Source organism: Henckelia pumila, chromosome 3 (genome assembly GCF_033568475.1).
Source record: "Henckelia pumila isolate YLH828 chromosome 3, ASM3356847v2, whole genome shotgun sequence".
Lineage (NCBI taxonomy): Eukaryota > Viridiplantae > Streptophyta > Magnoliopsida > Lamiales > Gesneriaceae > Henckelia > Henckelia pumila.
The window spans coordinates 191,482,774-191,554,862 of NC_133122.1; the positions used below are offsets into that span (position 1 = coordinate 191,482,774).

The following is a 72,089-nucleotide window of genomic DNA, read 5'->3' on the forward strand; positions in this document are numbered from 1 at the left end:
ATATATAATTAATTAATTAATTTTAAAAAAACAATTATTATTAAGGGTTTATTACTTATGTGTGTGTATATATATATATATATATATATATATATAATTAATTAATTAATTTTAAAAAAACAATTATTATTAAGGGTTTATTACTTATATATACATATATATATATATATATGCGTGCATGTGTGCAAGTGCTAAATTGTTGAAAATCTTCATGATTATAAATAGTATTTTTACATCTTGAACAGATGCGTGTGTTTAAGATTTGAAAATACGAGAATGTCATATATATATATATATATATTCAGATTTTGAAAATACAAAAAATTAATATAATAGATTTTTTTCATGGAGAAACGCAAACTTTTAAAATGAAATATGACACTCGGAAATTTTTTAAATTTTATTTTTTTTCCTACGACAGTACGTTAATTTCAATTATTGAGGTTAAATAGTAATTCTATATTTTCGTTATTAAGTCAACCCTATGAGAACAAAATCTTTACAATTTTCCTACGACTCATCAAACATTTCCAGATCAAAACCCTAACATATGTTTTTCACGGTTAACCATATATACTTCATTTCCATACAAGAATATATCACCTTGGTCCATCAATTTAATTTGTGCATCTCTCTGACGTTAGGATCACACTATGTTACAAATCAAGTCGAATTTGAGTTCATTTTTAAAAGTATTTAAAAACCAGATTCTATATTTTGACCTTAAGTTCGAGCTCTGAAGATATAATTTTCTCATCGGTATATGACCGTTATTAAATTAATTAAAAATAATTTCAAAATAATTTTCTATTGATAAAGCAACGATATATTTCAAATATGTGTTTTACACCATTCTTCACAAACTTCAACGTGATCATGCATATAATTTGTTACAAGTTCATTTTTCGTAACTTCGGATTAATTGCATCCACACTCCTTGCAAAAATGTCTAAAAAACATAAAAATCTTAAAAAATTAATATTAATAGATTAATATATTAATCTTCATTTTTAAAAAAATCAAACGCATTTCATTAATCTTGTGTCATAATTACATCCACACATCTGCTAAAGGTTTTATGTATGATTTTTTAAAATGTGGGTTCTAAAATTATATTAACTATACATAAGATGTGTTTCCCCTTTATAAACTCATTTAAATTCAAAAAAAACAATTAAAACCCAACGATAAATAAATTAGTTAATTACTAAGTCGTTTCGCACATGCCGGATGCGTAATTATATGTACATATTTATTATTTGTATAAAATCGTTTTCATCACTAGAAAAAAAGATAATATGATAAAGAAAAAACTAATGAAAACTATAGTTAAGCATATATAATATATACGGTGATGTAATTGACCCCAATTAATTAGAATAAGAAAACGATTACATGTGCAACAATTATGATTTTGTCAAAAAAATCAGCAAATTTATAAATTAAGCAAAATCTCAACTACAGCCCACTTTTGATTCATTTTCATGAAAATTACATTAATCAGAATATTGCAGGATGCAAAGGTCAACAGCTGCATATTCTCTCCTCTCTAATTATTTGATGTCTCAAATATTAGATTTGCACATTGCACATAATCTTCCTCCAAAAATTTTAATCGTATTGCTTTCGAGACGTTATTTATATAATAATATTCTTTTAAATGTTTTCCGAATTGAGAATCTAGCCAGAATGTTGAAATTGAAATGTAAAAAAAAAAAAAAAAACGAAGTAAATATATTAAGTTAGAATATTTAACGATGTGATTGTAATATTATACTCTCTGAGGCTCGTCATGCGACATTTGATATTCATATTGATACCTCTATATATACTATATATTTAGTAAGAGCATGCTAGTGATATATCAAGTTTTCTTTCTCAAAATACCCCATAACTCACAATTTTGTTATTTTTTGAACTAAATACAATTAATTAAAATAAAAAGTTAAATTTTAAATTCAAAAATATTAAATCTCAATACATTTCCCACAAAATTTTAATTTTGTGAACGGATTACGTGCAAAAAGTTGCCAGTTGGTTATAAGAAATGTTACGGAGAAATAACAATAATCCAATAATATATTTATATACAATGTGAAAATAAAAGGAATCACTGTTTTATTGTTAGAGAAAGAATACTAAATATAGAGAGCAAAATATACAAAATAAATAAATAAACTAACTCACGATAATAGGTGAATGGTGGCAATTGGGCACAATTAATGGTGCCCAGAAAAAGTCCAAAAGTAAGAATTTGGATATTCCATTGGGCACAAATGGTTAGCATTCACAGAAAGTGAAGGAATCGCGGTAAGGATAATAATAAAGAAAGTGGGTTGGGTCCATGTAGTCCCAAAATACCGTTTGGTATATTGGATGAAAGTGGATGCTCCATAAATTTTTACTTATTCTATATTTTTTTTATTTTTTTGTTAACTCAATATCATCTTATGACCCGGTATGACATTAGATGTAGGCTTGATGAAAAATATCTTCCAACTCATGGTATTAGTGGAAGATGAATGTCATATATGTGTGATATTCATGTTTGTGTTGCATATTTTCATATCATTTCATTGTCGTTTTTGCATGCATTCATTTGTTTTAATTAAGTTTTAGTTTGTATTTCATGCATCATGTCTACATTATGCGCTCCCGTGTTTATTGTATATGACGTATCTTTTTGTCGATGAAAAGATGGAAAAGCTTTTGCGCGAGAATGAGTTACGGAGCAGCAATGATCTGAAAATTATATTTAATTTTATAAAAGTCCAAATCCGATCTCCATCGTTCAGAATGAATTCAAGATGTTTTAAAGCAGCTGTCCAAATTTCAGCTCAATCCGACGGTTAGATTGTGAGATATGATTTTTTGAAATTGTCGCTCGCTGCAGAATAACACATGCGAAGCTAAGGCGCGCCCTCCCGATTTATAGGCGCGCCCGCGCCGTCCCTGGACGTGAAAAGAAGTGAAAATACGAAGCTAAGGCGCGCCCTCCCGATTTGTAGGCGCGCCCGCGCTGCTCTGTGCAAGAAATTGGCCGATTTTTGTAACTTTAAAACACTCGATTTGTCGGACTTTCTTTGACGGGCTTCGAGGACATATAAAAGAGATTTAAAAGACACAATAGAAGGGATCAGAGGGAACGACGCAGACTTGGATGGCCGAAGACATAGAGAAATCTTCTGGTGGCTTGGTTCTTTCTTCTTTGTTCTTAGATTTTAATCTTTTAGTTTTTGTTCTTGGTTGAAGAAAGACGAAACCCTTGATTTTATTTAATTTGTGAGATTCAGTTTGTATTTGTTTAATTCAAATTGCGTATCAAGAGTTATTCTGAATTGATTGCCATGCTTGTGTGTGAGATTATAGGCCTGTGATTTCTATATAATCTACTGCTAAATTGGAATTCAAATTCGTAATTGTTTGAAACCTCTGATTTGTGAAGCAACTACAATTAATAATCGTCCGCTTGTGAGATTAGGAATTGTAGGGATAACAATTGACTAGGCTAAATTCATCCGCTTGTGTATGGGTTGTCTAGATTTATCAGTTTTACTAGTTTGAATGCTGCTGTGGGTTTAATTCTGATCGCTTGTATTGGGTTAATTCATTGGTAAGGGTTAATTTAAAACGCTTGTATCTAGTTAACTAAAATTAAGATGAAACAGGAATTAAATTTCCAATTGTGAATATTCAATGAGAATTAATTATTTTTAGAGAATCGATGATCAAATGAATAATTTCAAGGGTGGAGTCGACTGATACCAAGACTTGTTTTTAAGTATTTTATTTTGTTTTAAATTGTTAGTAGTTATTTTTTAAAATCCAAATCCCTTTTTATTTAATTTCAGTATTTTTAAGAACACAGATAAATTTCACTTTCCTCGTGGGAACGATCCCTACTCTCACTACTACATGTTTAATTGTTTAATCTGAGTTGGGTTAATTTGGGCGTGACACGACTAAGCGCTACCAATGTGAAATTGGAAAGGACAATTAATATAATTTATAATAATAAACACAATAATCCTACAAAATTAAAAACATATAAAACAACATATTACTCATATCTATTTATTATTTATCCATATTGCATCATGTTTTTATCACACTTTTATTCATCTCACATACATCTCATCCATGATACCAAACGGTGTCAAAGTGCAAATGTGAGTGACTAGAGTAGAGATCCAAGATTATAGTCCGAGATAATACTTACTCTCTTCGTCTCTTATATCTGGTTTTGTACGTGTTGTCAGACAAATTTTAAAAATTATTGAAAAAATGATTTTTTTTAAAAAAAAAATTTGCAATTTTATATTTATTTTATTGTGAATGTTGATGTGACATTACACATGTCAGTGCTGCATTGATGTCACATCAGAAAAAAAATACTAAAACTACTTTAAAAAAATAAATTAAGATCGCAGATTAATACTGAAATTTGAGAATATAAAAGAGTAAAATCTCGTAAACTTAGACAACATGATCAAATTTCAATTTTCCTTTATATATTCATACGAAGGATATATATGATGGATCTAACCCATTAACATAAATTTGGATATGGATCATGAGAGAGGCTGGGTTTATCTTTAAATAGGTTAGGACCGTGATTTTAATGGTATCCCGACCCATCTCTATTTCGATTCGAGATACTCATACCCTATGATATCTTTTATTTTAAATGAGAAAAATATAAGAAAACAAAAAAAATCAAGGAAATAAATTATTTTAATACATGTATTTACAAAATTAACTTTATTTTATATAATATTTTATGTTTAAATGTAATTATATTTACTGTCGATGTAAAGCCACTTTTCATATATAGTATATGTTACAACGATATGCACGTATTTCAATCCTATATATATGATCGTTTTTTGTTAAACAAAAACTTGAAGAGATTAAATTTGTAATATAAAAAATGTATAGATTATATTAAAGAGTGAATTTTTGGGGTGATTTTTTAATTAACTATAATAATTTGATAATTAGTTAGGATAACTATATATATATGATGTAAATGATGTCATTTAGGAGCGGTATATATTTAACAATAGTTTTCATAAGATTTTTATGATGTACGTATCCAGCAGAGGAGCATTTTGCAAATAGCTCCTAACCGCTCTTAAAAGATTTTGATTGATAGAAGCAATTTATAATCACAGTTTATAGAAAATATTGTTATAAGGGAGTACTTACAAACTGTTTGTGATTTGCGATTTTATAGCAAGATTTTATACAAAACATGCGTCTAAAAAATATCCAATGTGAGGGGTTTTCATGTTCCTCTTAAAAGTTAAGTCAATAAAAACGATTGATAAGAGCGATTTATATAAAAGGACGCTAAAAATATTTGACAAGAGCTTGTTTAAAACCGCGTCTAAACATTGCAACAATAGGATCGCTGTTGTCCAAACCGCTTCTATTTGTTACCTTAATTCAAAAACATTTCAATTACCGCTCATAATCCTAAAAAAATAAATTTCAAAAAATGCTGATGATAAATCCATATGTTATATAATTTTGTTTTATTTCTGAATTTAACACTCACCAAGACGTACGAGGTTTCATGAGTGATGAGTTATTCAATAAAAATTAACAATACACTATATATCTCAACTATGTTATGAAAAAGTAAAAATTTATGGTAAAAAGTAAAAACTTCAAAACTCAAAATATATCAAACTCTACACTTTATAATATTTTTCTCTCAACTCAATTGTATTTTTCATCACAAATGAAGACCTATTTATAGATCCACATTTGAGATTAGTCCAAAAATAAATACATCATCATCTACATCATCACACACTAATTTTCCACATTTTACAACTCAATATTCAACATTCAACATTCAATATTCAACATAATATTAATAATAATAATATTTTTCTAACAAACTAGAATTTATTGTCTGTATTTTATTCCACACACCACACATTAATTCTATATATATATATTCATATATCATGCAATCGATACGTGGGAGTAACGATTAGGTGACTAGCTCTAACAGTCACCAAACCAAAGTGTTCCGACATATCCAAACTATCAGGAGACATATTATCAGGAAGATGCCAATCAAAACAATGCACCAATTGCGCCACGATCAGCTGAACCACCGTGAGGCCTAGCTGCAATCCGGGGCACCCTCTTCGACCGGTTCCGAACGGTATGAGCATATAATTATGCCCCCGGAGATCCACATCGGTCCCTTGAAATCTTTCTGGCCAAAATTTTTCAGGGTCGGTCCAAGCATCAGGATCCCTCCCGATAGCCCACACGTTCACCAAGACTCGCGATTGTTTTGGTATGTCGAATCCATCTACAACACAATCTTCCATCGCCTGATGGATTAGCAACGGGCCGACGGGGTGGAGCCTGAATGCTTCTTTCACGACAGACTCCAAGTATTTGAGTTTGTTAAGGTGGGATTCTTCTACCATTTGGTCCATACCCACGACTTCTTGCAGTTCTTTCTGAAGTTTTTGCATTACTTGAGGATGTCTGATGACTTCTGAAAGTGTCCATTCTATTGCAGCAGCTGAAGTGTCCATTCCAGCTAATAACATATCCTATATACGGGGTACAAAAATTATGGAGAATGTTGTGATATTTTAGGGGAATTTCGTCCCAATGGTAGGGGAAGAGTCCTGACTCATCAAAATATGACATTTTCATGGGAGGTCCACAAAAAAATTAGAATCTTTCGTCTTGGGTGATTCTATGCTACACCGGGTGAAACACTCCATAATTTTTTTTAGATGTTCGCGCGAACATCTTCCTAAATGACTAAAAATATCATGCTAAATGACAAAAAAAGTACAGGCGGGGTCCACATAATTTTTTTCAGAAGGATATTCGCGCGAACATCTTAATAAAAAACACAAAAAGAGTGTAACTCACTCGGTGTAGCATAGAATCACCCTTTCGTCATACGGTATCCCAATCGTAGGATCGGATTCCCCATAATTTAGATAACTTGAATTATTATAATTATAACAAATTACAAGCTCTAGATTTTGTAAACAACTGAATAATTTCATCAAAATAGTCAAAAATTAAAATTCAGTGCACCCAAAAAAAGGAAAAAAATCTATCACAAGTACATTTAGATAATATATAAAGTCCGTTCCTAAAGGCTTTAATTAATGTGAAACGTCTCACACATTAATTATAGAAATGAAATTATAATAGAAAAGAAACGCCTAGTCTAGCTATAGCTCAATGTCTACAATGGATAAATTTGTTATCCAGGTCTTAACCGTAGCTTAACGTATTATATTGTAAATTTGGAAAGTCCAATTCTAGCATAATAGCATTGATGAATTATAAGTCTAGCTAATTTAATTTATTTGATTATTTATTGGCTTAGAACTAAGCCCATGATGCATACCATGACCAAACCTGCTAATCACTCTTAAATATATAATAAATAGAGAAGCACATGTTAATATTTTCATTTCTCCTATTTGAGCTCTAGCTCATTTAATTAAAATAACATCATTACACTGTTTCTTGACTTAAGCCTGAGAGTGCCTACGTTGTGAGACCCATTTTCCACATGAGAAAAATGAAAGGTTTAAAATAAGTTATAATGAACTTCTATATCAATTTGGATTAATCATTTTTCGTAAAGAATACGAAGTAGTTGCTATAGGAGCCCATTGTGCAGCCGTGCAGACTACGTTGTATAAACTTCTACCCTCTTGACTCACCGTTTACCAATATACGAGGCCACGAGTGCATAGTAGAATAATTATAATTTAGCTTACATTAGTGTATATTTTAGCTTACACCAACTTAAAATTCGTTAGAAATGAGACTTGGACCTAACTCACCTCAAAAGCTAGCTCAAGAGTTGAGGATTTCCTTTGTTTATATAAAGGGCTTCCAAGTTATTTAGCCAACCGATGTGGGACACAAACTAAGACACCAACACACCCCTCTCACGCCCAGAAATGAAACGATTAGAGCGTGGAGATATCAACGGGTGGCCAATTATGGGCCGTCCAACACATAACGGTGGAATCTGAGCTCTGATACCATTTTAGAAATGAAACTTGGACCTAACTCACCTCAAAAGCTAGCTCAAGAGGTAAGGGTTGCCCTTATCTATATAAAGGGTTCACATGTTATTTAGTCAACCGATGTGGGACACAAATTAATACACCAACACACCCATCTAACTCACCTCAAAAGCTAGCTCAAGAGGGGAGGTTTGTCATTGTCTATTTAAAGGACTATTATTTAGCCAAGCGTGGAAATATTAAAGGGTGGTCAACTATGGGACGAGTGAAGCCAATTATGCGCCGTCCAACACATAACGGTGAAACCCGGGCTCTGATACCATGTTAGAAATGAGACACCAACAAAATTCATGAGATATAAGGGCTCCTAGCTTATTTAGCCAATCGATTGTAAGATAAAAACTAAGACACCAACAAAATTCATGAGACATATATATTAGCATGAAGCAGTTGTTCAAGTTTAAGAATATTACTCGGAAGTGGAATTCAAAGAGAAGAAAATAATAAATTACCAAGAGCACGGCTTTGACATGGCGACGATCGAATTCGAATCCGGCATTTCCAGACTCCATAATCTCCATCATCGTGTCAACGAAATCCTTCGCTTGCTTCTGATCATCCTCTAATTTCTTGTTGTTCTCCACATGTTCATCGATAATCTTCTCCAAGAAATCATCAAAAATTTTGCTCAGACCCTTCAACCTTCGAGCAGAGCCCTGTAGATCAAGAAACCTAAGATATGGGAAATAGTCCCCAATGTTAAAAGCCGCCGCCTCCTCCATCGTCGTCTTCATCACCGCTTTGAACCCTTTCTCGTTCAGATCTTTATCCTCGTACTTCTTCCCGAACACCATCAAACAGGTGATATCCGCGCTCAGATTCGCGATCCTCACGCTCATATCCACGGAACCATCCCCAGCCTGCTTCAGGGATTCGACGAAAAGGTCGACTTGGGACTTCCTCATGGGCAGAAACTGTTTGATCTTGAGATTGGTGAGCAGCTCCAGCGTGCAGAGCTTGCGCATGTTTCGCCAGTAGGGGCCGTACTTCCCGAAGACGATATTCTTCTGGCCATGGCTGAGGTAATAGGCGGCCTCGTGGTGCGGCCTGTCGCAGAAAACGTGGTCGTATGTCTTGAGAAAGAGCTCGGCGGCGGCGGGGGAGGAGACGATAATGGTGGGAATGGAGCCGAATTTGGTGTACATGATGGGGCCATGTTTTCGAGCTAAATGATATAAATCTTGGTGTGGGTTTTTGCCCAACAGATGGAAATGGCCTAAGATGGGAAGAGCTTTTGGTCCAGGAGGAAGCTGATGAGTTTTCTTCTTTTTCAAGGGGAGAATTAGTTCTTGAAGAAGATAGAGAAATAGGATTGCAGATATGGATATGATCCAAATCCAAGCCATTGAATTAAGTTTGATAGTACTGATGGATATACAAAGAGTTATAATATATATTGGACAAAATCAAAACTAATTACCTATATATATATTTATAATACAACAAAAGGGGTGGTGGTTAAATTATTTGGTTTGCATATAAATTTGAATTCAAGTAGTAGGATTCATAGCTAGTTTTATTTATGTATTAAAAAATTGTTCATGTAATTTGACTAGTCTTAATTTATAATTGATTAAAGAGCATTGCCTTTTTCTTTTTCACGTGATCTGAAATATTAAATTTTTCTTCAACCATATTCGGTGGAGATGAGATTGCATATAATATTAATTATTGTCTCGAGAATTTATACAACGGTGGATATTTATCAATATGTAAAGTTTTGTGAAGACAAAAGATCGATTCGATCCATATATACAGTGAAAAATAATATTTTTTTGTATAAAATTAATACTTTTCATAGATCGGATCGAGTAGGAGATCCATCTCACAAAATTAACCGATAAAATGATTTCACATGATTTTTTGTGTTTATCAATATATGTGAGATCTACAATTTTAAAGTGGGTTTCACATGTTGGGAGAAATACCTACTTTTACATTTATTTTTGGGCATTACCTAAGGTTGCGCTTGGATTGAAGTATTTCAAATCCATGGATTTCAAATATACTTTTGTTGTTTAGAAAAGTATCACCATAAACATCAAATCCACTTCTTCAATGTTTATATAGTATCTCATGATAATTATGATGGATTTTAAGTTCATCCAATAAAGTGGTCATTTGGAATCCATTTTAATTCATCTAACTAATATGTAAATAATCAAGTTATGAATTTAAGATGTTAACGTTAAATTCTTAATCGAAATCCATAAATTTAAAATACTTTCATCAAGCACAACCTAATAATATATAGCATGAAATGAATCTTAAATGTGAACCATAATGTATAAGAACATTAAATTCAAAAATTTTGGCTTCATAAATTGAATTATCAAGTGTCATATATAAAATAAAAAAAAACCTTCAATAAAATAGTTTTATGAGTCAAAGTTTGTGAGATATATCTCATATTTAATCTAATTCATAAAAAATATTATGTTTAATGTAAAAGACTAGTTTTCATTATAAATATAAGCGATATTACTTTTAACATAATCAATTCTATTTAAAATATTGAGTTATTGAGCTTATTATAATAATATAAATAGTTAAAGAATGGATCATTTCGTGGTCAATATTTATTTCCTCATATAAATCAATAAATAATGAAAGAGTGGGGACATGCAATTAATTTTCAGGTCAGCAGTCAACTTTGTTTGTATAAATTATCTAGAAAAGGTAAACGTACAGGTTCAATGAACTTTTAACATGCAATTATATGCGTTGCGGTCCTTGCGGACTGATTGATATATACATACATACAAACTAATGACTACGTACATGAACTGTTTAATATTTTCGAAACCTTTTTGTGATTTTTGTGAAATTAAGTTTAAAGAGAGTATGCCATAATGTTTTTTTTATATGGTTTTTTATTTGATTGAAGAATTTTCATTGTATGATATCAATGGAAAAACTTCCACGTGTAGTTTAAAGAGTAAAAATGAAATCAATAAAAAAAAAATACCAGAATAGTTTTTATTTGACCCTCCTGCTTTCAATAACTAGCTACTGTACACACATTTTGTGTATACGTGTAACATAATTATATAAATATTATGTACTGTGTATAATTTGTTCTAAAAATTTTTGATAAAAAGTTTTCTTTTTTTAATATCAAATTTAAGAACAAATTGTGGATATTAAAGTTAAAATATTTGAAGGGAAATATGGAACTAAGAAAATACTTGAAGAAAGAATTTAAAATCCATTGTTAAGCGAAAAGATCAATATAAAGTTTTTTAATGGATTAAAAAATCCTTAAAATAAATTGGTTCCACTAGAATTGATGATCTGGTTTGGAGGGAGTTGTTCCACAACAATTAGTATTGAAATTGCATAATTTGGTATGAAATGGATTTAAAATCCACTTCGTGAATTTGTAGGTCAAGGAATTTTTAATACATAATCTCAACTCCATCTGTTAATAACACGAGTGAATTTGGATTGAACCATTGAAATTCAATTAAATCCACCAAATCTCCCTAATCCAAACGCACCTTCAAAGGCCTGGACATAAAAAAATTTCCATGTCATCGTTTTCTCAGTGAGTAGTCTCTTTGAGACATCTCATAAATCTGTATATGGGAGATTGGTTAACACAACCTATATCTGCTGTAAAAAAGTAATAATTTTAATATAAAATATAATATTTTTTAATGAATTGGATCGGATAAAAAATTTATATCACAAAATTGACTAAACGAAATCACAAGACCTTTTAATAGAACGTTGTAAATTTTAAAACTGATTAACAAATCATTAATTAAATAATCAAATATATGGAGGACTTCAATCGTGTCCATGACTTTAGCGTCTTGGAAGACGATTTATTTAATAACAAAAATAAAGACTCGTGAATCATCTGCGATTTATTTGATAACGAGTAAAGAGTTGTGGATCAATAGAACTGCCATTAATTCCTTCCTATATATTTGTAATATGTTTGGCTAAAATTAATTTTTAATCTTGTATCTTTTTAATTTTGTGTTATTTTTTATTTGGTTTGTTGACATAACCCTATGGTACGTAAAGGCCACTAGCATCAAGTCGTCTCTTTGTAAAAATAACCAAAATAATGAAAAATAAAATAAAAAAGAAGGTAGATTGATACTTAAATTCGATAAACAAATGATCAAAATATCAACAAAAAAAAGAGAGACAAATATATATATATATATATATAGTTTCTTTCAAGTACCCACCTATCATGCCCACTACCATGCCCATCAATGATGTGACACTATTCTATTGAACCACATCTTTATCACATCCAATAGAATAGTGCCACATCATTGGTGGGCATCACATCCAATAGAATAGTGTCACATCATTGGTGGACATGGTAGTGGGCATGATAAGTGGGCACTTGAAAGAAATTATATATATATATATATACATATATATATATACACACACTAGAAAAATATACGTGCATTGCACGTAATTATAATTTTATTTATTGACACTGAAGTTAACAAATTTCAAATGTTTATATTTATTAAAATCACGTGTTATACTTTTTATTGGCAAATTTAAACTTTAGTCACTGTGATTCAATATCCAATTAGCAGGTGAAGCGGGAATATTATGTTTTTAATTTTTTTTTGTGATATTTTTCGGTTCTTGATTACCCTTTTTTTGTATTGATATTATATGTTTATATTTTGAGTTTAATTTATTTTTTAACTCACAACTTTAAAGAAATAACATATATTATATATTTATTGAAAAGCGAAATATATATATATATATATATATATATATATATATATATATATATTTGTTACAAACTATAGGATCAAATGATGTCTGTTATTAAAAGCTATAGTTATAACAGCGCAACTTAAATTTTTTAAATTGTACAACAGTACAAACACATGTTTCAATTAAATGAATTGGTGACACGTCAGCACCACGTCAGAAAAAAGACTAAATTGCCAAAAAAATAAAGATAGCAAACCAAAACTGAAATTTGAAAATATAAAAGACTGAAATCGCAAAGTGACAAACATACATGACAAAAAAGCAATTTTTCAAACTTTAATATGTTCTGTGCTTAATGTTTTCAATATTAATCAAATCGAGTTGTTTTAAATTTGTTATACATGTCATAAAAAATATTTATATATGGAGTGTAATAATTAATTTATAATTTCTAAGAATAGTATGTTAAATATATTATTTGAAAAAAATATGAGCAGATAAAAAAATGTGAAGAATTTTTTTTTAAAAGGATGAACAATAATACTTTAAACAAGTTAAAATTTTTTGTACTCAATATTTCAAGGATTTAAGTAACTTAAATATAAGAAAAATTTGTCTGAAATAAAAATCGATTTGAGTGTAGTGTTTTTTTCTATTTTTTGTCACGTAAATTTTTACGATTTCATAAGTATTAAATTAATTGATTATATTAGCCAACTATTATACTATAGTACAAACATCAACATGAAACTTAGTTATAATCATACTCTCTATATCTCGCTTATTTAAACTACATTTATTTTATTTTATTTAACTTTCTCAATTATATAGTAGAGTTTTCATTTTAAATATCATTTGTACTACTCTTTTACCAATTTATCCATATTAAATTTATAAAACATATAATTATTTTATTTTATTAAAATTTCACTAAATAAGGGCAAAATGAAAAATTTATTTTTCCAAATATTTTCTTAATACCTTCAATAAATAATGAACACACAATATTATATGAATTAAATATTAACAATTAATCTAACTTGAATAAATAAATTGACTAATCTATAAAATGACATGAAAAAACTTAAAAACCCTTGAAAATAACAAAAATATTAATTATTAAATGAAATAATGAGGACAAAATTGTAAATTCATTATCAAAAATGTCAAAATATAGATTTAGGACATGAATTAAATATTAACAATTAATTTACCTTGGATAAATAAATGGACACAAAAAATGATATGAATTAAATATTAAAAATTAATCTACATTGAATAAATAAATTAACTAATGTATAAAATAAATGCAAGACCTTAAAAACCTTGAAAATGACAAAAATATTAATTATTAAACGAAATAATGAGGACAAAATTATAATTGACAATTAAAACCAAATAATTAATTAAATAATGAGGGTATTGAAGGTAATTTATAATTCAAACTTGTATATTTATATAAGTACTAGAAAATGTGCACGTGCGTTGCACGTGGGGAACATACGATGGAGTAATTAAAATTCGAAACAAAATTAACAATTAAAAATTTTATTATGACGATCTCACGAGTTAATTTTGTGAGATCGATTTCTTATTTAAGACACCCATGAAAAATTATTAATTTTTATGTCAAAATTATTATTTTATTTGTAAATATATATAAGCAAGATTGATTGGTTTCAAGGATAAAGATCCGTGAGACCATCTCACAAGAGACTTATGCTAAAATTAATTAACTCAACAAAATATTACAACAATAGTATTAAATTTTTACTTATATTAATCAATTTGGACAAAACATGTGTTTTTTTTTAAGATTTGAACTACTAAATTCTTTCAAATATCTATTTTTATCGTATCATTTTCTTTTGTCATATTCTCATCATAATGATCTTTTATCATGTTTTATTAAAGTAATTTATAAATGTAAATTAGAAGAAAACATTGGTTGAAAAAAGTGATTAGAAATTTAAAATTATAAACTCTAAAAAATCATATCAAATGATATTTTATTATATTTTATTTATGTAATTTATAAATAAAAATCACAACAAAATGTTGGTTGAAAAAAATTTAATTTAAACACATAAGTTAAAATAGACGTGAAATTCTCATGCCTAAGTGTAACAGAGTTTTTTGAGTTATTCTGTCTATATTTGAGTGTTTCTAGTCATATTATCGAGGGCTAGCAAGGAGCTAGCGGTGTGCTACTGAGGTCGTAAAAAGAATGTGCTCAGTTGCGAGACTCTCGGCTTCTACGGACTAACGACAAATGAAAGATGATCCCAAATACTTAATAGTTATTGGGAGTATCTATTGAATTAATAGAGACTTTTAGATTTTAAAAAAAAAAACATAGTGATATGATGTTCACTTATGATATTTAGGCTGAGACTTTATAGACTCTGTGATAGTAAATCATTTTTTAGAGATGCATAAATATTGACTGAGATATCCAGCTGAGTGTATTTTTATATGTTGCAGTATTATATGTCATATGAGGCAAGAGTATCTTGTAATGTATGTATGAACATATGCTAATCACATTGAGTATGATATCCCTTGAGATAGTCTGTTGAGTTGGGTTGCTCAGCTCTTATTTCTTGTAACTGTGTGACACCCACTGGATCCATAAAACAGTGTGTGCGGTTATCCAGGATAGTGTATGTCCAAGATCACGGTCAGTATTTGGGGGCATCCAATGGATTTTCGGAACATCGAGCTCATACTGGGGTTCCTGCACTCTAAGCACGAGTTCTAATTTTTTAATCTCGATTTACCAAAGTAGTCATGTTTTATGCATTGCATATAAACCTGTGTACTCATATATGGCGTACTTGGCACTTTCACTCATGTCCTTCTATTATGGACGCCGCATTCGATGGTGCAACTTACAAGTTGTTCAGGAGGTGAATAAATGTTCAGTCAATTACCAAGAACTAAGAGCATAAGGCACCATTGGTTTTAATTTAAGGGTATTTCTATTTTTTATTGTAGTTCGATGGGGTTGTACAATCAATTCTAAAGATATACGTTATATTCAGCTATTTATATCATTATATGATAATATTTTAATTAAGTTAATTACATGTTTATCAAGTGATTAGTAGTGGATCCCAAACGTGAGAAACATACGTTGAAGTAATTAGAACTCGAAAAAAAAATTAAAAGAACAACTCTTGTAAGACGATGTCACAAGTTAATTTTATGAGAGATATTTTTTATTTAAGTCACACATGAAAATTTTTAATTTGTATGTCAAAATTATTATTTTTATTTGTAAATAAAAACAAAATATCGAAAATCAAACCACATGATATGGTTGATATTTTAATGGAATATATAATTTAAATATATAATTTTTCGACTGATGGCCACATGTAGAATAAAAATATTAGAACATTAGAAACTCTTAAAAAATATAAGTTTTATTTAAACATAAAAGATATTATAAAATTATGAACTTAAAAAAATACATGTCACAATGATTTTTAACATGTTTTTTTGAAGTCATTTATAAATGTAAAAAAAAATGTTGGTTTAAAAAATTTTATTTAAACATACAACTTCTAGTCAACGTCATAAGCAAAGGAATTACAGATTTTAAAAATTAGAAACTCTGAAAAAAAAACATATCAAAATGATTTGTTGTCGTATTTCATTCAAGTAATTTATAAATGTAAACCACAAAAAATATTGGTTGCAAAAATTTTTTATTTAAACACATAAGTTCAAAGAGATGCAAGATTTTCATTTTTAAGTGTACATTCAGAGGTTCTTGAGTCATTCAATCTATATTTAAGTGTTTTTATTCATATTATCGAGAATCAGCAAGGAACAAGGTGCTACCGAGGTCAAGCGAAACTGTTCTCAAGTTGCGGCATTATCGACTTATGCGGACTAACGATAGATGAAGTTTATAGTCTCAAATCCCTTTCTTAATTGTGAATTTGGGAGTAGCTATTGGATAAGAATACAATTATCTTTAGGCTACGACTTTAAACCCTGTGTTCCTAAACAAGTTGTTTAAATGTAAATAAGTACTGACTGAGATATCAAGCTGAGCATGCATATTTTTTTGTTGCATTGTTATTTGTTGCATTATTATCTGTCATATGATGCATGTTTATCCTGTAATGTTATATGTGAACATGTGTGTATCATGTTGAGCATTATAACCCTTTAAATAGCCAGTTGAGTAGGGTCGCTCAACTCTTGTTTCTTGTAACCATATGACATCAAATGGGTACATAGAGCAGCGCATGCAACTTTACCCATGACAGTTTTAGTCTAAGATCACAGTTAGTATCTGTGGCACCCATTGGATTTCGAAGTAACGTGCTCATACCGGGGATGCCTATAATTTAAGCATGAGTTCTATTTGATCCCTTTTTAGCAGAGTAATCATGCTTCATGCATTGCATGTAATTAATTTAATTCTTAAATTTTTTATTATCTTCAGCTATTTATAAGTTAATATTTTAATTAAGTTAATTACATATTTATCAAGCGATTAGTTGTCGGTTTGGGTAACAAGTATGATGATATGATAAAAATCCTATCATATCTTTATTTATATTTTAGAGATATATCAAAATACTGCATGGATATGCATAGATCTAGTTGACTTATACATTAAAATTTTATATGGACTGAGACTCTCTTTCTATAAATAAAGGGTCTCTAACCCTTATCACGAGATGTCTTTTACACGTTTTCATACGTCTCTCCTACTTTTTCTACAACTCTTTCATATGTTTTTATATATGTTTTCCTACACGTCTTACATGTTTTTTATACGCTTCCATAATTTTGTTTTATTAGAATAATATTTTATAAATTCAAACAATAAAAAATATTAATGGAAAAAAAATTTAAGCACATAATTTCTATTAGTACATCGGAGAGAGGAAAAGATGGCAAGAATGAAGATAAATATTGCATTTCGATAAAACCGATGGTGGTACGATGCTCCCTCGGAATAAGATATAAGTTATGTACTTGCTTGTCTATGTGTATTGATGTACGCGTTGCGTGTTTATATAATAATTTTTAATTAATTTGATTTATATTCAAAGAAGAGTAATATCATAGTTGTAAAAATTATCGATATACTAAACTGTAATTTAAAATTTCAAAATTAAAAATAAAAGTCTAATATCTATATAATATAAGGACGATTTTGGTAAAACTAAATATAGTGTCTAAATGACAGATTTTTTTTATGAGTAACACTCCTGTGAGATGGTCACGGTCTCATCCGTGAGACGGGTCAACCCTATCCATATTTATAATAATAAGTAATACTTTTGGCACAAAATATAATATTTTTTAATGGATAACTCATATAAAAGATCCGTCTAAAAAAATGACTTTGAGACCGTCTCATATGAGTTTTAGTCTTTTCTATATGTAGAGAAAGATTAATAATCAAGGTTTGGTCTTACTAAAAAAAATAAGTTGGTATTTTCATTACTTTTAGATCACGTTTTGGTCGATAGATTTCAAATATATATTCAGATATATTTTTGTTGTTTAGAGAAGTAAGTTCATGAATTTCAAATCTACTTTGTACATGCTTATATAATATATTTTATGTTAAATAAGATAAATTTCATATTCATCAAATAATTGTGTCATTTGAAATAATTCTAATTTGTATTATTAATATGTAAAAATATAAAGTGAGAATTTGAGATTTAATTTATTGTCTCATTATATATAATAAAACCGATCGAAATCTCTCAATTGCAAATCCAATTGAAACCTTAATTTATTATTATTATTATTATTATTATTATTATTATTATTATTATTATTATTATTATTATTATTATTATTATTATTATTATTATTATTATTATTATTTTATTTTTGGGTGAAATGATATTGGTAAATGACATGGTGTTCGGATATATGATTTGTCTGTTGCCTCGTGGAGATGTGAGAATGGATAAAACATTTAAAAACTTCTATCGTGGGAGAACCAAATTTTTACTTATTTGGAAAAGAAAATTATATATGATATTTTTTTAAAGAAATTATATATTATATTTATATGATTTAAAAAGTTGAAAAACTAAAATTAACCAAATTAAATAGACCAAATTACAGGACGATAATCCGTGAAAATGTCCGTCTTTTGAGTTCATATCATAACTTCATTTTGTTTATTATTAATAATTAATTACTAAACAAAAGGCTCGTCTGGCCAACCATAGAAGTAGAAAACGCCACCAACATTTAATTTTGACAGCTTGCAAACAAAACAATCATCCAATCTCCAAAACACAAATTAATGAACCGGTACCAACACTTTGATACCTCATTTTATTTGTCCTTCAGCATACAAAACTATCCATACGAAACGTCGATGCGCGGGAACGATTTAGAGACAACGGCAGATAGCAACCCCCGTAACCGAAGCCACCGATCCACCCCAAAGCGTGTTATCGTTGTTAGGAATTAATTCGAAATTTGAAGATCGAGAATTCACCAGGCAAACGAAACACACAGATAAGAACAATAATCCCAGAAAGCAGATAAAACTAACGCACACAGATCAATCAACCAACTCACGCGAAAGCGATTAAACGACGCAAGTATTTACGTGGTTCGGCAAAGATTTGTCTACGTCCACGAGAGAGCAACACACACACTTTTATTAATCACCAACAGAACAACCAAGCTCAAGAACAGAGCTTATTACAGAGATGGACAAAGAAAAAAAAACTCTCAAGCTAGATACAGACTCAATTCAAGCTTTTGATACTTGAATTCTTCCCGTCACAATCTTCGCTTGTTTCTCTCCTTCGAAATCTCTCTTTTCTTCTCTCAATATATTCTGAAGAATTTGATTTTTTTTTTTGTTCTCTTCGTTTCGGCCAGCTTCCATCTGCTTATATAGAGAATTAGACTGACTTTCATCTTGGGCTTTAGGTCAACAGTAACTTATGACCCAATTATAAAGTCAACATGGTCCAACCCGATAAGTCTTCATTCATCAGTTTGATCTGCCCTTGTATTTCGATCTGTATCGATCTGCCTGCAAGCGTATAGCTTCTTGGACACTTCATCTGACTTCTAACCAAGTCACAATACTCGAGCAATCTATTTGCATGAACTCATCCGAAGACTTGTCTGACCATCACATCGATCTGATCCCAGTATACGATCTGGCCATGAACTCATCTGAACACTGAGCTCATCTGATCTGTACCATTCGATCCGATCTCTTCTCTATACCCATTCAATCTGATAGAAGCATACTTCAACAATCTCCACCTTGATTCTTTCAAAAGGAATGCTGCTCTCCATCCTAGCCGCCTTGGCTAATTTCCAATCACCGCATTAACTAAGTCCAAACATTTTTTGAACTTAGCATACGGCAGTGACTTAGTCATAGCATCTGCAGGGTTTTCTTCTGATGCTATCTTCACAAGGATCACATCTCCTTTTTCAATTACATCTCTCACGAAATGCATTTTCACGTCTATGTGTTTCGATCGTTCATGATAGACTTGGTGTTTCGTCAAGTGTATTGCACTTTGATTGTCACAGTGTACTACAACTTGATCTTGTTTACACCCAACTCCGCTATCATCCCTTTTAACCACAATCCTTCCTTTATGGCCTCAGTCACAGCTATGAATTCTGCCTCAGTGGTAGAAAGAGCAACCACTGACTGTAAATTAGACTTCCAGGTGATCGCTGTGCCATAAAAGGTGAACACATAACCAGTAAACGACTTTCTCGTGTCTAAGTTCCTAGCAAAATTTGAATCCACATATCCAACTACCGGATCAATCCCATCTTACTGTTTCTCAAACTTCAATCCCAGCCCAATTGTGTTTATAAGATATCGGAGAATCCACTTCAAAGCTTCCCAATGATATGTTCCCGGATTAGCCATAAATCTTGACACTACACTGATTGCGTATGCCAGATCAGGCCTACTACACACCATTCCATATATGAGACTCCCCACTCCACTAGCATATGGAATACCAGCCATCTTCATCTTGTCTTCCTCACTTTCAGGTGAATGATTCTCAGATAGCTTCAAATGATGTCCCAGAGGGGTCAAGACAGATTTTGCATGATTCATATTATACCGCAGAACAACCTTCTTCAAATAGTTCTTCTGACTCAGATGAATCTCCTGTCTTTTTCTGTTTCTCACTATGTCCATGCACAGAATTCTCTTCGCTTCACCCAGATCTTTCATCTCAAACTCTGTGTTGAGCCGTTGTTTCAAGGATGATATCTCTGTCCTACTTTTACTTGCGATCAAGATATCATCAACGTAAATTAGTAGGTACAAGATAACCTGCCCATCATCCTTCTTCAGATAGACACATATGTCATATTGGCTTCTCACAAAACCAATATCAATCATGAACTCATCAAACCTCTTGTTCCACTGCCTAGGACTCTGCTTTAGCCCATACAATGATTTTCTCAGTAAACAGACTTTGTTTTGGGTTTTCTGATGTATGAAGCCCTTTGGTTGTTCCATATAAATGGTTTCTTCCAGGTCACCGTGTAGAAACGCAGTTTTCACATTCATCTGCTCAAGCTCCAAGTTGAGCTGGTTCACCAATGCTAACATAATCTGGATGGAACAATGTTTGCCACTGGAGAATAGACCTCATTAAAATCTATCCCTTCTACTTGACCAAAACTCTTTGCAACCAATCTTGCTTTATACTTGATCTGATCTGTACCAGGAGTTCCTTCTTTCTGTTTATAGATCCAATTGCATCCCAATGTCTTTTGATGCTTCGGTCTGTCTACTAGCTTCCAGGTTTGATTCTTCTCAAGTGAGTTCATCTCTTCATTCATAGCTTCAATCCACTTGTTTTTCTGTTTACTCACCATAGCTTCATCATAAGTATTTGGCTCTGAATACTCTACCTCCTCAGCTACTGTCAGTGCATACCAAGCCAGATCAGCTTCACCAAACCTCTTAGGAGCTCTGATCTCCCTTCTGGTTCTGTCCCTTGCAAGATTATAAGTTCTTAAGTCCTCTTTTGGATCACTCGCTGTCATATCATCATCTTGCATCTCATCTGCCTCTTTATCCGGCACAGAAGACTCCACCTCAATCGATAGTTTATCATTCACACTGATCTGACTGTCCTTTCCATCTGTATTCATTTTATATCCCAGTTTGGATTCATCAAACTTCACATCCCTGGTGTTGAAGCACTTTGGACCTCTTGACTCCAGGTTCCAAACCTTATAACCCTTCACACCATCTGGATACCCAATGAATATACATCTGACTGCCCTTGCTTCCAACTTGTCCTGTTTCAGATGAGCATATGCTAGACATCCAAATACCCTCAAGTTTGAGTAGTCTGCAGGTGTTCCACTCCACTTTTCCATTGGTGTCTTGAAACCAATCGCACTGGATGGACACCTATTGACCAAATAGCACGCAGTAGATAATGCTTCTCCCCAGAAGGACTTAGGAAGAGAAGCATTGATCAAAATACATCTGACCCTTTCCAGAAGAGTTCTGTTCATTTTCTCTGCCAGACCATTTTGCTGTGGCGTTCCTGCCACTGTTCTGTGTCTGGTAATGCCTTTCTCCTTGCATAGCTTGACAAACTTATCTGATAAGTATTCCAGCCCATTATCTGTTCTCAGGTGCTTTACTCTTCGATCACTTTTGTTCTCAACTGCCAGCAGCCATTCTCTGAACTTGTCATAAGCTTCATCCTTAGTCTTTAATATGAATATCCATACTCTCCTTGAGTAATCATCTATCAAAGACATGAAGTATCTGCCTCCACCATGAGTTTCTGTCCGAGAAGGACCCCATAGATCTGAATGAATGTAGGCCAATGGTTGCTCAGTTGTGTGACTTCCTTGACCAAACGATACTCTTTTAGATTTCCCAAGAGCACAACTATCACACAGCTCAAGTGATTCGATCTTATCTCCACCTAACAGACCCTGTTTAGACAGCTCATGTAATCCCTTCTCACTTACATGTCCAAGCCTCAGATGCCATAGCTTGGTCCTGTCTTGCTGTTCCTGAATACTTGCTGTACTTCCAATAATCGTATCACCTTGTAGTATATACAGGAGGTTCCTTTTGACAGCCTTCATCACAACAAGAGATCCTTTTGACACTGAGATACTGTCTGCTCCTGATTTGAATGAATATCCCTGAGCATCAAGCGTTCCCAATGATATCAAGTTTCTCTTCAACTCGGGCACATACCTCACCTTGGTGAGTACTCTGTCGATCCTATCATGCATCCTTATTCTGATATTTCCAGAGCCCTTTATCCTGCATGATTGATTATTCCCCAACAGTACCATGCCCTGATCTGATTCCTCCAATTTTTCAAACCAAGATCTTATAGGACACATGTGAAAGGAGCATCCTGAATCCAGTATCCACTCGTGATTTTGATCACCTTTAGAAACCTACAATACTTCTGCTGAGTCATATCCATCTGTAGCTATGGCCATAGTACCATCATCCTTGGATTTTTCCTGTTGCTTCCCTTTTCTTTCAGGACAATCTCTTCGCAGATGTCCAACCTTCTGACAGGCATAACACTTCATATTACCCAAGTTTCTGTTCTGGTATCTTCCTTGACTCTTCGATCTGGACTTTGGCCTGTATTTCCCACTGGATGTCCTCTTATCACTTCTGCCCCTCGCCGTAAGACCTTCTCCATGTGATTCAGTGTTTGTGTTCGATTTTCTCTGAAGTTCCTTGGATTGAATAGCAGACATAACTTCTTCCAATGTTATCGTCTGTTCTATTCCATATAGCAAAGCATCCCTGAAATTTTCATATGCATTAGGAAGAGAATTCAGAAGTATCAAAGCTCGATCTTCATCCTCAAGCTTTACTTCAATATTATCCAAGTCATCCAATGTCTTGGTGAATTCTTCGATCTGGTCTTCAAGTTTTTCTCATCCTTAATCACAAAGGAATACAATCTCTATTTCATGTACAGACGATTAGCCAGAGATTTCGTCATGTATAAATTTTCGAGTTTGAGCCACACCGTCGCTGCAGATTCTTCTCTGGCCACCTCCCAAAGAGGTCTATCTCCCAAACAGAGAATAATTGCACTGTGTGCTTTTTCGAGCAATTCATCCTTGTTCTTTATCTCATCGGACATCTCCTCCTTCTTCTTAAGAGCCTCCACCAATCCTTGTTGTATCAGGATTGCACACATCTTAATCCTCCAGAGTGAGAAATCGTTTTTGCCCGTAAACTTATCAATATCAGACTTCATTGATCCCACCATCTTTGCTTGGTTTCCCACAGACGGCGCCACTTGTTAGGAATCAATCCGAAATTTGAAGATCGAGAATTCACCAGGCAAACGAAACACACAGATAAGAACAATAATCCCAGAAAGCAGATAAACCAACGCACACAGATCAATCAACCAACTCACGCGAAAGCGATTAAACGACGCAAGTATTTACGTGGTTCGGCAAAGATTTGCCTACGTCCACGGGAGAGCAACACACACACTTTTATTAATCACCAACATAACAACCAAGCTCAAGAACAGAGCTTATTACAGAGATGGACAACGAAAAAAAAAACTCTCAAGCTAGATACAGACTCAATTCAAGCTTTTGATACTTGAATTCTTCCCGTCACAATCTTATCTTGTTTCTCTCCTCCGAAATCTCTCTTTTCTTCTCTCAATATATTCTGAAGAATTTGATTTTTTTTTTGTTCTCTTCGTTTCGGCCAGCTTCCATCTGCTTATATAGAGAATTAGACAGACTTTCATCTTGGGATTTAGGTCAACAGTAACTTATGACCCAATTATATAGTCAACATGGTCCAGCCCGATAAGTTTTAATTCATCAGTTTGATCTGCCCTTGTATTTCGATCTGCATCGATCTGCCTGCAAGCGTATAGCTTATTGGACACTTCATCTGACTTCTAACCGAGTCACAATACTCGAGCAATCTATCTGCATGAACTCATCCGAAGACTCGTCTGACCATCACATCGATCTGATCCCAGTATACGATATGACCATGAACACATCTGAACACTGAGCTCATCTGATCAGTACCATTTGATCCGATCTCTTCTCTATACTCATTCAATCTGATAGAAGCATACTTCAACAATCGTACATGACTATGGCACCGGGTTTCAAAAGCTTCAACAATTTCTCATGGTAATTTGCATAATTATCTTTATCAGCATCTACGAAGGAGAATTCGAAAGCCTCATGATTCACAGGCTGTATTAAAAAAACCATCAATAGGAAATAAAGGAAGAACTCTGTAAGACCAAGCGTACGTTTGCCCCCAAAACTCGCCTATGTGCATGGCAATCCGGAATTAACATATTTCTAGCTAGCTAGGTAATTAAATCTTGCAACAACTTATCAGGAACTGGAATAGCTTCGGACTCGACATAATTTATCTTGTGCTCGACCGCTGCCTTTTGAATTACTATCAATCCCATCTCATAAGTGCAAACTAAGAAACTGTACTATCCAACTCAAAAAAAATTCAATTTCAGGGAAGCCGACTCCTACCTCAGTTCTTGGATAGCTACTATCAAATTTACCAGTTGCTGAATGTTCCTTAGAAATGTAGCAATCTTCCATTTTGTTGCCAACTTGTGTTCCAGCTGTCTCTTGCTGATCATTTCCAAATAGGTCTTGAAAGTTCCGAAATGTTAAATCAACGGCGGGTACGCTGACATCATGGAAACATCGCATCTCATTACAGACCCCGAGATCTTGCATGTTTTGAAGGCAGATCTGCAGATATCAGGCATTAGAGATTCATAATAAGAGAAATGTTAAGATGGTACCATCAAAACAAAGCAGATGCATGCACTAACAAACTATGAAAACCGAACAATAAGCATGACAACACAATAGCCATGGCCAACTCCACTGGTCATGCGACGAGCAAAAATTTGAATCAATCCGTTGAAAGGGAATTGCTGCGGAAAATAACATGGGGAGCAGTTGCAGTTGCGACAGAAGAAAATACTGAAACGACCCTAACTCTATAATTAATAAATAAATATGCGGAATTTTTTTTTTTTATATACTTACTAAATAAAATATGCACATATATGCCCATACATACATGCACAGAATAAAAAGATTTAAAATAAATAAATAAATAACTTAAATAAATGACTAAAATAAATAACTTAAATAAACATTGCATTCTTTAAATAAAATAAATATCTGAGTCTAATATTGGATTAAAATACTGCATAAATAAAATGATTCGAGTTTGCATGCACTTGAAATATTTAAATAAAATATTCTTAACCACAACCACTAAAAAATAATTACAATGTGTAACATGCTGACATATTAAAAAAAAACAAGCAACGTGACTCAGACATCTATCACGGTCACGGGGATCACTGCCAGTCTGCTCATACATCCTCGCCTCCGGTGGGTACTACATCCTCCTCTACGTACTCACCTGCACCATACCAGTGTAGTGAGCCTAGAGGCCCAACATGCTAATATAACAAGGGTTTAAAATAATTTAAATCAATTTACTACTAATACATAACATATACATGAATGAGCATGCTAAAAAAAAAATATCATAACATATCATAACTTAAATTAACTTAAATATCATAATACATAAATATTGTCGAGAAAATTATTTTCTAACATCGTATGGTTGTATCAGTAGTGTAACCTTAAATCATACATCAAATACTGATCAGCGTGGAAACCAACGTACGTGGCGGTGACGAATCACCTCTTAAATTGGCAGTAAACTGCCCTTCAATAGTTCACATATGGGGACGAATCCCCCTCAAATCTCAAATTGTCACACTACTTCAACTTCCAACATAAAATATTTTCTTATTGCTCAACCTTAAACATTTAATCATACATAAAATTATTTCATGAATGCATGTACTTAAATAAAATGTGTGTCCTTCATATATATTTAATTTAATTTCATACTAACATATACATATTAAAATAACTTCAATGCATAAAAATAATTAAATATATAATCAGGACACATGCAATTTCTCATGGATTGTACTGGACTGCTGGCCCTAAACACTCAAGCCCATTTACTTAAAACTGGCCCATTAACACTGAGACTGGCCCATTAACATACTTAAGCCCAATAAAATTGTTCTAAGCCCAAATAAAATTAATTAAAGTCCAATAACACAATTCTGGCCCAATGGGCCCAAAAGCCCAAAGACCGGCCCAATAACTTTCACGGGCCCTAAAGCCCATGAAAATTATTGGACTCACTTAATTAAATCAATTTAAGCCCAAATAATTGAAATCAACCCAAAATAATTAAATGGAGCCCAATAAAATTTTAAGATTTAATTAGGCCCATTAAACCTTTAATTAAACTTAAAACTTAAAAACAAAAATACCCGAGCCCAACTAACTCAACCCGGACCCGGACCCAACTAACTTGACCCAAGACTTGACTGACCCGACCCGGACCTAACCACCCGACCCGGACCCTTCAAACCCTAAAACCCGAACTGCCCTACCCTCAACTCCTCTCGGCCGCGAGCAGCAGCCCTTCTAGGGCTGCTGTCGCCCTGCTCCGGCCGCCCCTGGCCGGAGCCCCGCAGCCCAGATGTAGCCCACGTCTGGGCGGTTCGAACCTGGCCCCTGAACCTAACCCATGCAGCCCAGCCCCTAGCCGAACCAAGCCCCTCCCGAGAACCCTAATCTGCGCACCATGGAGGGCAGTCCAACCTTTGTGGCTTTACTGGGCTCGTTTGGCTCGAACCACTTGAGCCATTCGAGTCCAGGCCACACCCACACACTCTCTGGATGCTCGACCAGCAGCCATATGCAACCACGGAAGACAAACGTGAGTATGATAATTCAAAACACAAGGGCCATGCATCTTCAACAATAAAATTCGAACCCTTTCTGAAAAAAACAACAAAATTCGATGCATACACAATCCACACAACATAATATCTGACAGGTACGAAAAAATGGAAGAAGATCATGCCTTTCACCGAAAACGAAGAGAAAAATTGAGTGTGGGACGATTCCGGGACGACGGGACGACGACAACCGACTTGGACCTTCAAAAACCGAGCTATGGAGTAGTTGGAGGCTGCTGGAAACGATGGAGAGTGATGGAGGAGAGTGGGGTGTCGGCTGGGGCTTAGGGTCGATGGGTTTGGGGTAGATTAGGTTAAGTTTTTAATAAAATAGGTTTTTAGAAAATTAAATATATTAATAAGGATTTTAATATATAAAATATATAACTTAAAAAAATCTAATTAAGAAAAGAAATCTGATAACAAAATTTAAAAAAATATAAAAATCCCAAAATATTAATTTAGGAAAATTTTAAAGATAATAAAAAGTCATTATTTTGGCTTATTTTGAATAAAAACGGACTCCTAAAATTATATAAAATTAAATACTAAAATTTTTGAGGAAATAAAACTCAAAATAATATTTTTGGGCTTTAAAAAGACTCATAAAATAATTTGAATAGAAAGTTGTCATCTCGTCCGTCCACGGTCCCTTCTACGCGATCAAAAACAATTAAATACTATAAATCATAAAAATCACTAATTATGGGTTAAATGCTTAAAAATAAATTAAATCATGCACAAATAATTCACATAATTATTTAACTCATAAATCTAAAATTTAAATAATTAAATATCCTAATTATGCATGCGGATTTACGTATTTAAAATATCGGGTGTTACAAATACGAGCCATGATGATAATTAGTGAGAGCAAGATTAAGGAGAAACTTATAAAAAAAGCATAGAAGAAGCATTCAAAACCCTTCATTAAAGTAGGCATGCAGAAGGCCGAGAGTCTAACCTAAGTTAGAAGAGTGATAGAGAAACATCTTTAAATTCAATAGAGACAATAACCTAAGTTAGAAGAATGATAAAGAAACATCTTTAAATTCAATAGAGACACTAACCCACTTTGTAAGAGAGACGGAGAAACATAGTGTATTCAGTAGGGACAAGTGAGTTTTTTCACAATTCAAAGCTGCATATTTATATATAAGATAGATATATATATATATAAGTATAATATAATAGAATAAAATAGATAATAGATAATAGATATATATCAAAATTGCAATTCTCACTACAAAATGACGCATATATGTGCTTTCCTGCTTATAATATCAGCAAATCACAATTGACGATAAAAAAAAAAAAAAAAATTAAAAGACTAGGATGGACCAAACTAGAAATTTCCCTGATGTATTATTGGGCAGGAAAATATCCTTTGTTCAAAGTAGGCTCGATCTTTCTTTCATTAATTCCAAGTGTGTTGGCCGGTACATGCAAAGCTCAAGTTTGGGACGACAATGGCCTAAAAACTGTTTTACGTAAAGCACGAAATTCAATATCTTTGTATCATTTTAAGTTTGACTCAATTATTTTATAAAAATTAGGATTTAAAAAATAACTATTTGATCCATAATTAATTCACCATCTCATCTCTCATGAGTCCAGCCGTACTAACAGATCATATATATGATATTTCATCGGGTGTATTACGAACATCTGGGAAACAACAACACTTGGATCAATGAACTCTACATGATTTTACGTAAAGACTTCTATTGATCCAAAGATTATGTTGTGCACAAGCATATATAGTATCTGCCTCTCTCACATGCCAAATCTTTTTAATAATTGGTAAATACAGTTGTCTGCGTGATGTCATTCATACGGTACGTGGAGTTTTACTTTTACTCGAGGTGCTTCGTCGTATTTTTTGGACTCCATACATATTATATTATATTTATATGTTAAACAAAAGTATCTTTTTCATCTTTTATTATGCTCAACATCGAATTCAAAAAAAAATTCATAAAAATATCTAAGCAAGAACATCTTATTGGATTCTAGATATGCTCAACTTTGAATTCCAAAAAAAATAAAAATGTCAAATTACAAAAATATATATCATATAATTAAATATATAAATATATTATGTTGTCTACTCATCATCGTGTGTGTATATATATATATATTAATATATATATGCATCAATAATTGAACAAGAATAAGCTCACATCGTGTGTGTACAATGGATTGGATCTGGACAGCGGTGGCCGTGATTGGGTTACTCTATCTTCTTCAACGACTCATAAGGATTGGGAAGAAGAAAAAACTACCACCAGGCCCGATCGGGCTTCCAATTCTCGGCCATTTCCATCTACTAGGCAAGAATCCCCACCAAGATTTACATCTCCTAGCCCGTAAACATGGCCCCATCATGTATCTGCGGTTGGGGTTCGTGCCCACCATCGTCGTCTCATCACCCGCCGGAGCCGAGCTCATCCTCAGGACGCACGATCTCGTATTCGCAAGCAGGCCTCACCACGAAGCGTCGCAATATATCGGCTACGGACAGACGAATCTGACGTTCGGGAAGTACGGGCCTTACTGGCGGAACATGCGTAAGCTGTGCACTTTGGAGCTGCTGAGTAGCCGTAGGATCAATCAGTTCCGGGCCATGAGGAAAGCTGAGATCGGGCTTCTCGTGAGTTCAGTCAAACAGGCAGCTGAATCGGGCCAAACTGTGGATGTCAGCGTGAGGGTGTCGGGCCTCTCTGCGGATATGATATGCTTGATGGTATTTGGAAGAAAGTATGGTGAAAAGGAGTTGGATGAAAAGGGTTTCAGAGCTGTGGTTGCGGAGGCTTTGCAGGTGGGTGCGAAATTCAACCTGGGGGATTATTTTCCCTACCTTGGGGCGATTGATTTGCAGGGATTGACTCGGCAGATGAAAGATTTGAGCAAGAGTTTTGATGGGTTTTTGGAGAAGATCATCGATGAACATGTGGAGAATAACAAGGAAAACAAGGAGGATTTTGATTTTGTGGATACGATGGTGGGTATCATGGAGTCTGACATTAAGATCGATCGCCGGCATGTCAAAGCGGTGCTCTTGGTAAATGTTTCATTATTTGTTCCATCTATTAAAAAAAAGTTCTCCAATAATTTCATTTTTTTTTTATAGTTTGCAAATATTTCTTAATTATATCTAGATAATAGACATATTAGAAATATATAAAATATTATGCATAACATGCTCACCTCTCACACAATTTCATCAACATCAAAATTATCTTCAAGTAGCTTAAAATTTTTGGTAGATACTTAATCTTTTCTTCTTTTTCTTCTTTTTAATTTTTATGTATCATTATTTATTTATTTATTTATGGCATATTTGATATCATGTCTTGTAAGGTCTAAATTTGGTCCCCCAGCTCGTGGAATTTTGTCTCGTATCAAAGTGATTTGACATATGGTTTGCCACGTTTATATTCCTACACCTAATCGTCAGTCGTCCCATATTAGATTTTTTTTTTGACAACATATCAGATGTAATTACTCTATCCCATATAAAATCTGAACACCCACACTATCTCATACTTGTTGACCGTCTGAGATTGTTGTTTAATGCATTTTTTTTTTTCGACATTTGAAACTGTTTAAAAAATCATTCCTGAAATATTTTGTGGCCAAATTTTGTAAATTATCCCAACCTTTTCAATAGCTCTGCATAGTTTAATTATTGGGTTGTTTTTTCGTGAGACTAGTTGAGTCGATCCATATACATATATTTGGCCAAGGTTTTAATGAGTCCTCCTCACCCCCTGTATTTTAGGACATGTTTATAGCAGGAATGGACACTTCCGCAACCGCCGTAGAATGGGCATTATCTGAACTCGTAAGACATCCACGAGTTATGAAGAAACTACAAGAAGAACTTGAATCAATCGTTGGACTTGACGAAATGATTGATGAGTCCCACATAGACGACTTCCCATACTTGGATATGGTCATCAAGGAGACCCTAAGGCTCCACCCGGTCGCCCCTTTGCTACTCCCTCACGAATCCATGGAGGATTGTGTGATCGATGGGTTCGACGTACCTAAAGGATCCCGAATCATCGTCAACACATGGTCCATCGGGAGGGATCCAGATGTATGGTCCGACCCCGAAAAATTTTCACCGGAGAGATTCGCGGAAAATGACGTCGACATCCGGGGACGCGATTTCCGGCTTCTCCCTTTCGGCTCCGGCCGGAGGAGTTGCCCCGGGTTGCAGTTGGGGCTCACGTCTGTTCGATTGATGCTAGCTCAATTGGTGCATTGCTTCGATTGGAAGCTTCCGAATGGTATGTCTCCAAGTGATCTGGACATGAGCGAGCATTTTGGTTTGGTTACCTCAAGAGAGAAACACCTTTGTGCCATTCCTATTTATAGGCTACATATGTAGCTAAATATCATGCAATATATTTATATATATATGTATATATAATGCTGCATGCAATAAAATTGATCACAAATATAGATCATATTGTTTAGTACTCCTATATCTTTCAACTTTTGATAATTTTAGTCATTTTGAATGCAAGTGATGATATGACACTCGCTTAGCACCATGCATGTCGGAGACACGTAACCATTGCATCAATTTGGGCCACATCCTATATCAATTTGTGTCAATCTTTTACTTACTTTTGAGCTTTAATAAACTCAGTAGTCTGTTTTCACACTATTTTAGTAGACTACTGTTTTGTTATTGAGTACGAGATTCGTATGCATTGATGCTAGTACCAGTATCAGGTCATTATCAAAAGAAATTTTGGGAGTGTTTATTCGCTTCCTCTCTAAACATTATTAATTAATCGATCCTCACACCATATTTTTTTAGTGTACCTCACAAGTAATATGTAAGGAGAAATAATATCCATTTTTACATGTATTTTTGGACATTAACTAAGAGTAAATTAATGAAATGATTCTTAAATGGGAATGCAATGTATTAATAATATTAAATTCAAAATTTTTGCTTTCATAAATGGAATTAGGTGTCATATATAAAATAAAAAAAACCTTCAATGAAACAAATTTTGGGATGAATAATTTATTAATCTTATTAGCCTATTTTAATTTTCAAAAATATATTTATATTGTGGCATTATTAATTGTTTCTAAATTTTAATGTAGTGAAACATATGTTTTTATTTCACTAAAATTAAATGGTGAAATTAAATAAATAATTTATTTCACCATAAATCTGTAGCAATGAAGCCGTTTGAATTAATTACTTCGTCACAATACATAACCGGTGATGTTAAATAGAACATTTACTTCATCAGTCAATATTGTAAATGTTGCAGTATGCATATGTCTTCTATTATTTCGGCAGTTTCAATAATCGACGAAGCAAACGAATGTCTTTTACTTCTTTAATTAGTGAAATTTTCGTAGTACAAAACATTCTTTTGCTTTGTCGATTAGTGAAATTTCCGAAGTAAAAGACTTTCTTCTACTTCATCAATTATTGCCATTGCCAAATATTAGCATATCTTTTACTTCCGCAATTTGATTAATTGACGAAAGACCATTAATTAATGAAATTGTGCCGAAGTAAAATATATGTTTTTACTTCGGCAGCATAATCCTGAATCGGTTTTGGTTCCATGAACCGATCAAAAACTTCGATAATTTCAGGGCTACAACTTTGGTTATTACGCGAAGTAAAATAGTATCTTATTACTTCATGTGACTTCGGTAATTATATATTTACGACTTCAGTTAAATACCAAAGTAAATCAAAAAAGTTCTACTAGTCATGATCATGAGTTTTAAGGGTCAGATTTATGAGACATATCTTATTTGGCCTGATCGATGAAAAATTATTACATTTTATTGTAAATATACGCGGATTAACCTTATAACATGTGATCAACTCTATATAAAAAATATCGAGTTATTAAGCTTATTATACATAATAATAAATAATTAAAGAACGGGGGATAGTGAATCAACATTTCGTGGTTCAATATTTATTTCCTCATATCAATCCATCATTAATGAAAGGTGGGGACATGCAGTTAATTTGCAAGTCCTCAGTCAACTTTGTTTGTTTAAATTATATAAAAAGCTAGCTAGTAGAGGTAAACTCATGGCAGACGGGCGGGTCGGGTTTGCCTACCAAAAATCCATTGTTTGATGGGTTGAGGTTGGATCGACCCACTATTTGGCGGGCGGGATGTGATCCTTAGCTCAACTCAAGGTAGGATGAGGGCTAAGCGGAACGGCCCGCTTGTTGTCTCATTACAAATAAAATAAAATAAATAAAAATAAAAATCATTATAATTAATTATAAATAAATATTAATAGAAACATATAAATGAAATTTCTAACTATTGATTTCACTCGTGTGAATTTTACAAAAAAAAAGTAATTAATACAATAAAAAAATTCGCAACTTAATTTCATTAAAAATATACAGGAATATATCACCATAGAAGTAAAAAAAATCCAGACCCGCGGGCCAACTTTGACCCTTCACTGCCCGCACGGGTTAGCCCGCCTTTAATTGGGTTGAAATTCAACTCATTTAAATTATGTGGCGAGATGGACCCGATAAATCTAACATAAATTAACGGCTCTCATAGCTAGCAATAATAATTGATTGCATCCTAACTCCAAAAATGTCTCCAAGATCTTCTATACGCTGTAACACTCTCCATGTGCATTTAGAGTATGGTAGAGTGCCAACCTTCCTCTATAATAGAGGCCCGAAGAGGGTTGTAAATGCCCTTGGTAGCTAGCTAGCTAGCAATAATATAGTTGAAATAGATGCAGGCATACATTATAAGGGTAATCGCAACCCTGAACTCAAAAACTCAATTTTATCGTGAGACCTACTATAACACATCATTCATATCTCAAAACAAAATTTTTATAACTTCTCTCTACAATCCTAAACCCAACAACTAACTTTTTTGAGGGTCCCACTAATAAATTCTATACATATTATATAATATTATTACCTAAATTTAAATTTAAATTTAATAATAAAATAAAATTAATTTTAATTAAATAATGCTAAATACGTAAAAAAAATTAATAAAATAAATTTTAATTTTTTTATCTAATTAATTAAAAAAAACAAATTATATTTATATAATATAAAAACAATTGCATGGGGCATGGACCCCATGCTTTTATGATTCCATGCCCCATGCTTTTATGATTAAAGAGGTGGTTCAACAAATAATATATATATTTTATAATATAAAATGAAGGCTGAAGTTAGGGATGACAATGGGTCAAATCTAAACCCGATCCTGCATTAAATCCGCCCCGACAGGGCGGGTCTAAACCCGCCAAAGTGGGTCCAAAAGCGGGTTCGGGACGGGTCTCGAGTTTGGCCAAACCCGCCCCAGACCCGCCCCGCCATAATATTTATATGTATATATATTTAAAATATACATATAATATAAAATATATATGTAATATTAATAATGTATAATTATATTTTTATACTAAATAATAATAATTTATCTATAAATTGAATGTATACTATTATTTGATTAAAATGAATTTATTTTATTGTGATATCTTTAGTATAAACATATATAATTATAATATTTATTTGGTTAATAATTATTAATTAATTACAAGTTAATAAATTTTAACTTGTTATTTTTTGTCTTAAATCTTATAAATATATATTTGAAATTTACTTTAATGATTTTCTTAAAAATTTTAAACTTTTTAATTTAATAAATTTAAAATATTTAATTTTTGACAAGTCCAACGGATCTAACCCGGATTGAACCTGCCGGATTCGTGGGGCGGAGCGGGGCGAGTCCAAAGGGAGGCGAGGCGGGTTTCGGGTTTAGCCAAACTCGCCCCAGACCCGCCCCATTGTCATCCCTTCAAATTGGGACGCCAACTAATTCAGCATCATACATTGAACCTGCAGGCTTCAACGTAGCAGCCTGCAGGTGCAACTTCTTTCCCAACCAGCTACCCTAATTATAAAGAAGGCCACGTGAGCATCAAGTTGTCACATTAATAAAATGACCAAAATTATTGAAAAAGACAAAATTAAAAGATGGTAAATATTAATACTGAAATTCGATCAGACCACCAAAATAACAAAAAATAATAATGATAAGAGAAACAAATATACATATATCAAAATAGCAATTTTAACTACAAAGAGTGTTGATATTACGTAATTTACAATTCAACAAGCTAGATTCCTCGTTTGCATGAATTTTTTTAACATTGCTAACAATCAATGGACTCTACGTAATACAGCTGCCTGCGTGACATCATTCATATATACAATATCTGGAGTTTTACTCGAGGTGCATCATAATTCATATCGTATATATCCTTTGGATCCCATAATCCCATTGATCAGAGGGGACTCCACACACACACACATGCATGTATATATTTGGGTGTATATAATATAATATCATATAATATATAGTATGCAACAATATATTATAATATATAATAATTGAACTAGAACCAAGGGCGGACCAAGTGTAAAGCTATCCGGGCTGAATTTTCAAATTTTATATATATGAATTTTGAAAAATTTTGGATTAATTTGATAGTAGTCCGGGTTTGTTCGATTCAAAATATTAAACAATTCTAGAGTTTAAAATTTTAGCCCGGATAATTTAAACATTCTGGGTCCGCCATCGACTAGAACCAACAACCTCACATTAATATATATCTTGGTTATATCGAAGCAGTTGAGGAGTGGAGCAACGTTACGTACAATGGATTGGATGATCTGGACAGCGGTGGCCGTGGTTGTGTTTCTCTATCTTCTTCAACAACTGATTATAAGCATAGGGAAGAAGAAAAAACTACCACCGGGCCCAATCGGGCTTCCAATTCTCGGCCATTTCCATCTACTAGGCAAGAATCCCCACCAAGATTTACATCTCCTAGCCCGTAAACATGGCCCCATCATGTATCTGCGGCTCGGGTTCGTTCCCACCATCGTCGTCTCATCCCCCGCTGGAGCAGAGCTCATCCTTAAAACACACGATCTTGTATTCGCAAGCAGGCCTCACCACGAAGCGTCGCAATATATCGGCTACGGACAGAAGAATTTATCGTTCGGGCGGTATGGCCCGTACTGGAGGAACATGCGTAAGCTGTGCACGTTGGAGCTGCTGAGTAACCAGAAGATCAATCGATTCCGGGCCATGAGAAAAGCGGAGGTCGGGCTTCTCGTGAGTTCACTCAAACATGCAGCTGAATCGGGCCAAACCGTGGATGTCAGCGCGAGGGTTTCGGGCCTTTCTGCGGATATGATCTGCTTGATGGTATTCGGGAGAAAGTATGCGGAGGAGGAGTTGGATGAAAAGGGTTTCAAAGCTGTGGTGGCGGAGGCTTTGGAGGTGGGTGCGAAATTCAATCTGGGGGATTATTTTCCTTACCTTGGGGCCATTGATTTGCAGGGATTGACTCGGCAGATGAAAGATTTGAGCAAGATATTTGATGGGTTCTTAGAGAAGATCATCGATGAACATGTGGAGAAGAAGAAGGAAAACAAGGAAGATTTTGATTTTGTGGATACGATGGTGCGTGAAATGGAGACTCAGCTTCAGTTCGATCGCCGCCATGTCAAAGCGGTGCTCTTGGTAAATATAATGTTTCATTATTTGTTCCATCTATTGAGTTCTCCAAGAATTTCAAGTTTTCATTTTTTTTTTATTGAATCTAGATAATATACAGATATTAGAAATAAAATATGCATAACATGCTCACCTCTCACACAATTTGATAAAAAAAAAAAGATCTCTCTCTGTAATATTCTTGTTACAAATTTAAAAAAAAAATCACAATAAACCTTCTCCTTAATCACCCGAAATATGGACCAAGCTAACCTGTCTTATGAGTATGGATACACGAGACCTTACATATGACGAGAGATTTACCCAATCAAAATTATATTCAAGTAGCTAGTATAAACTCAATTAATCTATCATCGTTCATCCAAACTGCGCGAGGGGTACTCAAATTTTTTTTATGCTTATTTTTTCTTGAATTTTAATTTTTTATGTATAATTATTTTTGGCATATTTGATATCACGTGTAATATCTAAATTTGGTCCCCCAGTTAGATTATTGTGTCGTATCAAAGTGATTTGGCATATAGTTGGTCACGTTTATATATATTCCTTCACTTAATTGTCAGTCGTCCCATAGTAGATATTTTTAGACAACATATTAATTAGATTTAATTAGTCTATCACATATAAATTCTGAACCCCCAAACTCGTATATCACGATCTCATACTTGTTGACCGTCTGGGATTGTTGTTTACTACATTTCTTTTTTCAACATTTGAACTCATTTGTGGCCAAAACTTGTAAATTATCCCAACCTTTTCAATAGCTAGCTGCGTGTGTAAATGTAATATTAGAACGTAAAACAAACAATAAAACAATGTTAATGTACACATTTTTTTATTAAGCTTTTAATATATACCACACACATTCATATTTATATGTGAGATGAGTTGAGTCGATCCATATACATGAGACAAATGTATTTATATATTTTGGCAAGGTTTTAATTAGTGTCCCCCCTGTTCTGAATTTTAGGACTTGCTTATAGCAGGAATGGACACTTCCGCAACCGCCGTAGAATGGGCATTAACCGAACTCGTAAGACATCCACGAGTTATGAAGAAACTACACCAAGAACTTGAATCAATCGTTGGACTTGACGAAATGATTGAAGAGTCCCACATCGACAACTTCCCGTACTTGGAAATGGTTATCAAGGAGACCCTAAGGCTCCACCCCCCCAACCCTTTGCTACTTCCTCACGAATCCATGGAGGATTGTGTGATCGATGGGTTCGACGTACCGAAAAGATCGCGAATCATCGTCAACACATGGTCCATCGGAAGGGATCCAGATGTATGGTCCGACCCCGAAAAATTTTCACCCGAGAGATTTGCTGAAAATGACGTCGACATCCGGGGACGCGATTTCCGGCTCCTCCCTTTCGGGTCCGGCCGGAGGAGTTGCCCCGGGTTGCAGTTGGGGCTCACGACGGTTCGATTGATGGTAGCTCAATTGGTGCATTGCTTCGATTGGAAGCTTCCGAATGGTATGTCGCCAAGGGATGTGGACATGAGCGAACATTTTGGTTTGGTTACCTCTAGAGAGAAGCACCTTTGTGCCATTCCTGTTTACAGGTTACATATGTAGCTAAGCTGAAACATATATCATGCAGTTTTTATAATCCTTGCATGCAATAAAATTGATCACCAAGCTAGAAATTGCGTGGTTTTAATTATTTGGGAAATTTCTGGGGTGGAAGTCTCGAGAAATGTTATGTATATATAGGAAAAATAAGATGTATGCTTGGTTATGCATTACAAAAATATGATTTATTATAGATGCATATGTAACATGCATGCATCAATATGTCAGATGATTAATGAAAAATATTATTTTTAATTAATATGAATGATGAAAGAGTACAATATAAATAGTTAAATATTTGGTTTATAATTATATTTTTTAATATATTAAATGTATATTATATAAACCATTTTTTCGTTGTTTTAGCTTAGCTAGCTAATAAATTTTTAATTGCATGTTTACTAAACGTGATTAAAGTAACAGGAACCTCACAATCCACCTATCCCAAAAATACATGTGCTTGTAGTAAAATGAAAGACAATTGAATTCACTCCGATAGTCCGATTCTTTCTTTAACAAGGGAACCGATACCCAATTAACACATTTTCCATTTTTCACATTCATGAACTAACCGATATATACCTAACATTTTTTTTGTGTAAAGGCTATATTCCAAATATAGCTCTGTTCTCGTTTCATAGTCACCGATGGATTATTGTCTAATTAATTTTTTTAGCTCATTTAGGATTTGGACATGAGGGAACGCTTTGGTTTTACCGTTTTGGTTACCTCTAGAGATGAGCATCTTCGGGCCATTCCTATTTATCGACTACATAAGTTCATAACTAAATGTTAAATTGTGTGGTATAAAACGATGAAATGTTTTTTTTGGTCCAATAACTTGTCTACTTTTTTATTTTGGTCTATTAACTTTTCAAAGTTTTGTTTTGGTACACACACTTTTAATTTTCAGTGATTTTGATCCAAGTGCTGACGTGGGAGCTAGAAACGCCATCATTTTCTGGTGTCACATCCAGGGGCGGAGCCACCATTGGACTAGGGTGGGCTCCAGCCCCATCCATTTTTTTTAAAAAAAAATTAGTTGTTTAAAATTTAAAATAAAAAATTTCAGCCCCATGCAATAAATAAAAAAAAATAGAACACTCTATTATATTTTTTGGTTGATTTATTGTCGTAGGTTTATGCGAATTTGAGATAAATTCGACAATTTTAATTTTTTTTTTTGAATATTTAGTTGCGATAATATTGATTTATGATACATATGAATTTTCAAGTTTGGATTTTTATCTTAAAAACTATTGTTGCGAAATTTAGGAAAAATAATCAATTGGTTAAAAATTGAAATATTTGAGAATGATTGCTTTTCCAATTATTATTGAGCTTTGGATTGTGATTTTTCTATATAGAATAATTGAAAATTCAATAATTATGATATTTGGAAAATGACCGTTTGTTGTAAATTTTTGGAAAAATTAAAATTTTCTAATTAGGTATTTCAGGAAATGAAAAAAATAAAAATTTAAAAGTTATTTTTAAACCGAAAGAGCATATATCGACATATCAGGGGCAAACTTCAATTACAGTCTAGGGTGAGCAGAAAATATCAATTTCAATCGAAATAACCTATCAAGTTGAATTCATCGGAAAAATCGGTTCAATTTATTCAAAAGTTCGGTTTTAGATCTTTAAAATATTGGTTAGGTCGCTTTGGTTTTGAATTTTAACATAATAATTTTTTTTTACCGAACAAACCTAATATTTATTAAAAAAATTAATATTGTTAAATTTTCTAAATAAATTTTATTGGACAATAGAACTACACTTGAAAATATAGTTTTTAATAAATATTTTAAATTTATATAATTTAATTTTGAACTACAATTTTTGAAGTAGAACTCGATTTTTTTTTAAAAAAAATTCTAAATATCGAGATCGTTTAATTTAATTACTGATCAAAATAATAGATTCTTTTTTGTTTGATTTTTTTGGTTTTCATAGTAAAGTTCGATCGGTTCGTTTTATTGAAAAAATGTTAATTTGATTTTCGAAAGTTCGGTTCGATTTTAAGTGACTTTTTATACATACATATATATATATATATATATATATATATATATATATATATTGTCTAACACGGGCGGAGCCAGCCTCAGGTAATTTTCAATCCTGGCTCCGTCCTTGGTCACATCATCATTTTCCGTGGCCACGTCAGCATTTTTCGGTGTCTCATCAGCAGTTGGACCAAATATCCAAAAACTAAAAGTTAGATTTTCAAAATCAAAATTTGAAAAGTTAATTGACCAAAACAAAAAAATGGACAAGTTAATAGACCAAACAAATATTTCGCGTATAAAGCTTTATGCAATATATAATAAAATTTGTTTCAATAAGCTTGCATTTGGATCGAATTGATTTGATCTGGATCGAGTGCGAGATTTGCTTTGAAAAACGATTCGAGTGATGTATTTCAAATGACACTATTCATATCGGATATATTTGAAATACACCATGATTAATATTCAAGTTGCATATATAACTTGATGTATATGAAGTAAATTTGGAATTCCCTTCAATTTTTTCGATTTAAACAAGTCAAGAAATTTCAAATCAATGAATATTAGATGCATGATCCAAACACAACTTTACATAATTTGTTTTGGTTTTATTTCGGAAGTTGCAGGGAAGAGGATTCGATCGGTAATTATTAGGGGAAATGTTTTTTTTTTTTTTTTTCCAATAAGTTGTTCATTTTTTGTTTTAGACCATTAAATTTTCAAAGTTTGGGTTTGGTATACCGTACACTAACTTTTAATTTTCAGTAATTTTGGTCAATTGTTGACGTAGCAACTAGACACGTCACCATTTTTCGATGTCACGTCATCATTTTTCGATGTCATATCAACAGTTGGACCAAAATACCCGTTACTAAAAAGTTAGTGTACAAAAACCAAAATTAAAAAGTTAATTATGGACCAAAACCACAAAATAGACAAGTTAATGAACCAAAAAAAATATTTTTCCTAATTATTATTATTGTAATTATGTAAGAAAATATTAGTCAAATTATGTTAAATGTTTAAATCGTATATATATGTTGCGTAATAAAACAATAAAATATTTTTTGATTGTATCAATTATTAATCCTACTAATAGTAATTTATTCAAAATCTAATGTATTTGAATTTATTGATTGTACTGTACCATCTTGGCTTCGTGCCGTTGTATCCAGTGACTCAAATATTTGAATTTATTGATTTGCCAAAAAAAATAAAAATTAAAATCGCATAACTGTAAACTAAATGAGTTGGGTCTGGTCATATCCATATTCCATTATTATGGAGTTTAATGTTTCAGAAATTGCTGTTGCTTTTCGAATCTGAAATCTGAAACAGACGTGGACATTCGAGGACGCGACTTTCGGGTCCGGCCGGTCGGAGAAGTTGCCCGGGAATGCAGTTGGGGATCACGGCAGTTCGATTGATGTTGGCTCAGTTGGTGCATTGTTTCGATTGGAAGTGATTTGGACATGAGTGAATGTTGGAAATTGTATTATTGAATGAATTACAATTGAAATGGGCTTGAAAGGGTTTGAATTGATTAACCCAAATTGTTTGTAAAAGTCTTGTCCAAAGTATTACAAAATTCAAAATTTTGGTGAAATAAATTATAGGGAAATGGGAAAGTGGTAGTCCCACATTGGAACAACTCCAATTTGTTGTTCATCTTAATTAGTCCAACATTGGACTATGGGATTGGGCCCTTAGGGCACCGGATGTTTTGTAAAGGGGCAAGACGCTAGTCGATGCAACTCACGCGCGCGCGGCCGGCCGGCCGGCTCGGCGTGGTGTGGTGTGGTCTTCTGATCCGATTATTCTTTTTGCACATGCAAGACAGTGAGTTCAAAGTGACGTGCGCCCCGCCCGAGCGCACCTTCTGCAGAATGAACAGTCACGACTGTTTCTGGCATTTTTCTGTCATGGGTTGCATCCTTACGCCTTCAAACGTGTTTTTTTGTGTATAAGACTATATATATGGTGGTTATAACACAGAAAACATATATAGAAACATCTGATAACATACATTTCAGATTTCTGATTTCTCAAAATCTCTCCCTCACTTTCTCAAAGAAAAGTTAAAGCATATTTTCGTTCGTTGAAGTTCGTGATTTTTGCTGTGCTGCTATATCACGATCGAAAGTCGTTGTATCTTAGAGACGATTGCCGCTAACGTTTAGCACTTGGAACGGGCAATTTCGTCTTGCGGATAGAGAGTTTCTCTCGCCTCGATTGTGTTCATTATTGTCGCTGTTATTGTTGCTGCTGTTTAAACAAGGTTTTCAGAATTCGGAATACACCCTTCTAACAGTGAACACTTTGGTTTGGTTTGGTTACATCTAGAAAAGATCATATTTTGGCAGTTCCTCTTTATAGGTTACATCACTAAATAATAAATTGTGTGGTATAATGCCTACTTGCATGGGATAATATTCTTTACATTTTTGGATCTGTACTCTGTAGTCTGTTTTATTTTAGATTTACATTTTTGGTACCATAACTTGTGGTTTTCCAATTTTAATCTGGTTATAACTTATAAACCAATTTGCAGTCTTCATAGTCTTCGTTCAGTAACTTCATTTTCTTTTTCCCCCCAATTTCGGTCCTTTTTTTGTACAAAATTGAATTTGCATGCTGGATATTGCCTAGCCGGATTTGGTATATATGCTTAGTTGGAAAATGAATTTGGGGATTTTGATATTGGAAGAAAACAGCATATTTCAAGATTTGGTTTCATTTGGACATGAATTTATAAAACACTTTAATAAAAAGTGTTTTTTTTTTTAGTTTATAAAATGTTTTCACTAAAAAAAAACAAAAATTTTGTTACTGTTTTGTAAAAAAACATAGCAAAACTTCCAACGCGGGTTATAAAACAACCGTTGGAAACTTAATTAAATTTTCAAATATTAAAACATTTCTGACGGAACGGTTATATAAAAATCGTTGCAAATTGCGAACTGTCAGAAACATATGCAACGTTTTTTTTGTTTTTGTTTTTTTTGAAACTATGCAATGGTTTTTTTAAAACCATGATGCTCATGACCATAGTCCATAGATTTGCCAATATTTATCTACCTGTCTATAAAGGGATACTGTGAGCAAGTTCAGACGTTTCTAAAAGATGGGACGCATTTGAAAAGTTCAATTTCCTACTTAATTATCGAATGTGGTCCTGGTAGCAAGTCGACACATTGGGGGTAATGCTTGTAGCTTTATTATTGTTTAATTACACATAAACTATTGTGAGATCGTATGATATGTTAACTTTTTGAGACGAGACTCCAACTTGGCTCATCTCATAAAAAGTATTATTTATATTAAAATATTATTTTTCACTATAAAAGCATCATTTTTTGTTAATTATATTATCAAAAAATATTTTGTATTATATGGTGATTTGAATAAAAAATATTCGACTTATGAAATTATTAACTTTTTTGTTTAAAGCAGTGTTTTTATAATCGAACCGATAAATCCTTACAAAATGGTTCGACCGGTTCAACCGGTTAGACCGGACGGTCCGATCGGGATACTGTTATATTATATAAAATTATATTATATAAAATAGTAATATAATATAGTAATTAATGTATTTTAAATTTTTAAATCCTTAAATATGTTCGTATATATTAAAATATATATATTTATCAAAGTTTAAAATCTAAGCACCAACACATATATAATCAAAATATCAAATATAATTATATATATATGTATATATTTAGAAAATAAGTTAAAAAAGCTCAAATATTATAAAAATTATATTTTTAGCTATGTTCAAAACCAAATAATCATATAATATATATATATATATATATAGTTTTGATCCCACGCACCCTAGTATGTGTAAGATCTATGAGCACCTGTTTAGGTGGCATCTATGTGTCTTTTCTCCTGCCTAACTAACCCTCCCCACCACATTCCCGATGTAATGACATGTCATGCCACGTAATTTTTTTTTTTTAAAAAAAATTAAAACTTGTCCAGAACGCCACTTCTTTCCCGTAATCTGTAATCTTTCCTCTTTCTTTCGAAGTCGGTTCCCACCAGTCTCCGCCGTAAGCCTCCGCCCCATTCCTTTGGTCGCGCCTCTCTTTCATAGGTCTCGTTTTTTTCTCATTTTCTTGTTTTTAATGATGTGTTTTAAAAAAAAATTCTTGCCTGATTTCATTTTGTAGTCATTTGTTTTTTCTTTTTTTTAATTACTAATTTTTTGGCCTTAAAAATTGAGTTGAAAATGCAGATTTTGGATCCTGCTTCGTAAATCTAAGGTCTTGATAAATCTGGTCATTACTCGGTCAAAAGGTAAGGGTTCTGATTTTTTTTTCTTATAGATAAATCCTTGTGTTTTCTTGTTTTTGTTAGAACATTAATGTTTCTGTTTTGGAGATTTAATAATTCACAAGCCGATGATGTAGTCATGAAGGAATTAAATGAGTGTCCTGGTTTCATCTTGGTGCGTGTTTCAGTTTCAGTCACAAGCCGATGATGTAGTCATGAAGGAATTAAAATGAGTGTCCCTTGTTTCGAATAATATTGGAATATAAAGAATCAGAAAGAATTTGGGGGCATTTTTGTTTAAAATATTCTAAATTTAAGGTTTGCAAGTCAAACTTGCTACTGTTCTTGGCTTTTTCCACTTAAACAACAAGTTCTTGTTTGTTACCGAAATAATGGTCGTGTTTTAATGACCCCACCAATTAAACTTTTGTATAGATCTCACTAAATCATTTATTTTTTAGTGTAAAAATTTTGACGAAGATTTTAATGTAAAATCATTAATTTTTTGGTATATTACAAGTTATTCCTCAAGTTATCAGCACCAAGGGTTGAAAGTTCAAAACCACTAGAATCTTGTGTCACTTTGAAATTATTTTTTTGGTTCTTGTTCATAAAAGCAGTCATGAAGGAACTAAATGTTTTTAAACATTTTGATGTGAGTTTCAGTTTCATTCAAATAGCAATATGTTTTTAAACATAAAATTTATACAGATATTATTTGAAACCCACTAAAATAACACGGTTGTTGAAGTCACCTTACCTATCCATTTTCTAAGGCAAGTGGCTCATTTTTTTTACCAATTCTGTTTTGAAACCTCTCGTTTTTATATTGATTTTTTTTACGTAGTGATATCTATATAAAGAATGGAAGAAAACAGTGATGATGATCAGATATACATGCCCGAAGTTGTAGATGAGAGAAAACCCAAAATTGGGATGGAATTTGGCTCAGTAGATGAGGCTTTTTTGTTCTATAACCATTATGCTCGAGAAGCTGGATTTAGCACGAGAATCAACACTAGCAAAAAATATAAGATTACAAATGAGGTTGTTTGGAAACAATTTGTATGCTCTAAAGAAGGGCATACCGATGAGAAGAAGAACCAACCAAGTGATGAGAAACGAAGAAAAGAAAGAGCTCGTGGTCAAGTGAGAACTGGTTTTCGATCAAAAATTTCAATTGTGAAGGCACAAAGTGGAACAAACTGGGCTGTCAGTGCTTTTCAGGAGAGTCATAATCATCCACTATCGACTCCTTCAAAGGTGCATTTGCTACAGTCACATCGCACTGTTTCGGCAGCAAAGAAAGCATTGACTCAACAATTTTCAGAAGCCAATGTGTCAACTTGTCAGCAAATTCGGTTATTGGAGATTGAGTATGGAGGGTCTGAGCATATTGGTTGCACAGAAACAGATATTAGAAACTTTGAGAGAGATCTAAAAAATGAACAAAAAGATATCGATGCAGAAACACTAATCGAGTTCTTTGCATCCGAAAAAGAGAAGAATTCCGATTTTTTCTTCATATATGAGACATATTCAGAAAAGAGATTAAATAGGTGTTTTTGGGCGGATGCTGTATCAAGGAGGACATACAGTGCATTTGGTGATGTAGTTGTGTTTGACACGACTTATAACACCAACAAATATGAGATGATTTTTGCACCACTTGTAGGAGTTAATCATCATCATCAAACGATTGTTTTTGGTTGTTGATTTCTAAGTGATGAGAAAACCGAGTCTTTTGTTTGGATGCTTAACAAGTTTGTAGAAGCCATGCCTACAGGTGCACCAAACGTGATCATTACTGACCAGGATCCTGCTATGACGAAAGCCATTGCACAAGTTTTCCCACAAACAATGCATCGATATTGTTTGTGGTACATACTGAACAAGTTCTCAGAGAAATTAGACCCTATGACTTTTCGTGACCACTATCAAATCATCAAGCATGTCATCGAAAATTCAACAACACCAAATGAATTTGTGAGTTCTTGGGAAGAGGCCATGAAATGTGCTAAACTGGAGGGAAATGATTGGTTACAACTGATGTATGATTTGAGAAAGAAGTGGGTGCCAGCATATCTTAATCATGTTTTTGCTGCTGGAATGTCAAGTAGTCAAATATCTGAAAGTTCTCATTCATTTTTTAAGAGGTATGTCTCCAAGAAGAACTAGTTGGTGGATTTTATAATCCGTTTCAATAGAGCACTCAAACATCAAAGGCACAATGAGTTAGTTTTCGACCATGTTGATAGAAATGAGTGTCTGAAGATCAAAGGAAATTTGCCAATGGAACATCAGATGGTTAAAGTGTATACAAAAAAAAAAATGGGTTGAGTTTGAAAGTGAAATTAGTGAGAGTCATGGCTATTGTGTGCAACAAGTCTCAGAAGAAGATGAGAAAGTGATCTACAATGTGATGCATTATCAAAGCTCTTCTTCCTCTAAACCGAAGGTGCTCACACATGACAAAGAAAAGAACTACATATCATGTAGTTGTAAGAAGTTTGATTTTGAGGGAATTCCATGTAGGCATATGTTAGCCTATTTTCGTTTCAACCAGGTGTTTCAATTGCCTGATAAATATATACTCAATCGATGGACACAACATGCAATGGTTGGAGCACCATATACAATGGGTGAAGAAAATATCAGCAATGATCCAGAGAAGCTTTTGATTTCACGAAACTCGAGATTATCCTTCAAGAGTTCATTAATAATTGATGAGACATCTTTGACAGATGAGGGAACAAAGCTCATGGAGGAACAATTGGATTCTCTCTACTACAAAATTAGGGAAATTAACAACAGTAGAAATCTGAGCATGGGAAGGTAGAGGAAGAGAACTATTGATGGGCCCCTGGATATTTTGGATCCTTTTGAAGTGAGAACAAAAGGATGTGGTAAGAGATTGAAATCTGCGAAGGAGAAGTCAATCTCAAAAGTTTGGCAATGCCATGGTTGTGGGCTTCGAGGTGTGTCCCATGATAAACGCAATTGTCCGAATTTGCGTGACGAGTATGTCTAGAATATTTTTTTTTTCATTTACACCAATCAATGTCATTAATTCTTGCAATAATTTTGATTTATTGTTTACTAGATCAACTATAGATAATCAATACAACAGTGATACGAGCACAGACGAAGAAGATGTGGATCCATAAAGTGTCTCTCATTTTTTTTCTTTAACTAGTGAGTCGTACACTTTGGTGCTTTTGATTATTTATTAATTACGAATTATATTTTGCTTTTTTCGTACTCCTTTTGTGATTTCTGAACTCCATTGTTGTTGAGCAAAATCCAAGTGAGTTCATTAACTAATGCATGGCTTATTCTCTGTTTCTGCCCACATTGCAGCTGAAGTTGAGGTATATGAACTTGGTAAGATCTGTTCGATCAATTCTTTTTACAGTAAAGCAGTTAGCATTTTGATGTAAAATAAAAATTGTTTGCAACTAAATAATATTTCTTGAGATTGTCGTTGGTAAAGGTTCTGTAAAATCATTGCGCGTTCGTGACGTTGGCTCCATTGTAAATATTCGTAGGCCAAGCAAGAAATCGTAAAATAATTCGAATGTATTTGTGTAGGTGGCATTTACATCTGTTATGTTGTGGCTCGATTTGTGGCATTTCAAGAGTAGTGAGTTTTTTGTTTTTTTTTTTGTGACTAGGCTAAACCAATATTGAAAGAACCACACAGATTCTCAGAACTCGCTGATCCTCTACTTCAAGGAGAATTTCCAAAGAAAAGTTTCAACCAAGCGATAGCTATAGCAGCAATGTGTCTCCAAGACGACACGTCGGTTCGAGAAACACATCATAAATCGATCTATTTTAACTGTTGTTGGATTATGATTTTTTCGTTTTTGTTTCGTGGTCTTTAATTTTTGGTTACTCGAGGGGAAAATATTGATCAAATAGGTAGTAGGATGAAAGTTTCGGATGGAGGGGCAAAGTTATGCAAGCATGTGTATGACCAAGCAAGACTTGCAACCATATAGTTATATCTTAATTAATTTTTACAAACGTGGAATACCTATTTCTTAATTAATTTTTATTAAATTTTTATACAATGAGAATGATTATATAAAATTTCCAAAAATATAAACAATAAAATATTGTTGAAAAATAAAATGAGTGTCTAAGTGAATTTAATGATATTATTAAGTAAAATTTATTTTATAATTTCATCATTTAGCTCGAACAAGAGTAATCCAGTTGAACAAATAGCTGACAAAATGATCAGGTGCAAAAAAGCAAGAATGCTCCAACTAGATCACAAGGGAAAAGATATATATGCAAAAAAATGAAATTAAGATATGACATTTCATATCATCCCTTCTTTCCACGTGCAATATATATGGAATAATGGCAAGTAAACCACCACAGGTCCCCATTACACATTTCTCCAAACTTCCATTAATTGCTTTAAAATAAAGATAGTACATGGAAAAAATTATGCAGCTAGCAAGTAGATGTTACTTAATACATTAATTAATATTACTTCTTTTTGTTCTTGTCTTTGCCACCAGAAAAGATGGACCCAATATGTAATATACAAATGAACAAAACACCAATACAAGTGTTATAACTCATAGAAGTCATTCATATAAAATCAATAACCTAATACATTCTCACTCAGATTTTAAGTTCTTACAAAACACCAGTACAATATCTAAGAAAATATCCAATAACCCAAGCAAAACAGAATGAAAGTTAGCCCTGATCCAGCAAGCATCAACTTCAAATTTCGATTCTCCTTTTTAGTTTCTTTCTTATAAACTTCGAGCACAGCCAGCTTCCATTTTAAGTCAGGAATTATGGTCATTGTCCTAGGACACATCGGAGGATCTTCCCACACAAAATAATTACAACCATTACTGTGTCATAGCAAACAAATTATTCAAATGAACACATTATAACAAATCTATAAAAACAAATTCAAAATAAACCTGAAAAACCGATGAATTGAAATGGTAGACATCGCCTTCCAATTCCGGCAGTCATGAAACCTTCGCCCTGGTTTATCAGGTGTCCAAGAAACCATCAATGCCGCCCTTTTCCCGCATTTACAGAACACCAATCCTCCTGCAGAAGAAACCGAACACATCGTCCTAATCTCACTATATTTTTTCAAACGATCAGAAACATTCGTTAAATAATGGAATGACAAGATAGCCCCACCTGTTGAACCACTACACGTAGGTCAATACCCATCCTTATTCACCCACTGTACCATTACAATAATTAAAAAACAATTAACATCATCAAGATCCATTGTTCACTTTAATTTGTGCATAATACTTATTTTTAAGAAATTATCAAGGCATACTTCTAAAATCTAGTTTGTGCAATGCAGTTAAAAATATATATATAATGCTAAATATATATATTTTTATTTTATTTGTTATAAATCACAAGTCACCCTACTTCAAATCCGAGACTTGACTACACCAAGTGAAAATCATAAACTAACCTGAACACTCTCATTATCAAGATAATAGAGCAAATTCAAGACTTAGCCTTGAAAATTATTAAGTTAAATATCATATTCAAAATCAAGTGAAAATAGAATTGTCTAGTGATTCATTATCAGACACCATTCTCTTTCGAACACAAAAATTACAAAGACCATGGTGTGATATCTTCGAGATACCCAGAAAAAAGGATAAAATTAAGGAACATAATATGATGTAGTTGTTTCAAGGAAGACTAAAACTCACGTAGCGCGGCGGCCGAGAGGCTTGTAGCTGCGGCGGGGGCTGGTGGGAAGCGGATGTTGGCGGCGGCAGCGGCGAAGCTTGTAACTGCGGCGGGATGTGGTGGGAAGCGGCTGGCGGCGACGACGCGGCACAGAATGGGTTTATGAAATTAGGGCGCCCTAGAAAAAAAAAGAAAAAAGAGGGAAAATAAATTACGGGGAAGAAAGAAGAATGGGGTTATGAGATATGGGTTTAATTTTTTTTTAAAAAAAATTACGTGGCATGACATGTCATTAAATCGGGAATGTGGTGGGGAGGGTTAGTTAGGCAGGAGAAAAGATCTATATATATATATATATATATATAGTTTTGATCTCACGCACCCTAGTATGTGTGGGATCTATGAGCACCTGTTTAGGTGGTGACCGGCTAAATCGGTTTGATAAAAATCTACTGGCAAGCGCACCAGGTCAAGTAATAGTAAAGTGGACTGAGAGTCCAAGTATCGATCCCACAGGGACTGTTGTCAATTCTCAAGATTTAATTATTTTAATTAATCTAGACAAAATAATAGAAAATATTTTGAATTAAATAAAATAAGAATATAAAATAAAAACTGCTTAAGAAATACGAATAAAAATAACTAAAGATAAAAATAATTAAAATAAAGACAACCAAGACACACGTAGGTACCGAACAAATCACGTAACATGTAGTCGATTCAGGACTCAGATTTAATCTTAATTCACGGGAATTCTCCTAATTTGTTCAACGGTCTATTTCTAGAACAATCAAACCTATTCAAATATTGATGAACTAATCTTTCGTAATTCTAATCAAATTTGAATGCATTAAATATTTGTGAAAATTCAGTTTACACCTAAACCGCACACTGAAACCGAATTCTATTTCTAGTCGGTTTTACAATATGTTAATTATCAGAGTGATCAAAATCAAAACCTCTTCTGTCGATTTGGAATTGATTAACATGCAAGAAAACAGTTGATCAGACTATTCACAAGACAACTATAAATCTGACAATCAATAAAATAAAATCAACTCTAAAAAATCCCAAACAAACATCCAAGTTTTCTACATAAATTTGTTCGGCCCAATCACGCCGTCTTGGTTGAAAATAAACTACTCAATAATTAAAAATAATAATTCAAAAATAAAAATAAAAAGAAGAAAAAAAGAAGAAATCTTCTCTCCCAAGCCTTGTAGCCGCCTCCTCTTGCGTTGTCTGCGCTCTCAAGCTTCCGAAACCCTCAAAAATATGTTATATCTTCTATATATATGGTCCGGAACGCCTACCAGTTGATTTCCTCTCAAAATAAGAATTTTTCGGAACACATATGACCCCCGAACACGCGCGCGCACGTGGCATAGGCCTCGCACGCGCACCGCACATAAAAACAGAAGGTTGTACGTCGGACTCGCGCGCGCGCGAGCTTGATTCTCGCGCGCGCAGTACAAAAAATCTGCACCGAGCGACAATTTTCAAAAATTCATATCTCGAGATCTAGCCGTCGGATTGAGCTGAAATTTGGACATCAGCTTCAAAACATCTTTAACTTTAATCGGAACGGTGAAGATTGGATTTCAATGTATCTAAAATTAAATATGATTTTTCGATCAAGGCTGCTCCGTAATTCACTCTTCAAAAATCCATTTTCCTACAAAATTAACCCAAGGAGTGAAATACACACACATGCACTAAAACATAAAAACACATAAAAATAATATGAATGCACACAAAATAGACATAAAAATAACATGAAATAATGCATACAAAATGCACTTATCAGTGGCATCTATGTGTCTTTTATATTTATTTTTTATATTAATTTTTTAATATAGGAAATAATTTTTTTGGGAAATAGTCAAATTTTTTTTAAAAAATCATTGACAGATATAGCATAAATTAGGGGAAAAAATTGATAAAGTCAAAAGATTTTCAAATATTTGAAATCAGTCAAGTGTTGTGGAGGTGTAACATTTTTATTGGTGGGGTTTGCAACTGCCGACGACCACACTGGCACGCTTATCGAATTGGCTAATTTGTTTTGAGAAAAACAAGTAAACCGGTCTGCCCAGATATTAATCGGTTCACCGGTTCAAGTCCGGTTCGACCAATTTTTGACCATGTTGTTGTGGATTATACAGAAGCGAACATGACGATAATAGAAATTGCGGAATAAAATAATCTTCAAGAACACCAAAGATTTACGTGGTTCACCCAATATAGGCTACGCCCACGGAGCTGCTACAAATCTTTATTACCGGAGAAATATTACAAGTGTATACAAAACACTATATCTCTCCACACCCAAGCCTCGAGTATTACCGATAAAATATTTCTCTAACTCACATAAGAGATCATCGAAAAAAAGAACAACTCTTTTTTTTCTAATCTTTTTTTTCTTCTCTACTGCCAATACAAAAGAGAAGAATATGATACAATAACAGAAATAAGGGAGCTCTATTTATATTAGATCCTTCATTCTTCTTTCTTCAAACATTCGATGTGGGATTCTTTAATGGGCCTCACCCTTAACAATTCTCCCACTTGAAGACTTGATTTCAATCATGGCTTCACACAGTCAATGCAGCAACTCATCCCTCCTTGCTTATAATTGCAATCCAACTGAAGTCGAACACAACTTCAGTTTGTCAGTGGTCACCGCCTTTGTGAATATATCAGCTGGATTTTTACTTCTAGAAATCTTCTCAAGCATCAAGATTCCATCTTCCAAAACTGATCTGATAAAATGGTACCGAACCTGTATATGCTTCGTCCTAGCATGATAAACAGGATTCTTTGCCAAATGAATAGCACTCTGACTGTCACAGTGTAATGTGCTATCCTCAAGCTTCTGACCCAACTCTTCAAAGAATGATCTCAACCAAATCATCTCTTTGCTCGCTTCCGTGACTGCAACGTACTCAGCTTCAGTAGTCGAAAGTGCAACAATATTTTGCAACTTGGACACCCAACTTACTGCCGTACCACCCAATGTGAACACATATCCAGTAGTACTCTTTCTGGCATCTAAGTCACCACCCATGTCGGCATCGACATATCCTTGTAAGTCCTGATTAGTCCTCCTGAAGCATAGAGATAAACCAGCAGTACCTTTCAAGTATCTGAGAATCCACTTCACTGCTTCCCAGTGTTGTTTTCCCGGATTGCTCATAAACCTGCTCACAACTCCCACTGCATGTGCTATGTTTGGTCTGGTGCATACCATTGCATACATGAGGCTTCCGACAGTAGAGGCATAAGGAATCTTATTCATATAAGCATGCTCCTGCTCCGTCGATGGTGATTGGACTTTGGTTAGTTTGAAATGACTAGCCAAAGGAGTACTAACTGGTTTAGCTTCATCCATGTTGAATCTGCTTAGCACCTTTTTCACGTACTCTGCCTGAGATAACTTCAAGACTCCGTTCACCCGATCTCTTGAGATCCTCATTCCAAGGATTTACTTTGCAGCACCCAAATCCTTCATTGCAAATTTTTTTGATAATTCTCTCTTGAGTTTATCAATCTCCACCAGACACGATCCTGCTATCAACATGTCATCCACATATAGCAGTAGAATGATATAAGAATCATTAATCTTCTTCATATAACAATAGTGATTCGCCTGACACCTCAAGAAACCGTTGTTATTCATGAATCCATCAAACTTCTTGTACCACTGTCTTGGAGCTTGTTTGAGACCGTACAAGCTCTTCTGAAGTTTGCATACCATTTCTCCTTCCCTCGTACTTCAAATCCTTGTGGCTACTTCATATAAATTTCTTCATCCAAGTCACCATGAATAAACGCCGTCTTTACATCCAACTGCTCCAGATGTAAGTCTTCCTTAGCCACTAGTCCAAGTACAGTTCTGATAGTGGTTAACTTCACCACTGGAGAGAAAATCTCGGTATAATCAACGCCTTCTCGCTGTTGAAAACCTTTCACAACAAGTCTCGCTTTGTACCGCTTGCTACCGTCAACTTCTTCTTTGATCCGGTACACCCACTTGTTGTGTAATGTCTTTTTGTCTTTCGAAAGTTCTGTTAAATCTCAAGTCTGATTGGATGACAGTGAATCCATCTCGTCTTTCATGGCTAACTTCCACTTGATTGAATCATCATTTTGTATCGCTTCATCAAAGGTCTCTGGTTCACCTTTAACTGTCAGCAAAATATAATGAAGTGCAGGGGAGTATTTCTGAGGTGGTCTGATTGTTCTTGACGATCTCCTGAGTTCAATCACCGGAGTTTGTGGATCAACTTCTTGTGCAGTTTCTTCTTCCTGCTTACTATCCTCCGACTCATTCATAGGAATATCTATCAATGACACTTCATTTGACTTCAGGACTTCAGGACATTTATCTCCTGCTGCAATGTCTGACTTGTCCTTGTACAAAACTTGCTCATTGAAAATGACATCTCTGCTCCGAATGATCTTTCGATTTTGGTCATCCCAGAACCGATAACCAAAATCATTATCTCCATAACCAATAAAGAAACATTTCATTGATTTCGGATCAAGTTTCGTTCTATTGGCTGAACCGATGTGAACATATGAGAGACAACCAAACACTTTCAAGAATGAAAGGTTTACTCCTTTGCCGCTTCAGACCTCCTCTGGTATTCTACAATCAAGTGGTACCGAAGGTTCTTTGTTGATCAGATACGCTGTAGTGTTAACTGCATCAGCCCAGAATGATTTCGGCAGTCCTGCGTGCAATCTCATGCTCCTGGCACGTTCATTCAGGGTTCTGTTCATTCTTTAAAACCACACCATTATGTTGAGGTGTACCAGGAATGGTTTTCTCCATCTTGATCCCGTTTTGTGCACAATACTTCTTGAACTCAAAATCTTCATATTCTCCTCCGTTATCAGACCGTAAGAACTTCACCTTTAAGTTGGTCTCATTTTCCACCATGACTTTCCACCTCTTAAAGGTTTTGTAAACATCAGATTTATTTTTTAAAAAATAAACCCAAACCTTCCTGCTCGAATCATCAATAAATGTGACATAATATCGTGAGCCGCCAAAGGATGTCACAGGAGATGGTCCCCATACATCAGTATGAATCAAATCAAACTTTGCCGCTTTTGGTTCTCTACCGCCTTTCGAAAAGCTCACCCTTTTCTATTTTCCAAGAACACAACTTTCACAGAATTTGTGTTCGACAGTTTTTAACTCCGATAGCTTTCCTTTTGATATCAGCATCTTCATTTCCTTCTCACTCATATGTCCAAGTCTACAATGCCATAGACTTGAGTTGGCTCCAGCATCCACAGCTGCTAACATTTCTCTGCAACTGGAAGTCATATAAAGAGTTTCAGTTTTTGTTCCTCGAGCAATAATCATGGCCCTTTTGCTAACTTTCCAAGAGCCATCACCAAAGGTCACTTTATGACCTTCGTCATCGAGTTGTCCCACTGAAATTAGATTCCAGGTCAATTTTGGTACATGCCTCACTTTGTTGAGCTTCCAGATAGATCCGTTTGACATTTTCAAACTGACATCACCCATACCAGCTATTTCCAAAGGTTTTCCATCAGCCAGGAAAACTTTTCCGTAATTACCAACAGTGTAATTACTGAATAGCTCACGATCACTAGTGGTATGTAACGAAGCTCCCGAATCCATAACCCAAGAATCAACCGGGCTTTTCATGGATAGTACTAAGGCATCATGTACATTCTCAGTAACAACATTTGCATTATTCTTGGGTGATTTGCAGTCCTTTTTCATATGACTAGTTTCACCACAGCTCCAGCACTTCAATTTCTTTTCAAAAGTATTTTTGTCTTTTCCAGTTCTTGATTTGGATCTGTCACGCCATCGGTTAGAACCTTTTTCGCTGCTCCTGCCTCTGCCTCTATTCTCGAGATTAAGAGCAGATCTCGATGATGTCGCTTCTCCCGAATCCATCCTGCGAACTTCTTCACCAAGAATTCGATCTCTGACATCATTGAATTGTAATTTTCCTTTGCCAGCAGAATTACTAACCGCTGCCCGTATCGGCTCCCAAAAATTTGGTAAAGACGCCAAAAGAATAAGTGCACAGATCTCATCATCAAACTTGATTTCCATCGATGTTAGCTGGGAAACAATCGTGTTGAATTTATTGATGTGTGCCGCCACCGAAGCACCTTCCTCCATCTTCAAGTTGAATAACTTTTTCATGAGGAACACTTTATTATTTGCTGATGGCTTCTCGTACATGTCCGACAAAATGGACATCATCTCCTCCGTGGTTTTTGCCTCCGTCACGTTGTGTGCCACGTTCTTTGTTAGGGTCAATCGTATTACACCTAACACCTGTCGGTCAAGGAGCTCCCACTCATCATCCTCCATCTTTTCTGACTTCTCCCCGGATAGATGTTGATGTAGCTTCTTGCTGTACAAATAGTCTTTAATCTGTAACCGTCAGAACGTGAAATCTGTACCGTCGAACTTATTGATTCCAGGTCCCGATCCGTCATTTCCGGTCATTGCTTCTCCTGCCTTAATAAAATTTCAAAAAATCTTTTCTCCAAAGCTCCCGAACACCATAACAACTTTGATACTAGTTGTTGTGGATTATACCGAAGCGAACATGACGATAATAGAAATTGCGGAATAAAATAATCTTCAAGAACACCAAAGATTTACGTGTTTCACCCAATATAGGCTACGTCCACGGAGTTGCTGCAAATCTTTATTACCGGAGAAATATTACAAATGTATACAAAATACTATATCTCTCCACACCCAAGCCTAGAGTATTACCGAGAAAATATTTCTCTAACTCACATAAGAGATCACCGAAAAAAAGAACAACTTTTTTTTTCTACTCTTTATTTTCTTCTCTACTGTCAATACAAAAGAGAAGAATGAGATACAATAACTGAAATAAGAGAGCTCTATTTATAGTAGATCCTTCATTCTTCATTCTTCAAACATTCGATGTGGAATTTTTTAATGGGCCTCACCCTTAACACATGTTTGACCGGTTCCAAACGGTTTAACCTAAAAAACGGTTTTTAGAGTTGGTCCGGACGGGATCCGTGACTAGTTCGCGGTCGAACCAATCGGTCCGGTCCGATTTTAAAAACATTGGTTTAAAGTATCATTTTTTTCACTGTAAAAGTTTTATTTTTTTGTTAGTTACGTAGTATGCTGAATTGCATTATGTATGTAATATATATAATATACTCGTTTGATTAAAAAATATTTTTTTATGTTAAAAATATTTTTTTAATATGAGTACATATATGCATCATATCGATCTATATCACAGATAAGGATTTGTGAAAGCATTGGACATGAGGAGACTACTATTAAGGAATACAATTTACTTATATATTTACACCTTGGCTTCTACCTTATTCTACGACACCATAAATATGATTTTAATGGACATTTATCTGCTTATAGATTAAAAAAATATCGATTTTATGTAGAAAAAAATTAAATTATTAAATTCTAAAAAAGAGTAATTAAGAATTAAAGTAAGGAATTACTGGAAACGATGAGAGTCATGAGACGTGTGTATAAATTGCTAGCAGATTTTTTATTTCTTGAGTAGGTTTCGAATCGACGCAGTTTGTTTCTTTAGTATAGGTTTAGCTCGATCAATTAGAAAGTACGACATTTTATGTCAAAGTATTATTTTTTACTTTATATATGTCTCGAGTCAATCAATCTCACAGATAAAAATATGTAAAACCGTCTCACATGAGACTTATTTTTAAAATAAAATTAATATTTTTTCATGTGTCAGGTCTAGCTGAAACAATCTCATAAAATTAGCGTGAATCCGATCTAATTATAATTTTTGTGCGTGTGTGTGTGTGTGTGTTTTTTTTTTTTTTTTTTTGCATAATACTTGTTAATGGATTTGGAGTTACATGAGTATATATAGAACAATAATGCATTCAATGATTAACTTTTTTAGGGTAGCGTTTGCGAGAGATTTTAAGAAACACTTCTGATTTTTGAATTTATAAAAAAATTGAAATTTTGTAAAGTTTTGTTAAGGAAAAATCGAGAAGTGCGTTCTATAAGCTATCTCACGTATCTAAATATATCAAAACTGATACATACAAGGACAAATATTAAAACGAAATGTAAGTTTTAACTAGATCATCCTGTTGTATAATATATAATATTATTATAAAGAAAGATAGGTGTCATATGGACTTGCACTTAATTATTGGAATTTGAGATTGTTGATGGTAATCGAAAAGATTTTGTAGAAAAAAACAGTTACAACTTTTGACAAAAATAATATATTTTGGTGAGCAAGCCAATTTGCCTACCTCTTGTTTACAATATTTATTTATAGCACACATACATATACCAACTCCCCAACCTCTTGGGTACGTATTACTTTGAGAGTCTTCTACGCCCCTTATTTGAAGGTATACACGCAAATAATTCGTTCCATATAAAAGTATCTATCATGAATAAAATAATTATTGTTGCACTAAGCCACTCGTCGGTTTGGTTTCATCCACTCACTTGGATTTTTTTTTTTCATTTTTCTTGTGAAACTAGTAAATCAACCAAATAATTCTTATTCCTATTTGGAACCGATACTCTCTTAGATGACTCATATAATAAAAATAAAATTTATATTATAAACATTAAAATCTAAGTAAACATTAAAAAAAAGCAAGTTTTCTCATTTTGAAATTTTGTCTAGCTCGTTTTATTTTATTTTTCTCATTTGTTCTTGTTTAGATTTATTTTAATGAATGTATTTTAGTATTATTCAGTCTACAGAAGCTACGTGCCGGAGAACGTATGTGTCAAATAATAAATAAATTACGAATGGGTTTAGTGGTTTCTACTTTTCTAACCATAAAAATGACCCATGCCAAAAAAAAAAATTGTAAGTTATATATTTGGATGAAACGAAACACTAACAAATTACAAGGCTGATATGATAAAACAGATCAATTTACAAGATTAAAATTATCATTTTCCCACATGATCCATATCCTGCGATTATTTCATCTCAAGATATCATAAATTTTACAATGTTGAAAAGAAAGGGTTAATTGTTGATATGCATTCAACTATGGCGGGTACTTGTCTATTATATTATAAATTCTAATATTAATATCAGTTTTGGTCATTTCAGCCGGCCGAAATAAGACTATAAATAATATAGTCTCATTCAACCCCGGCGGCTGACTTATATTATTCTATTTAGGTAATCGACTTTGGTCAATTCAGCAGTACTCTAATGAAAGTTAAGGACACTGGACTGTGAACTTTATGGTGTCATATTATTTAGTTGCCAGCCATTTAAGAAATAATTCATATAATATTTGACTCCTAATATTTTATTTCGCATACGTAATTATTTCGTTTGAAGTTTGCAAAATACACTTAAACAAGCTTATGGTAGTAGTGCTATATGAAATTTACGAAACTCCGAGCACAAATATTCGTATGAGATAGTGTCATGGTTCATTTTTTTAATATAAAAATGTAAGATAAAATTAGGAGTATTATATGTTCTCTCTTCTGTTCTAAAAGCTTTAAATCGTTTAAATTTTCGGTTGAAAATTATTATTTATATTATATTATTTTTACATATGATAAATTACCGAACTTCTCTTACAGAGTATTTGTAAAATATTACGTATTTATAGAAATTAATAGGTTGTGAAGAAGTTAAAAAAATGAATGATCTTGGATTAATTCTTGATCTTAGATTTTAAATAAAATACCAAAATTACTCTTATTTGAGTGTTGGGAAAAGATAGAGATTGATGGTGTAAATTTGTATTAGACAAAAATATTGGAGATAAAAGTATCAAAAAATATTTCCAAATTTACTAAAACATTAAAATCACTTGTGAAGAATTAGAATCAGTCGGAGAAATTTTTGGATTTCCATTAATTTGAGTGGAAATAGGATGTGTACGAACACTTAAAAAAAATTAATTATTATCAAAATGAAAAGATGTGTTTTTATTGTTATTAGTTTCAACGCCGTTTAATATCCGGTAATGATATTTTTGAATATTTTTAGTGTGTGTATTAATTTAATAACATTAAATATATATATATATATATATATATATTATTGTTTTATATTCTATAAAACGGCATAGTCAAGGCCTCGAAAGAGCAAGGAAAACACGAAAACGAGGAGGTATGGCCTGGATTTGGACTGCCCTCACAGGGATCCTCTTCTTGTATGTCATTCAGGAGCTTCTCACCCAAATATTCAAGAAGAAGAAGAAACAGCCTCCATCTCCAAACGGCCTTCCAATTCTTGGCCATCTCCACTTGATAGGCAAGAATCCACACCAAGATTTAAACAGATTATCCCAAAAACATGGCCCCATCATGTACATCCGATTCGGCTCTGTTCCCACCTACGTTCTCTCATCCCCCGCCGGTGCTGAACTCATCCTCAAGACCCACGACGCCGTTTTCGCCAGCAGGCCTCCACACGAGGCTTCCAAGTACATTTGCCACGAGCAGAGGAACATAACATTCGGGCGCTACGGCCCTTACTGGAGAGACATGCGCAAGCTTTGCACTCTGGAGCTTCTGAGTGGCCACAAGATCAGCCAGTTCCAGGCCATGAGGAAGTCTGAGATCGGGCTTTTTGTTCTTTCACTCAAGGAATCTGCGGAAAAGCACGAGACCGTGGATGTCAGCAAGAGGGTCGCCGGCCTTTCGGCTGATATGGTTTGCCTGATGGTGTTTGGGAGAAAATACGAAGACAAGGATTTCGACGAGAATGGGTTCAAAGCTGTGGTGACAGAGACATTGGAGCTTGGTGCTGTTTTGAATCTTGGAGAGTATTTTCCGGTTCTTGGTTTGCTTGATGTGCAGGGATTGACTCGTCGGATGAAGCGTTTGGGAAAGATTTTCGATGTGTTCTTGGAGAAGATCATTGATGATCATGTTGAAAAGAAGCAGGAGAAGAAGCAAACTCTTGATTTTGTTGATACGATGATGGGTATCATGGCCTCTGGAAAGGCTGGATTCGAGTTCGATCGACGTCATGTGAAAGCTGTTCTTGTGGTATATATATTTTATTACATTAATCAACCATAATTTATGAATGGTATTTACTGCATATATGTATCGACCATTATGTAATATTGTTGTCTGAAATATTCAGGATATGATAGTAGCAGGAATGGATACCTCGGCAACTGTGATCGAATGGGCTATGTCGGAACTCATCAGGCATCCACAAGTCATGAAGAAGCTTCAGAAAGAACTGGAAACCGTCGTAGGATTGGACCATATGGTGGAGGAATCGCACCTCGAAAGCCTCGGGTACTTGGAGATGGTCGTAAAGGAAACGATGAGGATTCACCCTGTCGCTCCCCTGCTTCTCCCCCACGAGTCGATGGAGGATTGTGTCATCGACGGATACCACATACCCAAAAACTCTCGAGTAATTGTCAACACATATGCCATAGGGAGAGATCCCAAAGTTTGGCCAAATCCAGAGAAATTTTCCCCGGACAGGTTCTTGGACAACAATGTGGACATGAAGGGACGTGATTTCCGGCTGCTGCCATTCGGTTCCGGGAGAAGAGGGTGCCCGGGGATGCAGTTGGGGCTCATCGTGGTTCGTCTTGTGATTGCACAATTGGTGCATTGCTTTGATTGGGAGCTTCCCGATGGTATGTTGGCTAGTGATTTGGACATGGAGGATCACTTCGGCTCTGTCACTTGTAGAAACACGCATTTGTTAGCGAATCCAACTTATAGGCTGCAAAAATAAACGAAAACCAGAGTAGAATAAGGATCGGATTTATGCCATAGACTTGATCCATTGATAACAGCTCGATTCAAGAAAATTTGTGATTTGTAATACAGTTTGTATTTGAAGAATCTCAAAGAAATTTGTGTATCTTTTTATTTGTTTTTGCTCTTTATGATAGTGCATGGATAGTAATCATCTTTGAAATAAAGAGGCCTGAGCTGGTCTCTCTTTGCAACTTATAAAGTTCCACTGTAATTTTCTTTCAAAGGTTATGTTTTAATTTTATAATGTAACAGTATCATCTTATTAACATACACTCCATGTTATCTATAGCACCTTTGCAACTCTTGCTCATCGTTTTGCAGTTTCCTGCTTCATCTATAGGCAATCCTTGGTTTTGTTAATTGTTCCACAATAATTGAAGCAAGCACCAATTTTCCGGTTTCCGGTTCTCCGCGCCGGTTTTACTGGTTAAGTTGCTCTTACTGCCTACTTCCTTTTGCTTTTAACTCCTCTGACTCTCGTCTATTTGACTTAGGCTGCACTAAAATGTTCAAGCCGTCACATTACTGGTGGTCTAGTGCAGTAATGTGAAGGAGACTGCTTGTGAGTGAATAATTCGGCAACTGAGTCGTGACATTTGAGATGCTGTATATTTAGGTACCGTTTGATACACGATACTAGTCTATAATTTATTTTATCCAATTTTAAGTTTTTTTAGTCATATTATTTATCCATAAAATCATTAATAATTTATCTTACATCAATCAAATTATTGAATTTAAATTACTATATTACATCTTATAAATAATAGTATTTATATTTTATTTATTATTAAAAGAACAAAATTGTCATTTAATATTCTTACATAAAATTTAATCAATCAAATCAAATAAACTATAATTTATCAATCAAATATAATACTATATTAAGTATCATTTATTATTTATTTTTTATCACATGATATTATTTATCTATGTATTATTTATCATGATATTCAAACCAAACGATACCTCATGTCGACACAATCATCACAAAAGTTGTGCTTGTACATATAGTAATTAAAAGTGTGTTTCTTTTTGTAGGAATTAGTCATATATATCAGTCAAATAATATTATTAGATATGCATAACAAGGAGTTTTTTTTTACTTTTACAAACTAAGTTATTCATTTACAATAAACACAAATATCGTAGACAATGTTCATATAATAATAAACGGGATGAGTGAAATTGTATTTGTATCAATGGACTTGCAGACTAAGCTTGTGTTCGGCATAAAGTGTTTTTTCTTTTTTCTTTTTTCTTTTTTCTTTTCCAGAAATTGTATTTGTATCAATCACATAATTTTGTTTAGTGTATAACCGTATATATGCAAATTTAATAATGGCTATTAAATTTACCGCCCCTCGTTTTTTCTTTTTTTTTTTTTTGTGGCTTCGTCCCTGGGTATAATGCAACTATAAAAGGATCGAAGAAAAATAGTTTACAGTACCTTTCCTTCTGCATGAAATAGAAAAGCAAAAATATAGAAAGCCAATACGTTGCATTTTGACTTATATTTCCTCTTCCTCAAAAGGATCACGTTCTGGAAAGTCGCCAACCTGACATGAAAAAATTGAAAGAAAAGAACAGCACTGCAGTTACTTTGCCAACATCAAGTAATAAGGCATATTATTTTTCTAGAAAATATTTTAATGCAGATACAACATCTCCTCCCTTGACACAGGAAATTTGAGGTTTCAGTTATTTTTCCATAGAACAAGTAAGAAATTTTATAGTTTATAAGGCATGTACTAGTTGGTTCATATGTAATAGTTCCACTATCGTGCACAAAATTTTTTTTGTACATGTCCCACGCCTCTCATTGACATGGTAATAGCATCCGGGATTTGCAAGAATATAGATAGGTGCACAAACCTTCACTTTATCTGGTCTGATCATTCCGCCGCAAAGAGGAGGGCAATCAAAATAACGCTTTCCTTTCACCCTGCAAAAATTGTATGGAAGCTTGATTCAAGCTCTTCAAACATTTTACAATAGCCACCCAACATTCGTCGCCAACATTAACCAGATTTTAATTCATAATCTACATTTCAAGATAACAAGAATTGGAAATCCCCAGAGTTTAAAAGAAGAATATTGTTGGTCGCTCCATAAGATTTTGTTGATGGAATACATATTAATTGGGTGGAGATGATATCGACCTTGTATCAACCTTAGCCAGCACGGTTCCTGGTTTCGGTTATGATAAATAAAATACTTCCTCTTTCATGGCTATAGATCATTAAAAGAAATATTATTTTTCAAAAGTTTCACAGAACTTTTAGGGAAAACATCATGGAGCTGGGAGAAACGTACATGCCATCATGTTTTCCCAAAGGTTCATCGTACTGAACTCCAACCCAGAAACCAGGTGCGAGAGTCTCTGCACGGCCTACAAATTTGATAACCCCTCTTTTCTCTCCAGTTTCAACTTGACATCTATCTCCAACCTTAACATAAAATGAAAAGATAAAAATAATGAACCAAGTTCAATACTGAATGTGATATGATCTCAAGAAGCCAAACTAGATGATAAAACTGTAGGACTGGAAAGATTGCGTACTTAAGAAAATTACAAGCCTGCTCTCTTTCAATTGTCATCTAGATCTGAGCCGTTGAAATTTATATCTTAGAAGTTGAATGGATATTGGATCACAAACAAAAAAAAATTCACTCACCCCTCCGTATCAAACAGCCGAGCCATCAACGATTTGAAATGGAAATTTGTTTCCAACTAGGACAAGTGAATTATCACGATAAATAATTTTTTAGAACAATCAAGCAACAAGGATGTCCCCTATCAGGAGGCTGAAAGGATTTTCGGTCTCTATTTGGCAAGGAAGGCAGAATATTTTCTCGGTAATCTTGCTGAGTCATGTGTAAGACTAATATAATGATCGCCTGGCATTTAGAAAATACAGTAATTGACTTGGAATGCTAATGCTAACATAGCATGGAACACGTCATTAAACATATTTGTAACATCCAGAGGTGATATCCGCCATTTACAGTTACCCAGTGAAATCTTAAGTGCTACGATGTATCAAAACCACAAGTACAAAATTACTAATCCTCATATCGAATGTCAGTTATTTTTTAACGGCATCAAAAGGTCACAGAAAACACACAGGAGTAATGAAATGGCCCAGTCGTCATAAAACGGCCTTGTCATGAAGTTTGTTCCATGTAAGTCAAATGCATTTAAAAAATTTTGTGTTGGATTTGTCCCGTGACTCCCAACTCAAACATCAGAAAGAAAATAGAAGATAAAAAACATCAATATTCAAGTATGAGCAAGTGCATGGCATGTTCCAGAAATTGTTGTTTATTGAAAAAATCGAAAACAAATTAAATGATCAGAAGTCACAAAATCTATGGGGATCAGGACATATAGAGATTTTCAATTTGTCATTAGATAAGGTAATGAGTTTGATTTTTCAAACCTTTATATTTGCACAAAGGTCTTCCATGTAGCTGTCTGAAATCTGTTGGCAGGAAATAAGGAAAAGGTTAAAATATGAAATAACTCAGAGGCAAAATATAGTATATTGTATAGATTGTTTACTTTAGACTCATGACTGGGAAGTTGACGTCCCAATTGTTCTTTGAACTTTCTGTAAGTACCTGAGACATGTGATGATGCAATTACTCTAGGTCATGTAAACAAAACATTTAACAAACTGTAGGTAAGAATTGTAATTCAAATGTTGCATGATCATGTCAAATACTTAGGCAATGGGGAATGCATTTATATGGTCAATATATTATAGAGTTAGCCAAGAAACCTGATTACTCATATAATTAATTTTTCATATTACACTAAAGAATCCCCCAACTACTGTAATTGCTTTTCCATCAAGTTAATTGCACAACCAAAGGCTTACTTTAATCTCAGCTGACAATGTTATTCTACTGCTTGAAAAATAGTGAAAAGGAATATTTTTTTACAGATGTCACACCGAGAGCAACCAGGACAAAGGACACGCACTTTGCACAAATGACTCCCTATTGTTTATTTTGCATCCACCTCACTTTGCAACAGCTTTTAGACCCTAATTGTTCGAGAACTCTAATGTGTAGCCTTATAAACCTTTTCAAGTCCTCTCACAAACTGAAATATAACATGAATATAACAATCACTCCGATTTCAGAAATATGATGTTCTTGTTGCACCATAACATCGATCCACTAGAAATAAGATCAGAGAGGTTCCTTTTACATGTGTAAAGGAAGGGGTGACACAGCATTGCAATCCATTGATGGTGAGTTGAACTTATGGGCGGACAACAGTAGAGAAGCAATAAGTGAGATTAGAGAGATGATGGCGCAACTCATGAGAGTATTGGCGGGAGTGTCGTAAAGGGCAAGAAGGAAGAGAGTCCCGATAGAAATTCCAGAACAAAAGGATGGGAGGGGAGGATAACCACCTCGATGCCAAAGAACACGATATATGGGTTTCGGGCGAGGATATCATAATGTCAAATCAAATAGGCCTTGAAAATATCACGAGTTGCAAAATTTTTTATTTCTCCACAAGAAAATTCCATACCATTAAGTTTGTCATATGCTTCTTCGGAAATTTTGTATTTCTCCACAAGGGAAGTGTCATCCAGCCAACCTCCAGAGGTTATAGATGATGGATCCAGATCAATGACATGCAGCCGATAGCTGGCAAATATACCCATAAATTGTTAGATAGAATGATAGATAATGTCTACAGCACAAACCAAAAATCCAAAATTTATATCAAATTTCAATTTTTTTTGGATAGAATAGAACTACCCGTGCATCACTTACACAGGATGACAATATAAAAAATGGAAAGAAGAAACAAGTGAACGGATTTTCATGTTACAGATTCATTGCCTACACAATTGACAAATAAGCACAAACTTTTCATCAGTAGATATGCATGATGATTATTCCGTAAAAAAGTACATATACTTAATACAAACTTAACCACATGCAACAAATAATCGAAAACAACACGCACAGCAAAGGAATTTAAATTCCAAATTAAAAATTCAAAGAAATTGATAAATGGATTATTTGAACTCGACAAAAGGTGAAATATAGCCCCGGAAAAATAAACCAGTAAGTGAAGTCAAATATCAGGGTTTTCTGATTAGAGTGTATCGAAGTGGGTGGACTGGAGTAATTCGACTACACAATATCATGAGAAATCGGCCAATAAACCACAGTAGCCACACATACACACTCCCACCTGATCGTTGTTGATATAAATGATTGTTTGCAGAAAAATAATGCAATTAAGATCACGGAATAGGGCATCAGAAAGCAAAAGGATCACAAGATTACAATAACTCATAGAAGAAGGCAGAGTCCAAAACAACATGCAATAAACCAACCCATCTTGTGGGGAATAGAAACCAAGAGGTCTTGTGTTATCGCCTAGAATTGAGACTTTGTCTCCTGAATCATCATAAAGCTCAAGGCACATTGAATCAACAGTAGTACCACACTTTTTCCATAGCTTCTCTTTAACAGCTTCTACATTCATCTGACAACACATAAACATTATTATGCATCAAGAAAATAGAGGTAAGTTATTTATGTTACAGTCGCGGCCGATTACAGAAGCCGATGACACCAACGTTGTTTGACAAATAAAATTCAAAAACAGCAAGCCTCATAACACAAAATTGAACTAAACCAGTCCATTTCGTAAAATAAAAATAGTTCTTGTAAAGTTCTTTGCAATGATACTTAAAATGAATATAACATCGAAAATTCATATTGTTTAGATCAACAGACATGTGCGGGAAAGAACATAACATTAACAGAATTCTAAATGACATCAATGGCTATGATAAATTGATTTCACCATCCCCAAAATGCCATTATTTCGAAAATAATGGCTACTAATGATAATCATTACTCTGCACATAATGAATGTTATCATAACCCTTTGAATTCTAACTGAAATCAGGATTTATTTCTTGTTATTATGACTGACATGATGACTATTTCAAATTTCAAAATTTTGAAATATAGATGATGGTGTGGTTTCTGACACGATTCAGAAATTTTGTTCTTTGGGGTTCACATTCTGGCACTGACAAACACCAAATAGTACAATGCCAAATATCAAAGTCAAATATGAATCAATAACCGATAGAAGATTATGAGACTCAAATTAAGGTAGCATGAAAAGTTGCAGTGTTATTCATAGTTAACCTGGATGAGTCAACCTCAACCCACAGATAATGAGGTAGCAAAGAAGATCCCGTAGTTAAACAAAATTGAAATCATGGTGATCTAACTTTGGAAGGACTCTTGATTGAGTAGAAAAATGATATCATTCAACCACCCTACATGTGTGTCAGTGAAGTTTTGTCAAGCATAAAACATGTAACCAAACTAATATGAGACTCCATATAATGTAAAGAAGTCCACATATATTTGTACGGAACTAACACCGTAACATGTTGAGTCCTCGGTCCTAAATTTAGTTCAATGAATTGATATTTTAATCCACACCTATGTTGAGTTAGTTTGCTTAGTTTGTTTCTGCTTAGTCCAATAAATCCCTATTGTTCAGGGTGTTATTATTTGGTTGTCACAGTCTTTCCAACTTTGTAGGAGCTACTAATTTCTGTTGCTTATTTCTTGTTCAGTTTGTTATGTAAGCTATTTTATCTAGCTGATACATTCACAGTTGAGTCAATAAGAAATGTATTCCTCTCAATATTGCATCTGTATTCCCTTTCAATCTTTAATCTACGCCTGCATTCAGTATTCTCACACAGCTATACAATCGTCATTATCAATAAGTAAATTAGTAAAGAATAAAAACTCTATAAAATGTACTTCTAAGAGTTACAATTACAAGTAGGCTTCATAAAATTTATCTTTGCCAGAAGTTCAACCATAACAAAATAACAAGAAAACCCAAACCATCAAGCATGAGTAAGAGAAACTTAATCGGCAAAATGGAACGCACCTGCAGAGAGAAATGGATATCAGCAGAAAAACTCTTGATGTTGGAGTGGGTGACGCATAAAACAACAGAGTCATCCCCCGGAATCTGCAACAGGGAAGAATTCATGTCCTACAGCTCCCACTTTACAGTGCCAGCAAAATCTTCAATGAAATAAAAGGTAGACTCGAATTTGTGAGCAAAATAAATGGTCCAATGTGCGTTTTATCAAATCAAGGTAGAACAAAGGCCGTTGGCATATAAACAGTGCAGGGCACCAATTTGCATTTAACAGATAAATGTGTTCCAGAGTAAGGCGTGTTGAATACTTATCCCACAAGAAACAGTGCACAAAATCACTTGAATTTATCCCAGCTTCTCAAGATAGAACATTATGAAAAGGAAAACGAAAACTAGGGTCACACATTCACAGAACACGACATTACGATATTTCTCCAAACAGTGAACCAGAAATCGCATAAATTGAACTAGTGAAAAAGATGCAAACATATCAAATACAAACATGATCATACCTGGAGAATGGATGGTAGACGGTGGGAAGCAGGATTTTGAGGCTGATGACTTTGGCGTTTGGTGAAGATACATGGGCTATGCGAAGGTGAACAAAAATAAATATATATATATATATATAAAAATAAAAATAAAAAAATTGACCCGAAGGAACCCATTCCACGTAAGTGCTTCATGCGAAGGTTAAATAAATACACGAAAATTATACAAAAGTTACCAACTTTAAAAATTGAGACTGCTTTTTAATTTGGTGTATAAACTTTTTCAATCTCAAATTTTATACGTTAAAAATCCAGATTTCAATATTTTATTTTCGTAAAAACTTGAATTTAAACGAAATTGCTTAAAAGAATCGAAGATGAATTTGAGTATATAAATTTTAATTTAATTGAATTTAGATGAGATGACTATAATTTTGATGGTTGTCATTTGGGTGGGTTTACTTTAACCAACCAAAGTTTGATGTGCTTTCAAACAGAAAAATGACCTTTTAGTCATTATTGATGGTCAGCTTCTTTTTTGGACGATGAAAGCTTAGCTTCTATTCAGACATTTGTTGTAGAGTTGCTTATCATGTTTTTTTTTTTTTTTTTTGTATTTGTATTTGTATTTGTCATTTGATTATTAATATCAGAAGCATTTGATCACTTAGATCCGGAAACTTGACAATACACAGAGTTCAGAAATCTTTGGACAATAAAACTATATCGTCTTCATGCAGAAATGTACAAGATACCGAATTACGTTTGAGAACTTAGTTTTCTGTCAATTCTATTAGTTTTAATGTACTTGCATCCAGGGCTGGCGTACCAGACCAAAATATCGAATTTTCGACGTATCGTACCGAATTTTTTTCGATATACATATATTTTTTTGGTTTACCAAATTTTTTTCAGTATCTATACGGTATCAATATGGATTTTTTTCATACCAAAATTTCGGAATTTCGCTATCGATATCGGTATGATTTTTTTTCATACTAATATTTTTAGTACGGTATACCAAACCACCCTACCGAGTTGCATCCCATATTCTTGAATTTTCGACCTTTGAACATTTAATATGGCCTCTTGATAAGTAAATTATGGAAAATTCGGGACAATGTGCATATTTGATTATTCACAAAAACTTATGTGACACATACGGACTCAATACTAATAATCAGATGTTCAAGTCATCCTACCAATTGAACTAGCCCGTCGCATAGAGTTTGCTAAGTGCAGATTGACTAGCGTAGTTTGCAGGCTGTTGCGCTGATCCATGGTTTACCCACACAAAAAGGTAGCGAGTGTGGTTTTCCAGGTTATAAAAAAAATTATACAATGATATTTATAATAATTATATAATGAGATTTTGCATTCAATGCATCATGATTTTTTTTTTTTTTAGACAAATGCATCATGAGTTTGATAAATAATATTTTTGTATTAAATTCATTATGGTATAATCGTATAAGAATTGTTGTAAAATTCTATTATACCTATAGCATTACTCTTTTGTGTTACAGATTTATTATTTTGATCACTCATAAGAAATTATTAATACTTTTAATACAAAAAATATTATTTTTTAATTGTAAATATGTGATAAAGTTGATCCATCTCACAAATAAAGATCGGTAAGATCGTTTCATAAGAGAATTACTTTTGATTATTTTGGTTATATTGACTTAATTTTTTTTAAAATTTTGTGACATTTGTAAAATAAAATTAATATATCATTAAATTTATAATGTAGGTCAAGGAAATGTTTTAGTTTGCAATCTTTATTTTAGGGTTTATAAAAAATCAAATATTGGTTTCTTTGATTATTATTATTATTATTATTATTATTATTATTATTATTAAGAAAATTTGATATGCATTATTGTATTGCGGTAGAGTTCAACTTACTTATATTGGAAATTTGGAACCCTGGTTTATTTTATTTTATTTTCATTTTAATTTCTTACATATGATTTTT

At 33.6% G+C, this 72,089-nt stretch overlaps 7 protein-coding genes across 7 annotated transcripts; 4 read left to right on the top strand and 3 right to left on the bottom strand.

The window, feature by feature from the left end:
* Positions 1–5,664: 5,664 nt before the first annotated feature.
* Positions 5,665–9,539, bottom strand: LOC140886883 (cytochrome P450 71AU50-like). Its single transcript, XM_073293791.1, has 2 exons — positions 8,552–9,539; positions 5,665–6,584 (listed from the first exon to the last, which is right to left on the bottom strand). Exons 1-2 carry the CDS (start codon positions 9,443–9,445, stop codon positions 5,970–5,972), a joined length of 1,509 nt encoding a protein of 502 aa, XP_073149892.1. The 5' UTR covers positions 9,446–9,539; the 3' UTR covers positions 5,665–5,969.
* Positions 9,540–29,834: 20,295 nt separating this feature from the next.
* On the top strand, positions 29,835–32,234 carry LOC140887476 (cytochrome P450 71AU50-like). Its single transcript, XM_073294728.1, has 2 exons — positions 29,835–30,749; positions 31,470–32,234. The coding sequence occupies exons 1-2, from the start codon at positions 29,883–29,885 to the stop codon at positions 32,082–32,084; spliced, it is 1,482 nt and encodes a 493-aa protein (XP_073150829.1). The 5' UTR covers positions 29,835–29,882; the 3' UTR covers positions 32,085–32,234.
* A 4,163-nt stretch (positions 32,235–36,397) lies between these two features.
* LOC140890467 (cytochrome P450 71AU50-like) lies at positions 36,398–39,057 on the top strand. Its single transcript, XM_073298263.1, has 2 exons — positions 36,398–37,281; positions 38,249–39,057. Exons 1-2 carry the CDS (start codon positions 36,409–36,411, stop codon positions 38,861–38,863), a joined length of 1,488 nt encoding a protein of 495 aa, XP_073154364.1. The 5' UTR covers positions 36,398–36,408; the 3' UTR covers positions 38,864–39,057.
* A 6,966-nt stretch (positions 39,058–46,023) lies between these two features.
* On the top strand, positions 46,024–47,998 carry LOC140890228 (protein FAR1-RELATED SEQUENCE 5-like). The gene is made up of 4 exons (XM_073297987.1): positions 46,024–46,778; positions 46,884–47,315; positions 47,434–47,617; positions 47,726–47,998. The coding sequence occupies exons 1-4, from the start codon at positions 46,024–46,026 to the stop codon at positions 47,996–47,998; spliced, it is 1,644 nt and encodes a 547-aa protein (XP_073154088.1).
* A 1,839-nt stretch (positions 47,999–49,837) lies between these two features.
* Positions 49,838–50,272, bottom strand: LOC140890230 (uncharacterized). Its single transcript, XM_073297988.1, has 2 exons — positions 50,115–50,272; positions 49,838–50,042 (listed from the first exon to the last, which is right to left on the bottom strand). Exons 1-2 carry the CDS (start codon positions 50,270–50,272, stop codon positions 49,838–49,840), a joined length of 363 nt encoding a protein of 120 aa, XP_073154089.1.
* A 10,723-nt stretch (positions 50,273–60,995) lies between these two features.
* Positions 60,996–62,767, top strand: LOC140887168 (cytochrome P450 71AU50-like). The gene is made up of 2 exons (XM_073294244.1): positions 60,996–61,915; positions 62,016–62,767. Exons 1-2 carry the CDS (start codon positions 61,034–61,036, stop codon positions 62,628–62,630), a joined length of 1,497 nt encoding a protein of 498 aa, XP_073150345.1. The 5' UTR covers positions 60,996–61,033; the 3' UTR covers positions 62,631–62,767.
* Positions 62,768–63,904: 1,137 nt separating this feature from the next.
* On the bottom strand, positions 63,905–70,203 carry LOC140887841 (tubulin-folding cofactor B). Its single transcript, XM_073295351.1, has 9 exons — positions 70,130–70,203; positions 69,621–69,760; positions 68,026–68,177; positions 67,206–67,324; positions 66,222–66,280; positions 66,100–66,141; positions 64,973–65,106; positions 64,532–64,601; positions 63,905–64,215 (listed from the first exon to the last, which is right to left on the bottom strand). The coding sequence occupies exons 2-9, from the start codon at positions 69,723–69,725 to the stop codon at positions 64,168–64,170; spliced, it is 729 nt and encodes a 242-aa protein (XP_073151452.1). The 5' UTR covers positions 69,726–69,760; positions 70,130–70,203; the 3' UTR covers positions 63,905–64,167.
* Between the last annotated feature and the right edge of the window lie 1,886 nt (positions 70,204–72,089).

Coding starts and splice junctions, on each gene's coding strand:
- LOC140886883 (XM_073293791.1), bottom strand. CDS start 9,445: ATGGCTTGGATTTGGATCATATCCATATCTGCAATCCTATTTCTCTAT. Junction 6,585..8,551: donor ATGTCAAAGCCGTGCTCTTG/GTAATTTATTAT, acceptor CCCCGTATATAG/GATATGTTATTAGCTGGAAT.
- LOC140887476 (XM_073294728.1), top strand. CDS start 29,883: ATGGATTGGATCTGGACAGCGGTGGCCGTGATTGGGTTACTCTATCTT. Junction 30,750..31,469: donor ATGTCAAAGCGGTGCTCTTG/GTAAATGTTTCA, acceptor CCTGTATTTTAG/GACATGTTTATAGCAGGAAT.
- LOC140890467 (XM_073298263.1), top strand. CDS start 36,409: ATGGATTGGATGATCTGGACAGCGGTGGCCGTGGTTGTGTTTCTCTAT. Junction 37,282..38,248: donor ATGTCAAAGCGGTGCTCTTG/GTAAATATAATG, acceptor TCTGAATTTTAG/GACTTGCTTATAGCAGGAAT.
- LOC140890228 (XM_073297987.1), top strand. CDS start 46,024: ATGGAAGAAAACAGTGATGATGATCAGATATACATGCCCGAAGTTGTA. Junction 46,779..46,883: donor GCATTTGGTGATGTAGTTGT/GTTTGACACGAC, acceptor TTGATTTCTAAG/TGATGAGAAAACCGAGTCTT. Junction 47,618..47,725: donor CTTCTTCCTCTAAACCGAAG/GTGCTCACACAT, acceptor CGTTTCAACCAG/GTGTTTCAATTGCCTGATAA.
- LOC140890230 (XM_073297988.1), bottom strand. CDS start 50,272: ATGTGTTCGGTTTCTTCTGCAGGAGGATTGGTGTTCTGTAAATGCGGG. Junction 50,043..50,114: donor TCAATTCATCGGTTTTTCAG/GTTTATTTTGAA, acceptor GCTATGACACAG/TAATGGTTGTAATTATTTTG.
- LOC140887168 (XM_073294244.1), top strand. CDS start 61,034: ATGGCCTGGATTTGGACTGCCCTCACAGGGATCCTCTTCTTGTATGTC. Junction 61,916..62,015: donor ATGTGAAAGCTGTTCTTGTG/GTATATATATTT, acceptor TGAAATATTCAG/GATATGATAGTAGCAGGAAT.
- LOC140887841 (XM_073295351.1), bottom strand. CDS start 69,725: ATGAATTCTTCCCTGTTGCAGATTCCGGGGGATGACTCTGTTGTTTTA. Junction 68,178..69,620: donor ATATCCATTTCTCTCTGCAG/GTGCGTTCCATT, acceptor ATGTGTTGTCAG/ATGAATGTAGAAGCTGTTAA. Junction 66,142..66,221: donor TTCCCAGTCATGAGTCTAAA/GTAAACAATCTA, acceptor TCCTGCCAACAG/ATTTCAGACAGCTACATGGA.